General features: G+C 38.6%; 5 protein-coding genes and 1 long non-coding RNA gene across 8 annotated transcripts; 4 read left to right on the plus strand and 2 right to left on the minus strand.

Moving 5' to 3' along the window:
• Positions 1-6295: 6295 nt before the first annotated feature.
• LOC145228480 (uncharacterized) lies at positions 6296-12952 on the plus strand. Of its 3 annotated transcripts, XM_080093543.1 has the most exons (6): positions 6296-8428; positions 8698-8858; positions 9237-9543; positions 10097-10298; positions 10551-10765; positions 11494-12952. In XM_080093543.1, the coding sequence occupies exons 1-2, from the start codon at positions 7479-7481 to the stop codon at positions 8783-8785; spliced, it is 1038 nt and encodes a 345-aa protein (XP_079949669.1). In that variant the 5' UTR covers positions 6296-7478; the 3' UTR covers positions 8786-8858; positions 9237-9543; positions 10097-10298; positions 10551-10765; positions 11494-12952. The 3 variants fall into 3 exon arrangements, with proteins under 3 accessions (XP_079949669.1, XP_079949670.1, XP_079949671.1); XM_080093544.1 differs by lacking the exons at positions 10551-10765; positions 11494-12952 and adding an exon at positions 10464-10530; XM_080093545.1 differs by lacking the exons at positions 8698-8858; positions 9237-9543; positions 10097-10298; positions 10551-10765; positions 11494-12952 and having other exon boundaries at positions 6296-8235; positions 8300-8355.
• Positions 12953-16461: 3509 nt separating this feature from the next.
• On the minus strand, positions 16462-20154 carry LOC145228481 (uncharacterized protein C3orf38-like). The gene is made up of 4 exons (XM_080093547.1): positions 19294-20154; positions 18855-18955; positions 18681-18791; positions 16462-18268 (listed from the first exon to the last, which is right to left on the minus strand). The coding sequence occupies exons 1-4, from the start codon at positions 19412-19414 to the stop codon at positions 17807-17809; spliced, it is 795 nt and encodes a 264-aa protein (XP_079949673.1). The 5' UTR covers positions 19415-20154; the 3' UTR covers positions 16462-17806.
• A 3643-nt stretch (positions 20155-23797) lies between these two features.
• On the minus strand, positions 23798-34111 carry LOC145227909 (uncharacterized protein C3orf38 homolog). Its single transcript, XM_080092866.1, has 6 exons — positions 33847-34111; positions 33423-33523; positions 33249-33359; positions 24927-31943; positions 24488-24588; positions 23798-24424 (listed from the first exon to the last, which is right to left on the minus strand). The coding sequence occupies exons 1-4, from the start codon at positions 33965-33967 to the stop codon at positions 31473-31475; spliced, it is 804 nt and encodes a 267-aa protein (XP_079948992.1). The 5' UTR covers positions 33968-34111; the 3' UTR covers positions 23798-24424; positions 24488-24588; positions 24927-31472.
• A 1656-nt stretch (positions 34112-35767) lies between these two features.
• LOC145227907 (hsp70/Hsp90 co-chaperone CNS1 homolog) lies at positions 35768-37421 on the plus strand. Its single transcript, XM_080092863.1, has one exon. It carries the CDS (start codon positions 35918-35920, stop codon positions 37121-37123), a length of 1206 nt encoding a protein of 401 aa, XP_079948989.1. The 5' UTR covers positions 35768-35917; the 3' UTR covers positions 37124-37421.
• On the plus strand, positions 37404-39777 carry LOC145227908 (CDK-activating kinase assembly factor MAT1-like). The gene is made up of 3 exons (XM_080092864.1): positions 37404-37658; positions 37996-38173; positions 38625-39777. The coding sequence occupies exons 1-3, from the start codon at positions 37460-37462 to the stop codon at positions 39205-39207; spliced, it is 960 nt and encodes a 319-aa protein (XP_079948990.1). The 5' UTR covers positions 37404-37459; the 3' UTR covers positions 39208-39777.
• Positions 39778-40001: 224 nt separating this feature from the next.
• On the plus strand, positions 40002-45362 carry LOC145227910 (uncharacterized). Its single transcript, XR_013860006.1, has 5 exons — positions 40002-40622; positions 40768-40901; positions 41059-41223; positions 41420-41514; positions 42941-45362. It is a non-coding gene; the product is annotated as an uncharacterized LOC145227910 (long non-coding RNA).
• The last annotated feature ends 25268 nt before the right edge of the window (positions 45363-70630 follow it).

Below are 70630 nucleotides of genomic sequence, written 5' to 3' on the forward strand. Positions count from 1 at the left end.
TCTCTCTTACATCCCATACGAGCAAAGTACGAAAGAGGTTTTTTATCTCTCTCTTATATCCCATACGAGCAAAGTACGAAAGAGGTTTTTTTATCTCTCTTACCCCATACGAGCAAAGTACGAAAGAGGTTTTTTTATCTCTCTTACCCCATACGAGCAAAGTACGAAAGAGGTTTTTTATCTCTCTCTTATATCCCATACGAGCAAAGTACGAAAGAGGTTTTTTATCTTTCTCTTATATCCCATACGAGCAAAGTACGAAAGAGGTTTTTTTATCTCTCTTACCCCATACGAGCAAAGTACGAAAGAGGTTTTTTATCTCTCTTACCCCATACGAGCAAAGTACGAAAGAGGTTTTTTATCTCTCTTACCCCATACGAGCAAAGTACGAAAGAGGTTTTTTATCTCTCTCTTATATCCCATACGAGCAAAGTACGAAAGAGGTTTTTTTATCTCTCTTACATCCCATACGAGCAAAGTACGAAAGAGGTTTTTTATCTCTCTCTTATATCCCATACGAGCAAAGTACGAAAGAGGTTTTTTTATCTCTCTCTTATATCCCATACGAGCAAAGTACGAAAGAGGTTTTTTTATCTCTCTTACCCCATACGAGCAAAGTACGAAAGAGGTTTTTTTTATCTCTTATATCCCATACGAGCAAAGTACGAAAGAGGTTTTTTTATCTCTCTTACCCCATACGAGCAAAGTACGAAAGAGGTTTTTTATCTCTCTCTTATATCCCATACGAGCAAAGTACGAAAGAGGTTTTTTATCTCTCTTATATCCCATACGAGCAAAGTACGAAAGAGGTTTTTTTTATCTCTCTTACATCCCATACGAGCAAAGTACGAAAGAGGTTTTTTATCTCTCTCTTATATCCCATACGAGCAAAGTACGAAAGAGGTTTTTTTATCTCTCTTACCCCATACGAGCAAAGTACGAAAGAGGTTTTTTTATCTCTCTCTTATATCCCATACGAGCAAAGTACGAAAGAGGTTTTTTTATCTCTCTTATATCCCATACGAGCAAAGTACGAAAGAGGTTTTTTTATCTCTCTCTTACATCCCATACGAGCAAAGTACGAAAGAGGTTTTTTTATCTCTTATATCCCATACGAGCAAAGTACGAAAGAGGTTTTTTTATCTCTCTTACATCCCATACGAGCAAAGTACGAAAGAGGTTTTTTATCTCTCTCTTATATCCCATACGAGCAAAGTACGAAAGAGGTTTTTTTTATCTCTCTTACCCCATACGAGCAAAGTACGAAAGAGGTTTTATCTCTCTCTCTTACATCCCATACGAGCAAAGTACGAAAGAGGTTTTATCTCTCTCTTATATCCCATACGAGCAAAGTACGAAAGAGGTTTTTTATCTCTTATATCCCATACGAGCAAAGTACGAAAGAGGTTTTTTATCTCTCTCTTATATCCCATACGAGCAAAGTACGAAAGAAGTTTTTTTATCTCTCTTACCCCATACGAGCAAAGTACGAAAGAGGTTTTATCTCTCTTATATCCCATCCGAGCAAAGTACGAAAGAGGTTTTTTATCTCTCTCTTATATCCCATACGAGCAAAGTACGAAAGAGGTTTTTTATCTCTCTCTTATATCCCATACGAGCAAAGTACGAAAGAGGTTTTTTTATCTCTCTTACCCCATACGAGCAAAGTACGAAAGAGGTTTTTTATCTCTCTCTTATATCCCATACGAGCAAAGTACGAAAGAGGTTTTTTTATCTCTCTTATATCCCATACGAGCAAAGTACGAAAGAGGTTTTTTTATCTCTTATATCCCATACGAGCAAAGTACGAAAGAGGTTTTATCTCTCTCTTACATCCCATACGAGCAAAGTACGAAAGAGGTTTTTTATCTCTCTCTTATATCCCATACGAGCAAAGTACGAAAGAGGTTTTTTTATCTCTCTTACCCCATACGAGCAAAGTCCGAAAGAGGTTTTTTATCTCTCTCTTATATCCCATACGAGCAAAGTACGAAAGAGGTTTTTTATCTCTCTCTTATATCCCATACGAGCAAAGTACGAAAGAGGTTTTTTATCTCTCTCTCTTATATCCCATACGAGCAAAGTACGAAAGAGGTTTTATCTCTCTCTTACATCCCATACGAGCAAAGTACGAAAGAGGTTTTTTATCTCTCTCTTATATCCCATACGAGCAAAGTACGAAAGAGGTTTTTTTATCTCTCTTACCCCATACGAGCAAAGTACGAAAGAGGTTTTTTTATCTCTCTTACCCCATACGAGCAAAGTACGAAAGAGGTTTTTTATCTCTCTCTTATATCCCATACGAGCAAAGTACGAAAGAGGTTTTTTTATCTCTTATATCCCATACGAGCAAAGTACGAAAGAGGTTTTTTATCTCTCTCTTATATCCCATACGAGCAAAGTACGAAAGAGTTTTTTTTATCTCTTATATCCCATACGAGCAAAGTACGAAAGAGTTTTTTTTATCTCTTATATCCCATACGAGCAAAGTACGAAAGAGGTTTTTTTTATCTCTTTTATATCCCATACGAGCAAAGTACGAAAGAGGTTTTTTATCTCTCTCTTATATCCCATACGAGCAAAGTACGAAAGAGGTTTTTTTATCGCTCTTACCCCATACGAGCAAAGTACGAAAGAGGTTTTTTATCTCTCTCTTACCCCATACGAGCAAAGTACGAAAGAGGTTTTTTATCTCTCTCTTATATCCCATACGAGCAAAGTACGAAAGAGGTTTTTTATCTCTCTCTTATATCCCATACGAGCAAAGTACGAAAGAGGTTTTTTATCTCTCTTATCCCATACGAGCAAAGTACGAAAGAGGTTTTATCTCTCTTATATCCCATACGAGCAAAGTACGAAAGAGGTTTTATCTCTCTCTCTTATATCCCATACGAGCAAAGTACGAAAGAGGTTTTTTTATCTCTCTTACATCCCATACGAGCAAAGTACGAAAGAGGTTTTTTTATCTCTCTTACCCCATACGAGCAAAGTACGAAAGAGGTTTTATCTCTCTTATATCCCATGCGAGCAAAGTACGAAAGAGGTTTTTTTATCTCTCTCTTATATCCCATACGAGCAAAGTACGAAAGAGGTTTTTTTATCTCTCTTACATCCCATACGAGCAAAGTACGAAAGAGGTTTTTTTATCTCTCTTACCCCATACGAGCAAAGTACGAAAGAGGTTTTTTATCTCTCTCTTATATCCCATACGAGCAAAGTACGAAAGAGGTTTTTTTATCTCTCTTACCCCATACGAGCAAAGTACGAAAGAGGTTTTTTATCTCTCTTACATCCCATACGAGCAAAGTACGAAAGAGGTTTTTTATCTCTCTCTTATATCCCATACGAGCAAAGTACGAAAGAGGTTTTTTTATCTCTCTTACCCCATACGAGCAAAGTACGAAAGAGGTTTTTTTATCTCTCTTACCCCATACGAGCAAAGTACGAAAGAGGTTTTTTATCTCTCTCTTATATCCCATACGAGCAAAGTACGAAAGAGGTTTTTTCTCTCTTACATCCCATACGAGCAAAGTACGAAAGAGGTTTTCTTCACATAAGTGTGAACATATTTCATCTTGTTTCACCTGTTGAACGTCCACAACCAAATGTAAATAAAATTGTCTTGCTTTACTTGTAGTTTGTGGATAAACACAACATATCAAAGCAGCGATCGCTTTTAATTTTTACAATAAACTTTTCGCAAAATGTAAACTGTAAACTCTCCTAACACAAAGAACTACACCTTCAACTAGCCTAATCACGAACATCAGCAAAAGCACAGCAGTGTGCAGCGTAATTACACAAAGGGGACCGCAAGCGTATTTGCTTAATTTTTGGACAAAAATGTTAATTACTGAGCCTCTGCATACGGCACCACGGTAGATAAAAGAACAAAAATAATGACAATTGACGTAACTGGTCATGTTTCATCAATAAAACGTAACTAAGATTTAAACTCTTGTTACAATGTATCTAAAACGGGCGTCGCGCATCTGGTCGATAATTACCTTATTGAGTTAAAGATTTCACAGTGGGAAAAACTAGCTACGGCAATATTTTTGTATTGAAAACAAAACCAGAAGACATCAAAACAACAACCATGTGGTGAAAGTACAAGACCGAGAATGCGGATCAACCTTTTCAACGATATCCCGATTGTCGCTCCAGGCTCTTTGCAAGGTCGCGAATTCTGGTCAAGAAAGTACACTTGCTGCAAGCATAGGCCTTTTACGTTGTTAAAGTCTGCGATTACGTCACTTCGAGGTGCACCATTGGGGCAGCTCTCAACGACAGACCCTTTGAGGTATCAATTCGAAATTTTGTACGAACTATCAAGAAGTATTACTCTTTCCATCGAACGCGGTCCCATAATTTTACCATAATCCGTTGTGACGTCACAATGCGACGAAAATCACCTTTGTTTAAACAATCGCTGGGTGGCGCACGTCCTTGGGAGGGCAAAGTGAGGGGGTGCAAGGTCGAGAGGAGGGATAGACCTTTCCAACGGTACCCGGATTGTCGCTCTGCGCGTTCTACTATTTGCGTAGTGCGATCGCGAATTCTGGTCAAGAAAGTACACTTGGTGCAAGCATAGGCCTTTTACGTTGTTGAAGTCCGCGATTGCGTCACTTCGAGATGCCCCCCTTGGGACAGCTCTTAACGACACACCTTTTGAGGTATCAATTCGAAATTTTGTACGAACTATCAAGAAGTATTACTCTTTCCATCGAGCGCGGTCCCATAATTTTACCATAATCCGTTGTGACGTCACAATGCGACGAAAATCACCTTTGTTTAAACAATCGCTGGGTGGCGCACGTCCTTGGGAGGGCAAAGTGAGGGGGTGCAAGGTCGAGAGGAGGGATAGACCTTTCCAACGGTACCCGGATTGTCGCTCTGCGCGTTCTACTATTTGCGTAGTGCGATCGCGAATTCTGGTCAAGAAAGTACACTTGGTGCAAGCATAGGCCTTTTACGTTGTTAAAGTCTGGGATTACGTCACTTCGAGGTGCCCCCCTTGGGGCAGCTCTCAACGACAGACCCTTTGAGGTATCAATTCGAAATTTTGTACGAACTATCAAGAAGTATTACTCTTTCCATCGAGCGCGGTCCCATAATTTTACCATAATCCGTTGTGACGTCACAATGCGACGAAAATCACCTTTGTTTAAACAATCGCTGGGTGGCGCACGTCCTTGGGAGGGCAAAGTGAGGGGGTGCAAGGTCGAGAGGAGGGATAGACCTTTCCAACGGTACCCGGATTGTCGCTCTGCGCGTTCTACTATTTGCGTAGTGCGATCGCGAATTCTGGTCAAGAAAGTACACTTGGTGCAAGCATAGGCCTTTTACGTTGTTAAAGTCTGGGATTACGTCACTTCGAGGTGCCCCCCTTGGGGCAGCTCTCAACGACAGACCCTTTGAGGAATCAATTCGAAATTTTGTACAAACTATCAAGAAGTATTACTCTTTCCATCGAACGCGGTCCCATAAACCGTTGTGACGTCACAATAAGACGAAAACCTCCTTTGTTTAGACAATCGCTGGGTGGCGCACGTACTTGGGAGGGCAAAGTGAGGGGGTGCAAGGTCGAGAGGAGGGGTGGGCCTTTCCATCGATATCGGGATTGTCGCTTTGTAAAGAATTGCCTTTTCCATCGAACCTGATCCAATGTTTTGCAATATTCTTTTTGGGCATCGCATTTCACATCTCCACATATTATTGTTCATTTGATTTACGGCTGTTGGTGACTTGTAATTGGGTCAGTATGATCACGCGCGGGTGGAACCATATGAACACGCATTTCCATGCACGGTTTCTTGCTTTGGATGCAATCATTCATCATCGCCATTTTGAATATTATTTCGGGAGTGTACCTAACTCCTGTTTTACGGCAGAGACGCGACTGTTGTGATTGCGTTGGTCGCGTCACAGGGTTAACTTAGTTTAAGATGTAAAAAAGTTGTGTTAATGATGAGCGATTGACGTCATTTTTTGCATGACGTCATCAGAAGGTGTGATGACGTCATGTATAAAGTTTGGGCTCGCTACGATGAGTATTTCACAAAACGGCGTTTTTTAGAAGGCCTGTAAAATTTTATGATGACGTCATAGTGACGTCATTATGTGTGTGACGTATCCGGGTTATGACGTAGTTCATTATATATCAATATTGTTAGGTTACGTCATAGGGTTCGGAAGTTATTGCGTTTGGTCAAGAAAGTACACCAGACCCCACAAACTCAACACCAGTAAGCATTTTTAATTGCAATCAAACAAAAAAGTCATTCATGCATCAATCAGTCTGTAAAAAGTGTGGTAAAACTGTTATAAACATCTAAAACAATACAACAAACAAATGCTTCTTTGTCAGGTGTAGTAAAATTTCACAAAATAAGTATCACAAGATGATCTCTACAGCAGTTTATTAAAGAAAACACACATTTAACTCTTTTATGAGGCTAAAACTGCTAAATGTTGTCTTGTGATTGTGGCGAATTTTAATCACGTTCTGTTTATGACGCATCTTTTGATTATTTTACCTTCACACACGTATTTTCACTTATTCTTTCACGTTACTTTGTTATATTTGTTCGGATTATTACACACCTTCATGCACATAACATTCTTTACAGTTTATTATCCTGTGTTTCACTATTGTTTAGTCTGTATAATCGTTGTTATGTTTCGCCACTCATTTATTCACTTAATTGTTTTGTTTAATCGTTGTTATGTTTCGCCACTCATTTCTTCACCTAATTGTTTTGTTTATTCGTTGTCATGTTTCGCCACTCATTTCTTCACTTAATTGTTTTGCGCATTATTCTCACCACACAGTATCTTCACTAAATGTTTCTCGTTACACATGATGCTTTTTCTGTGTTTTATACGTTCGCCTCATATGTGCCGTATGCGTGTTCACCCTTGTTGGTTCTGCGATACCCGGATGTGCCTCTTGGAATCACGTGATTTGTTAATCAACGTGATTGGTGTGGTAAAACGTGTTTGAGAAGAAAGCATGGTCAGTCTTCCTCTGGGCGCCGTGCGAGTTACACCTGTTGGTTTCTGTTCGGTGTGGTACTGGCGTTTACTTATTATTGAGCGCAGCGTATTGAAGTTGGAAATACGTGTTGTTTTACGCCAGTGTATTTTATCGCTTTTACTTAAACAAGGCGCCCATTAGTGAAACCAGTTTGTGGTCTTTCTTTGGCTTAGTGGTGAGCCGTTATTGCAGGGGTTCGGGCCGTTTCCGAATTAGGGAGGCAGTTTTGGTTTTAAAGGTACAGAATTAGGCTTAAGGGGTTGATTGGAATTTAATATCGCCACTTGAAAGATCTCTTAGCCGAATTCCCAAAGCTGCCGAAATAATTCCGTAACAACTTGACGAGCACGCCAGGACCCTGTCACCACTACCCGCTGGTTTTACTAGGAAGACTCCCCTTTTTGTGTTTTTAAGTATTGTATTTTAGGTTGATTTTATAATGTCTTTTAACGTTTTAATGCAACCTCCGCCTTTACGGCCTGGGGAGGATCTAGGTCAATATTTTAATATGCTCGAATCTTATTGTACGAGCGTTGATGCTTCAGAAGAAATGAAACGACATCTGTTTTTAGCAAGCATTGGCAATGATCTGAAATGGGCAATACAAGAGAAGGACTCCAATCTCTTTACAATTCCGTTTAAGGACTTGAAGGAACGCGCACTGCGTCATAAGTCTAGCGGCCAACACGCGGAACGCCAACGCGCCGAGCTGATAAGGCGCGTGCAGTTACCTGGCGAGTCCGCGCGAGATTTTGTTTATGCCCTGCAAACACTGGGGAACAACGCTTACAGCAACTCTTCAGAAGCTGCCCTTAAAAACGAAGTGCTGTACATTACCTTGCTACAAGGCTTGCAAGACAGGCGCCTTGCTGAAACTATCCCTGCGGCAACCAAGTACACAAGGACGTTCAGAGCCGCCGCCCAGGTCGTGGTCGATGCTCAAGTACCGAGTTTTGTTCAGGTTGCCACAGTTAACGCAAAAACATCGGAAATTGATAAGATTTTGAAAAAGCTCGAAGACATGGAACGACGCACGACGGAACGGAGTGCTAAATTCGAGGACACTTTGAAGACTCTGCAAGCTGAAGTGGATTCCCTTAAAAGGACAGGACATTTTTATGGCAAACATGAGCAAAAACGCAAGTGCTACGGTTGCGGGCAGCCAGGTCATTTTCGACGCGACTGTCCACACCTGGGTATGCGTCCCAAAATGATTAGGGTAAGTCGCGGGGCTAGGTCACTACCAACTTCTTTTTGCAGACCGTCCAAACACCCAGTGAACGTAAAAGAATCCCCAAGTCAACAACCAACCGCACCAGGCAGAGCAAACAGACCAGGGCCGGAAACTACGACTAAGGAGAGAATCGCATCACCGTCAGCGCTGGCACGGTTTGTTTCCATTTGGGTGGGGCAGACAACCATGTGTGCTTTGTTAGACACCGGTTCGGGTGTATGTCTGATGAGTGCGATAAAATGGGACTCATTCGGCGTAGAACAAAACCTACAGATAAACAGGTCCCCTTCCAAGCACTTGGTAGGTGCCGATGGGCTGCAATTGGCGGTGAAGGGCAGTATTAGCCTTCCCCTTAGAGTTGGTGGCATAACGAATCATGCGACCGTTTATATCGTGCAGAACCTCAACCATGATTTTATTCTAGGATTGGATTTTCTGCAGGCCAATGCGTGCCGAATCTGCTACAGGGAAAATACTCTAACGGCAGGAAACGCCAGACTTCCGCTCTTTAGTTCTCCGACAGCCTTGTCCCAACCCTGTGACGTATGTGTTGCGGATGACGTCCTTATCCCAGCGTTCGCAGAGGTATGTGTAACAGGCAGCTTATGTCAAGAATCTCTTAATTCACAAGAGTTGGCCACTCCGGTTCTAACGGAGCAGATAGCTGGGTTCGTGGAGAGATTTGGGTTATTGACTGCGACAAGTGTAACGATGGCGCAAAGCCGCGAGGTGAAGGTGTTTGTGGCAAATTTGGGGGATGAGGATGTAACAATACCAAGTGGGGCGAGATTCGCTACGGTTACACCTGTGTATGCTTTTGGTAACCTCGATTGCAAAATCCCGGGTTCTTGTATAGTGGTAGAGGGAAGTGTCCCTGGATGTAAACACCCTGAGTGTTTTGTTACAGACACCCAGATTTGTTCCGTATCGGCCCAGAAAATATCTAACCAAGATCCGTTTCAGGACATTGTAGACAAAGTCACCATCGGTGACCGATTAACGGCAGATCAACGAGGTGAATTGTTCGATTTGCTGCGTGCCAATCAACAAGCGTTTTCGACTTCCAAAGATGTCTTGGGGCGCACTGATATAGTGCGTCATGTTATCGACACGGGTGACAACGGCCCTGTAAGACAGCCACCGCGTCGCATGCCTCATCACAACAAAGCAAAGGTAGAGGAGATTTTAGCTGAAATGGACAGACAAGGCCTAATCCGACCTTCTAAATCACCGTGGAGCAGCCCGATTGTGTTGGTCCGAAAGAAATCCGGTGAGACTCGTTTTTACCCGATTCTACCCGATTCCCCGGATAGATGACAGTTTAGATCAAATGTCCAACGCCGCCTATTTTTCAACTTTGGATCTAAAATCCGGGTATTGGCAGGTTGCAATGGACACCTCTTCCCGGGAGAAAACGGCTTTCACTAGCCACGTCGGGCTTTTTGAATTTAATGTAATGCCCATGGGCCTGTGCAATTCTGCAGCGACTTTTCAGCGACTGATGCGTATTGTCCTGAACGGAATCGAATGGCAGGGGGCCCTAGCGTACTTGGATGATATCATTGTATACTCGAAAACTTTCGAAGAGCATTTAAAGCGACTGTCGGACGTGCTAGCAAGAATCAAATCGGCTGGTCTAACTTTAAAACCTAGCAAGTGCACTCTATTTAAACACGAAGTAGACTTTTTGGGCCACGTATTATCAAAAGAGGGCATACGATGCGACCCTAACAAAATAAAGGCAGTTGCTAAATGGCCAACCCCCCGCAACGTTTCTAGGCCTTACTTCCTACTATCGTAAATTTATTTGCGGTTACGCACAGATCGCGGGTCCTCTTCACCGGTTGACGGAAAAGGGAAGAAGATTTCAGTGGGATGACCAGTGTCAGGATGCCTTCTCTCAACTAAAACAACACTTGACGACTGCACCAATTCTTCGATACCCTGACTTTAACATGCCGTTTATACTGGATACGGATGCGTCTGACGCTGCCGTTGGCTGTGTCCTTTCTCAGGAAATCGACGGTAAGGAATGCGTGGTCGCCTATGGTAGTCGCACTTTGAGCAGGTCGGAACGCAACTATTCCACCACGAGAAAAGAGCTTTTGGCCGTAATATTTGCGCAAAGCTGTACCGGTGTTACTTACTGGGTCAAAAATTTACCTTACGAACCGACCATTCTTCGTTAAGGTGGCTTTGGAAGTCTAGAGAGTTATACGGGCAGTGCGCCCGCTGGGTAGAGCACCTATCCGCGTATGACTTTGAAATCCATCACAGGTCAGGAAGCAAACATAGGAATGCAGACGCTCTGTCATGCCTTGATGACATAGAAGATTGCGGGGCATGCCCATACAAATTGGTCGAGGGTGTCGAAGATACCCAAGTTCACGTCGTTGACTTAAAGTCTACGGTAGGATATCAACATGAGGACTTGTTGGAGCGGCAGAAAAATGACCCTGATCTAGCAGTCGTCTTGGAATGGTTGAATAAAGGTATGCGCCCGAAATTCAAAACCGTTAGAAAAGAATCACCAGTACTTCGCCATTATTGGTCTCGCTTTCCCAGCCTCCTACTTAAAGCAGGTGTACTTTGTTGTCGTGGAAACTCTACACTAGGCAGTGATTCTGTAATTGTTTTGCCACAGAGTTTAGTCGATGAAGCAATGTCAAATCTTCATGATAACGTACACGGGGGAGGGCATTTGGGCATAGCTAAGACGCTGGCTAAGATAGCGGAACGCTTTTATTGGTATAAATGGCGCGATTCTGTCGAGACCTTTTGCCGCAACTGCGTCACCTGTCAATACAATAAAAGACCCACGCATCATTTTCAAGCCCCGCTCATGCCCTCAACGGAGGACAGACCCATGCAAAGGATCGAAGTGGACGTTGTCGGACCTCTACCTCTCACCCGATCGGGTTACCAGTTTATTTTGGTAGCGTGTGACATTTTCACAAAATACGTAAGAGCCTGGCCGATGCGAAATCAAACTGCCAATGAGACCGCCAGTTTGTTGTATCGAAATTGGTTCACCGTACATGGGGTACCGGAGACTGTTCATTCCGACCGCGGTTCAAATTTTGAAAGCCATTTGTTCGCAGAATTATTACGCCTAATGGGATGTAAGAAAAGTCGCACGACATCATACCACGCGCCTGGGAACGGTGGGGTCGAACGTAACAAAAAGACCATTATTACTATGATCCGAAATTATATACAGCAAGATAACCGGCGGTGGGACGAAGCATTACCAGGAGTGGTGGCCGCCTACAACGCGAGTGCCCACGATACAACGGGAGAAGCTCCGCATACTCTCTTAACCGGACGACCATTGCGATTGCCGGCAGACTTGATGGGGTCTTTGGCGCGTGACACCACACATTCGTATGGAGTGGAGATTGACCAGCTTCGTGATGGTCTACAGCTTGCGGAAGAGGTAGTGAGAGAGAGTCTCACGACGCAAAGGAAGCGGATGGAAGACTGGTACAATCAACGTCAACAAGGAAGACCCTACTCGGTAGGCGAATTTGTTTTGTTGACAAACCCGGTCGTCCCGCTTGGACAAAGTAAAAAACTTCAGTATCCATACAAGGGACCATACAGGATCACCGATATTCGAGGTCCTGTGAATTACGTAATCGAAGACGCGACAGGCAAGAGGCAAACTGTACATTTTAACAGACTAAAGCCAACGACGAGTACATTCCCCTGCCTCACGCAAGAACCTTTAGAACATCCGCAACCGCCACCTGAAATGCCTGCAGTCGTGTATGTTTACAACCCTAAAGTAGTTTCACAGGACGACACAACTGAGTGGAATCCTCAGGGCAATTCGGATGGGTGCAGAAGGTCGACTCGGGTACGTCGTCGACCAGCGCGATATTCACCGGAAACGATGGTGTAGACTGTTGTCCTACGGGAGTAGGACCATTTTAAGTCGGGGGGAATGTGGCGAATTTTAATCACGTTCTGTTTATGACGCATCTTTTGATTATTTTACCTTCACACACGTATTTTCACTTATTCTTTCACGTTACTTTGTTATATTTGTTCGGATTATTACACACCTTCATACACATAACATTCTTTACAGTTTATTATCCTGTGTTTCACTATTGTTTAGTCTGTATAATCGTTGTTATGTTTCGCCACTCATTTATTCACTTAATTGTTTTGTTTAATCGTTGTTATGTTTCGCCACTCATTTCTTCACCTAATTGTTTTGTTTATTCGTTGTCATGTTTCGCCACTCATTTCTTCACTTAATTGTTTTGCGCATTATTCTCACCACACAGTATCTTCACTAAATGTTTCTCGTTACACATGATGCTTTTTCTGTGTTTTATACGTTCGCCTCATATGTGCCGTATGCGTGTTCACCCTTGTTGGTTCTGCGATACCCGGATGTGCCTCTTGGAATCACGTGATTTGTTAATCAACGTGATTGGTGTGGTAAAACGTGTTTGAGAAGAAAGCATGGTCAGTCTTCCTCTGGGCGCCGTGCGAGTTACACCTGTTGGTTTCTGTTCGGTGTGGTACTGGCGTTTACTGATTATTGAGCGCAGCGTATTGAAGTTGGAAATACGTGTTGTTTTACGCCAGTGTATTTTATCGCTTTTACTTAAACAAGGCGCCCATTAGTGAAACCAGTTTGTGGTCTTTCTTTGGCTTAGTGGTGAGCCGTTATTGCAGGGTTCGGGCCGTTTCCGAATTAGGGAGGCAGTTTTGGTTTTAAAGGTACAGAATTAGGCTTAAGGGGTTGATTGGAATTTAATATCGCCACTTGAAAGATCTCTTAGCCGAATTCCCAAAGCTGCCGAAATAATTCCGTAACATGATTAGTGTTACAATACCCATTATTTAAAAAAGCCTTGTTATCACCGGCACCTAGCTTCTTCGCCCAGCACCTTTCACTCTGCTTTTTATTTACCAATTAACTCTTGATTAAAGGTTAGGATTAGATTTTGTTTGGTAACTGGTAATGTCTTGTATTTTTGACAAAAATGATTGAAGTTCGTAATATTTGGCAAATTCCATTGATAACTACTATCCACTATAGTTGTTCATGAATATTTAAGATGTGGCTATTTTGTCATACACAAACAAACCGTTGATGGAAATATCTTTTTCGAAAAATAATAATTGGGAGGGTTTGATTTTGAGTGAGTGTATGTATGTATTTACTTTAAATGTACTCTTTATTCCAAACAACATAAAAAAATAAGTGTTGTTTTAGGCGAGAGTTTACTTTCGAAAATGGGGGATTCCCAGCCACAAATGTCTCATCCGACCAGTGATAACTGAAGATTAACCTACTGGCTTGCATATATTATAACGTTTTCTGCATATAACATCAGTATTTTAGTGATAGCAATTTATTTCAGTGTATAATAACCAATAGCTATGCGATGCGTCGATTGACTGTGTGAAGCAGTGGCTTTCCACCGATTTCGTACCGCCACCCATTTTTGCAACCAAATGTAAATTGCGGCCCCCCAAAAAATATTTTTCATAATTACTAGAATAAGCCTACACTTTGGACAAAGAGAAAATGGTCTAAGTTTGCTGGTCCTGACACTTTTTTCACACATAAATCATCCTTTTACACCACACTGGCCACTTTACCTGATAAAAGCAATCATGTATTATTCAATTTTAATGCTTTCGTGGTGAAGTTCATTTGGCCACGCAGAGCTGTGGCACTTGCATTGAATTATCCTCTTAATAGTGATGTAATAAAGCATTTGTTTTTATTGTAATAGCGATAATGTGATACAAAATAAGTTGAAAGAGCGAGGATTTAAATGACTTCAGTGTAGAAAACTACATCGGTGCTGAAATGTGTGCACAAGCACTGGCTGATCTTGCACGAGTCCAGAAGCTGTGCTTTTTTAAACAAGATATTCAAAGTTTTCTATGTGATTCTGTGGGGGTGGTTACTGCAAAGATAGATGTTAAGAAACTAGTATTTCCTGAGCTAAGTCAAGCTATTGCCAAGTTTGAACAAACCTTTCACTTGCAACAGACCTTTATGGGTAGGTGGATTATTGACTATGTGATTTTAACATCCAAATTAACGCAACTTAAACACTTTAAGCACACATTAAACTTCTTCAATTAAGTACACACAATGTACTTTTTTGTTGGCACCAAGTGTCTTTCCTTTTTATCAGGTAACAGTTACCGATGCTAATTCAAATACAAACATAAGTAACTTTACTGTACTGCTCATTGGCAATCTACGAACATATTCTCATGTACTATGACTAATAGGCCTATACGTACTGACTACATAAACCTGCCCATATGTGGATGCTGCTGTACAAGTTGGCCCTGGTGTAAGCACAAAGGAATTACAACACATTAATTACAATCGACATCACAGACAGCAACACGGAACTGGCGATTAGAAGAGTGGCGTTGACAAAAAAACAAGAACCGCGTGCATGATGTATTCTTTGTACAAGTTGTTTGGCAGTTATGTTTTTGATTAAATTACTTGGGAAGCCGTCTAAAACTGCGAGCCCACTGAGCCCACTGAACCGCGTAGCCAACACTTAGCCCGCGTAGCCAACAAGATGGCCGCTTAGCTTACACGATGGCCACTTAACCCGCGTAGTCCGAACTTAGCCCGCTTAGCATACCTTAAAGTTAAACAAAGACAGCTTAGTGCGCATAACCCGCTTATAGCCCTAAAGTGCGCTTAACCCGCTTATAGCCCTTTGGCCTGGTTTCGCTTAGCCCCTGTTATAGACCTATTTAATCCGCTAAGGCTTGCTTCAGAGTTGTAAACGGGCCTGAAATTGGAGCCCGAACCCGAAAGCACAAGTCCGAAACCCAGCCCGAACCCGATTCGTTTTTGAGAAGCCCGTTTACTTAGTAACTTTCATATTTTGCATGACCCTGGCCTTGTTAATAGTTTAAATAATTAATTTCCAATGTAGTTTCCTAAATCGCGTCATTACAATGCGCCAACCTCATCCTGTGATGTGAGTCCCTGTCACACAACGCTTTTAGTAACGGTGTAGCTGCGCGCGGTCCCGCAATGAATAACACGGCCCTGGACTGACTATTGGTTTGGAAATGTTCACCTGCGTCAGTTGAGCTTCTTGGGCTGTGTTATTATTTACTTGAAAGCTTGTTAATTCTTCTGCTTCTCGTGGTTCACATCGGTCGTCTGCAGTGGCGAGTAAGTTCATTATTACAATTCTTAACGCTTGCTGCATAGAGCCGACATGATCCACAAAAGATCAATTTAGTTCTTGTATTTTATTCTGGTCACGCAACACACATCAAGTCTCATTTATCTCAAGGGAAGGATACAGTGGAAAAGAGAAAGATCAACGATAAACATTGGCTTTTAATCTGATACTCGTTTTTCGTGCGATCATTCCAGAACAGTACCTTCTTTTACTCACATCAGTTATTAGTTTGTTTTAAGTTAAACGCTTGCAAAGATATGCAGCACTGCAATGGATTGCACAACTATTTCGAAACACCCGGTTTACGCAACAGCCTATCTTATGGTCAGGCTGTTGGAACATATCAGGAAGACGGGAACATGTAACAACGACACTGAATATGTACTCCCAATAGTTACTGAATCATTAGAACACATGGAACAGTAAAGTTCACCGCTCAATACCATATGTCACAAAAGCAGCATATAATTTCCATGTAGCGAAAAGTCATGCTTGCAAAGTTAAAATTTTCCATTACCTAATGCTTAGCCAAACCAAAATGCCAAAATGATGGCTTGGAAGCACTTGACCGCTACAAGCTGCAGCGCGTTTATCATCTTTCCACCAATTGTGCCCATACCTTTGTCGCGCTTTATAACGTCCCAACGTTGCGCAGCTATTTCTGACTTGGTGAATATTTTAGCGCAATTGTGCTGCTACGATTTGTATCACCGGCGAAATAAACTCAACCCAACGCAACAAATTTCACTTGACTGTAGAAAGCTTGAGAATAACCAATGCTGGTGGGTTGATGGTCCAATTTGGTCGCATCGTTGTAATACTAGACTTTCCAACGAAAGAAACGTTTGACATGATTATAAGAAATGAAATTGATCTATTTCCTTTTGTAAAAACATTTTTCCTAAAAAATTACACAATTCAATGTAAAAAACTTTTTGTTATCATGTTGTAAGACTACCTAAATGCATATACAGAGAAACAACGAACCACATGCGACAAATTTATTAAGCAGTAAAATAATAGATCAGTGAATACCGCGTACGAGGGGTTCAACGTAAATTGAAAGATCAAAGCAGACAACGACGAAGAAATATTTACAGAAGAGAGCATTCAGACTTTGATTTTAGTTGGTTTACAAAAATCATTTATAAGCTATAACTGGTGATATTAGAGCAGAATAATTTCCTGATGCAAAAGGCTCTGTTGCAAACAAGCATCACTATTTTGGACAGTTTATTGCATTATAAAGAATAAAAATCACAAAAATAATATTGTGCTACTGAATTTTATTTTTGCAAAACCAATACAACCATTTAAAATCCACAAAAACTCAACACTTCAGGGGACGTGGGTAAAAAAGCAAACAAACAGATAAATGAACAGCTTTGTTAAAAAAATCACCTAATGGTCACATGAATAATTACTGCATAGATGCAAATCATCAAAAAACTACTAAGTTTGGGGGTCCAAATCGTTTAGTTTACCGCTACATGATAACAGGGAGTCGTTATCTCAAAGCCGCGAGGTTTTAATCTCTTGTATTCCCTTGTTATCTAACGCCAATTGTGACGTAACATGGGTTGAATAAGGAGTTGTATGCGCTAACAATCGTAAAGTTACATTCCGGCTGGGACGCTGGTTGTTAACTGCACTAAATGCACTGATCAACTTGTTTTGCATTTTAAAAATGTAAAATGAGTAAAAAATGGATAAAAACGTTTAATGTTGTATTGTTTCGACCCGCCAAACACGTAATAGTTTGTCACGAACATTAGATCGATGTTCATTGAATTTATGCCTTCTACAGTTACCAACTTTAGTTCATTCTTGACATTGTGCAACTTAACAGTAGCATTATCGCTTTAGAAAGGCGTTTAGTCCTTGAGAATCTGTTCCCCGTGTTTTAAGCAACGATTACGATTACCTGACGCTTATTGCTTATCTTGCAGCTGCAGTTTTGCTGAGTAAGCAAGATGGCAGCGGCGAAATCAGGAAACTACAAAGCTGTCGCGAAAATTATTTGTTATTTCTGTCAATTGGACGGATAGAGAAACCGCCAAAGTCGAAAGTTGGATTAGGTTTCGGTCTTGTACCTTCGGGTTAAAGTGCTCGTTTTTAACAAGAAAACGAAATAGGCAACGGGACAATTGAGTGGTAGTTTGACGTGTGAATTAATTAATTACGTATTTAGTCTCGTGCGGTGTAGCGTATTTGTGTGGGAAATTTTCCACAGATCTAATGACGTCATTAGGGAAATTCCCAAAATAAAATGTTGGACCCCCTCCTTAAATTTTTTCTGGATATGTGTATAATTAAAGAAGTTTAAAGTGTTTAAGCTGTGTTCTTTTTGATGTCAAGATCACATAGTTTAATAATCCACTCACCCATAGAGGTCTGTTGCAAGTGAAAGGTTTGTTCAAACTTTGCAATAGCTTGACTTAGCTCAGGAAATACTAGTTTCTTAACATCTCCCTTTACAGTAACCACCACAACAGAATCACTTAAAAAACTTTTAAATTCTTGTTTAAAAAAGCACAGCTTTTGGACTCGTGCAAGATCAGCCAGTGTTTGTGCACACATTTCAGCACCGATGTAGTTTTCTACACTGAAGTCATTTAAATCCTCGCTCACCACTAGTTTACAGTTTTCAGCAAAATACGATTTCCCCAAGGAAGTGGTTTCAGAGTCACGAGCCAACCCTTTTAGAAGTCCATAAAATAAATCCAAAAACTCTGCTCCCAGTTGTTCACTTTCCTCTTGACTAAGTGAACTTCCCGATGAAGCAGCACTTGCCTAAAACCAAAGTTTTTGAGAGTCAGAGGGTTGGAATAAAATTAATTTAAAATTCCAACAATTAGGTGCTTTTACACAAAACATAAGTTTCATAATAATACTCGATTTATGTTTTTTAAAAAAACTTGAAAATGTAGTATAAAGCAACTGATGTTATGATGCTAAACAACTCAAAAAATGCAAGTTATGGTACCAAAAAGATTTTAGTTACCTAAAACTCTCATTTCACTCCGACTTTATTTGATGCACAATTATAGTAAATAGTGAACAAAACACTATAGTATAAACAAAACATTTAAATGTTTGTTTTTAGGAATAGCCAAGCACAATGCATCACTTAAAATCTGACTCAGCTTTACCTAATTATAATTGAGCAGATTTAGTTGCAAAATAAAAACTATCATATACTAACTTGGGGATTAGTTGAGGGGTTGGGAATGGTGACACCCTTAAGGATATCCCAGTAACTTAAAATTGATTGAATAAGACCATCCTTTTCTTTTTCAGGGTCCACCGGTATTCCCTAATAAGTAAAAAAAAGTTGAAGTAAAAAATGCAACATCACAATATTTATGCACCTCCTGACCTGTACGTGCAAATATTGAAAAAGAAAATCCCTTTTCATTTTTTTCCTCTGTAAGAGCTCTTGGCCAGAGTTTGAAAATTGCAAAATAATGTCTTTGGCTTCTGTGCAAAAAAATAAAGCATTAAAAACCAACAAAAAATTGTCTGTTTGTTTTCATCACTCCCTTTAAAATACAATGTAACATTGCACATTCGAGGACATGTTTTCAAAATTGACTATACAAGTGATAAAAAAACATTAAATTCGAGGGTCAGATCACCCATGGTTATATTACCAACTTTATAATTTCTGTTTTCACAAAAGTAAGGTTGCATGTGCAACTAAAAGTTCAATGGAAATAATACTAAATCTCTCATTTAGGATCGCACTGTTTAATCTTGTTGACGAGCAACATCTTAAAAACATTCACAAAGTCTGAAAACAAACACATCAAACAAACCTTCTACTGTTGTGGTTGTAACAAGATTTTTAGTGACAGTATTTTTCAATGAAACAATATCATCAGGTGGTAGTAGCCTCAAAAGGTTTTCACACTGCACAAACTCAACACCAGTAAGCATTTTTAATTGCAATCAAACAAAAAAGTCATTCATGCATCAATCAGTCTGTAAAAAGTGTGGTAAAACTGTTATAAACATCTAAAACAATACAACAAACAAATGCTTCTTTGTCAGGTGTAGTAAATTTTCACAAAATAAGTATCACAAGATGATCTCTACAGCAGTTTATTAAAGAAAACACACATTTAACTCTTTTATGAGGCTAAAACTGCTAAATGTTGTCTTGTGATTAGTGTTACAATACCCATTATTTAAAAAAGCCTTGTTATCACCGGCACCTAGCTTCTTCGCCCAGCACCTTTCACTCTGCTTTTTATTTACCAATTAACTCTTTTTGAACCGGTGTTTGCTCTTATGGTTCACTTTCACTCAAGGCGAAGCCTTAGTAATCTCTGCTCACAGTAAATGTTTTTCCATGTTATCACTTGTTGTTTCTGTCACATTGTTTAACCAAACTGTCTACCGATAGTTTATTTTGCTATGTGCAGCTATAATGTGATCATCTCCGGTAAAATACTGATTTGACCTGTCCTATACGTAATTGCAAAAACACCTACTGATGATAACGACCAATAAACGTGTTCGTCATCACGGTACTCATAAAAATTCTGTGGGCGTCTAACACAAAGCGCTGAAAACAAACATAGAGGACATCCAAACACTAAAACCAAAAGCGGAAAACACTGGATTTGGTTCGCAATCGCAATACACAAAATATTTCAGATTTTGTTTGGTAACTTGTAATGTCTTGTATTTTTGACAAAAATGATTGAAGTTCGTAATATTTGGCAAATTCCATTGATAACTACTATCCACTATAGTTGTTCATGAATATTTAAGATGTGGCTATTTTGTCATACACAAACAAACCGTTGATGGAAATATCTTTTTCGAAAAATAATAATTGGGAGGGTTTTATTTTGAGTGAGTGTATGTATGTATTTACTTTAAATGTACTCTTTATTCCAAACAACACAAAAGAAAAAGTGTTGTTTTAGGCGAGAGTTTACTTTCGAAAATGGGGGATTCCCAGCCACAAATGTCTCATCCGACCAGTGATGACTGAAGATTAACCTACTGGCTTGCATATATTATAACGTTTTCTGCATATAACATCAGTATTTTAGTGATAGCAATTTATTTCAGTGTATAATAACCAATAGCTATGCGATGCGTCGATTGACTGTGTGAAGCAGTGGCTTTCCACCGATTTCGTACCGCCACCCATTTTTGCAACCAAATGTAAATTGCGGCCCCCCAAAAAATATTTTTCATAATTACTAGAATAAGCCTACACTTTGGACAAAGAGAAAATGGTCTAAGTTTGCTGGTCCTGACACTTTTTTCACACATAAATCATCCTTTTACACCACACTGGCCACTTTACCTGATAAAAGCAATCATGTATTATTCAATTTTAATGCTTTCGTGGTGAAGTTCATTTGGCCACGCAGAGCTGTGGCACTTGCATTGAATTATCCTCTTAATAGTGATGTAATAAAGCATTTGTTTTTATTGTAATAGCGATAATGTGATACAAAATAAGTTAAAAGAGCGAGGATTTAAATGACTTCAGTGTAGAAAACTACATCGGTGCTGAAATGTGTGCACAAGCACTGGCTGATCTTGCACGAGTCCAGAAGCTGTGCTTTTTTAAACAAGATATTCAAAGTTTTCTATGTGATTCTGTGGGGGTGGTTACTGCAAAGATAGATGTTAAGAAACTAGTATTTCCTGAGCTAAGTCAAGCTATTGCAAAGTTTGAACAAACCTTTCACTTGCAACAGACCTTTATGGGTAGGTGGATTATTGACTATGTGATTTTAACATCCAAATTAACGCAACTTAAACACTTTAAGCACACATCAAACTTCTTCAATTAAGTACACACAATGTACTTTTTTGTTGGCACCAAGTGTCTTTCCTTTTTATCAGGTAACAGTTACCGATGCTAATTCAAATACAAACATAAGTAACTTTACTGTACTGCTCATTGGCAATCTACGAACATATTCTCATGTACTATGACTAATAGGCCTATACGTACTGATTACATAAACCTGCCCATATGTGGATGCTGCTGTACAAGTTGGCCCTGGTGTAAGCACAAAGGAATTACAACACATTAATTACAATCGACATCACAGACAGCAACACGGAACTGGCGATTAGAAGAGTGGCGCTGACAAAAAAACAAGAACCGCGTGCATGATGTATTCTTTGTACAAGTTGTTTGGCAGTTATGTTTTTGATTAAATTACTTGGGAAGCCGTCTAAAACTGCGAGCCCACTGAACCGCGTAGCCCACACTTAGCCCGCGTAGCCCACAGGATGGCCACTTAACCCGCATAGTCCGAACTTAGCCCGCTTAGCATACCTTAAAGTTAAACAAAGGCAGCTTAGTGCGCATAACCCGCTTATAGCCCTAAAGTGCGCTTAACCCGCTTGTAGCCCTTTGGCCTGGTTTCGCTTAGGGCTCGCTTAGCCCCTGTTTTAGACCTATTTAATCCGCTAAGGCTTGCTTCAGAGTTGTTAACGGGCCTGAAATTGGAGCCCGAACCCGAAAGCACAAGTCCGAAACCCAGCCCGAACCCGATTCGTTTTTGAGAACCCCGTTTACTTAGTAACTTTCATATTTTGCATGATCCTGGCCTTGTTAATAGTTTGAATAGTTAATTTCCAATGTAGTTTCCTAAATCGCGTCATTACAATGCGCCAACCCAGAGTTGCAAGTCGGGCCGGGCTTTTCGGGCCGGGTTCGGGTTCGGGCCGGGTTCGGGCCGGGTTCGGGCCGGGTTCGGGCTTAGGTATTTGTGAGAAAACGGGCTTAAAACGGGCCTGACTTAACGTTCCGTGTCCGCCACTGTTTTTTAAATAAAATCACTCAGCTAAGTAATAATTCTCTAGCTTTGACCTAATGCCCACCCTCCTCTAAAACGTATTGTTTACCCCATTGTCTACTGTTGTTCATTGTGTTTGTTGTCTTTATCTTTTTTCTTTCTCATCCTTTGTTGCAAGGCTTTCGTGGATAGGCCTGTCAATCAAAATTTCGGGCCTAAACGGGCTTTGCAAAAACGTTTCGGGTTCGGGCCGGGCTTCGGGCTTATACTTTCGGGTTCGGGCCGGGTTCGGGCTCAAATTTCGGGCCCGCTTGCAACTCTGCGCCAACCTCATCCTGTGATGTGAGTCCCTGCCACACAACGCTTTTAGTAACGGTGTAGCTTGCGGGGGCGACGTGCGCGCGGTCCCGCAATGAATAACACGGCCCTGGACTGACTATTGGTTTGGAAATGTTCACCTGCGTCAGTTGAGCTTCTTGGGCTGTGTTATTATTTACTTGAAAGCTTGTTAATTCTTCTGCTTCTCGTGGTTCACATCGGTCGTCTGCAGTGGCGAGTAAGTTCATTATTACAATTCTTAACGCTTGCTGCATAGAGCCGACATGATCCACAAAAGATCAATTTAGTTCTTGTCTTTTATTCTGGTTACGCAACACACATCAAGTCTCATTTATCTCAAGGGAAGGATACAATGGAAAAGAGAAAGATCAACGATAAACATTGGCTTTTAATCTGATACTCGTTTTTCGTGCGATCATTCCAGAACAGTACCTTCTTTTACTCACATCAGTTATTAGTTTGTTTTAAGTTAAACGCTTGCAAAGATATGCAGCACTGCAATGGATTGCACAACTATTTCGATACACCCGGTTTACGCAACAGCCTATCTTATGGTCAGGCTGTTGGAACATATCAGGAAGACGGGAACATGTAACAACGACACTGAATATGTACTCCCAATAGTTACTGAATCATTAGAACACATGGAACAGTAAAGTTCACCGCTCAATACCATATGTCACAAAAGCAGCATATAATTTCCATGTAGCGAAAAGTCATGCTTGCAAAGTTAAAATTTTCCATTACCTAATGCTTAGCCAAACCAAAATGCCAAAATGATGGCTTGGAAGCACTTGACCGCTACAAGCTGCAGCGCGTTTATCATCTTTCCACCAATTGTGCCCATACCTATGTCGCGCTTTATAACGTCCCAACGTTGCGCAGCTATTTCCGGCATGGTGAATATTTTAGCGCAATTGTGCTGCTACGATTTGTATCACCGGCGAAATAAACTCAACTCAACGCAACAAATTTCACTTGACTGTAGAAAGCTTGAGAATAACCAATGCTGGTGGGTTGATGGTCCAATTTGGTCGCATCGTTGTAATACTAGACTTTCCAACGAAAGAAACGTTTGACATGATTATAAGAAATGAAATTGATCTATTTCCTTTTGTAAAAACAAATTACACAATTCAATGTAAAAAACTTTTTGTTATCATGTTGTAAGACTACCTAAATGCATATACAGAGAAACAACGAACCACATGCGACAAATTTATTAAGCAGTAAAATAATAGATCAGTGAATACCGCGTACGAGGGGTTCAACGTAAATTGAAAGATCAAAGCAGACAACGACGAAGAAATATTTACAGAAGAGAGCATTCAGACTTTGATTTTAGTTGGTTTACAAAAATCATTTATAAGCTATAACTGGTTATATTAGAGCAGAATAATTTCCTGATGCAAAATGCTCTGTTGCAAACAAGCATCACTATTTTGGACAGTTTATTGCATTATAAAGAATAAAAATCACAAAAATAATATTGTGCTACTGAATTTTATTTTTAAAAATTTTAAAACTCTCATTTCACTCCGACTTTATTTGATGCACAATTATAGTAAATAGTGAACAAAACACTATAGTATAAACAAAACATTTAAATGTTTGTTTTTAGGAATAGCCAAGCACAATGCATCACTTAAAATCTGACTCAGCTTTACCTAATTATAATTGAGCAGATTTAGTTGCAAAATAAAAACTATCATATACTAACTTGGGGATTAGTTGAGGGGTTGGGAATGGTGACACCCTTAAGGATATCCCAGTAACTTAAAATTGATTGAATAAGACCATCCTTTTCTTTTTTAGGGTCCACCGGTATTCCCTAATAAGTAAAAAAAAGTTGAAGTAAAAAATGCAACATCACAATATTTATGCACCTCCTGACCTGTACGTGCAAATATTGAAAAAGAAAATCCCTTTTCATTTTTTTCCTCTGTAAGAGCTCTTGGCCAGAGTTTGAAAATTGCAAAATAATGTCTTTGGCTTCTGTGCAAAAAAATAAAGCATTAAAAACCAACAAAAAATTGTCGGTTTGTTTTTATCATGCTCTTTAAAATACAATGTAACATTGCACATTCAAGGACATGTTTTCAAAATTGACCATACAAGTGATAAAAAAACATTAAATTCGAGGGTCAGATCACCCATGGTTATATTACCAACTTTATAATTTCTGTTTTCACAAAAGTAAGGTTGCATGTGCAACTAAAAGTTCAATGGAAATAATACTAAATCTCTCATTTAGGATCGCACTGTTTAATCTTGTTGACGAGCAACATCTTAAAAACATTCACAAAGTCTGAAAACAAACACATCAAACAAACCTTCTACTGTTGTGGTTGTAACAAGATTTTTAGTGACAGTATTTTTCAATGAAACAATATCATCAGATGGTAGTAGCCTCAAAAGGTTTTCACACTGCACAAACTCAACACCAGTAAGCATTTTTAATTGCAATCAAACAAAAAAGTCATTCATGCATCAATCAGTCTGTAAAAAGTGTGGTAAAACTGTTATAAACATCTAAAACAATACAACAAACAAATGCTTCTTTGTCAGGTGTAGTAAATTTTCACAAAATAAGTATCACAAGATGATCTCTACAGCAGTTTATTAAAGAAAACACACATTTAACTCTTTTATGAGGCTAAAACTGCTAAATGTTGTCTTGTGATTAGTGTTACAATACCCATTATTTAAAAAAGCCTTGTTATCACCGGCACCTAGCTTCTTCGCCCAGCACCTTTCACTCTGCTTTTTATTTACCAATTAACTCTTGATTAAAGGTTAGATTATTAAAAGTTTTTGTTCACTTCATTATCTTAAAGTTGACTCATAACCTCTTATACCCTGCTTTGAACCGGTGTTTGCTCTTATGGTTCACTTTCACTCAAGGCGAAGCCTTAGTAATCTCTGCTCACAGTAAATGTTTTTCCATGTTATCACTTGTTGTTTCTGTCACATTGTTTAACCAAACTGTCTACCGATAGTTTATTTTGCTATGTGCAGCTATAATGTGATCATCTCCGGTAAAATACTGATTTGACCTGTCCTATACGTAATTGCAAAAACACCTACTGATGATAACGACCAATAAACGTGTTCGTCATCACGGTACTCATAAAAATTCTGTGGGCGTCTAACACAAAGCGCTGAAAACAAACATAGAGGACATCCAAACACTAAAACCAAAAGCGGAAAACACTGGATTTGGTTCGCAATCGCAATACACAAAATATTTCAGATTTTGTTTGGTAACTGGTAATGTCTTGTCTTTTTGACAAAAATTCCATTGATAACTACTATCCACTATAGTTGTTCATGAATATTTAAGATGTGGCTATTTTGTCATACACAAACAAACAGTTGATGGAAATATTGTGGAGTATCGTGTATTGAAGTTATACATAAGCGCGTATATTATCATACGAGTTACTGTGATTGCATGAACGTTGTATTTCGTCATCGTCACCTTTTCAGTACTCGACCTTAAATGCCAGTTGTCGCTGTTTAGCACCTTAAGCACAATTGTACAGTTGCGTCATCGTCACCTTTGCCACTATATATTCACATGTGTTGTAACTCTCATGGTCAGAACGTATAACTCTCTTAACGCAATAAACTAACATCAAGTTTAAAACGCCATCTTCCTTGTTGGACTAAGCCCAGACAAGCAGTAGCTCAGATAGCCAGGGACTTAAAGTATAAACATCTACAGCGAAAGATACTTCCGTAGTAATAAGTACGACGTCATCAGGACCATAAAGCCGTTACAATATCTTTATCGAAAAATAATAATTGGGAGGGTTTTATTTTGAGTGAGTGTATGTATGTATTTACTTTAAATGTACTCTTTATTCCAAACAACATGAAAAAGTAAGTGTTGTTTTAGGCGAGAGTTTACTTTCGAAAATGGGGGATTCCCAGCCACAAATGTCTCATCCGGAGACGGGTTCGCGAGTGTAGCGGTCATGATATTAATGTGCACAAAGTTTATGTTTAACGTTAGCATGTTGTTTGCAATAATGTTGCACAGCATGTAGGGGAAGTGTTTAACCTCTTTTTAACTGGATGCAAGTGTTGGTATTTCCGTTCTCATGCAAGTCATAAGATATTTTGAGTCATTTTGTTATTCTAGAATGTTCTGCACAAACAGGTGTTTGTTCATCATTACGCATACTTCCTCTTGTTTATACTGTCGTTTCCGTTTCAAGTTTAAAGTAGAACACAGCCGCTCGTACTTGAGAAGAAGCATAGCAGCTCGGTTCGAGGGCGCTATGACTTTATAAATTGCACCTTTGCCATAAAATGAATTCTATAACTTAAAGGAAAAAAGGTTTCACGCAATAGCCAATATTTTGCTCTACTAAATATATAGCTTATTTTCGACTTTGTCGCCGGGGAATTCTGGGTCTATTCTTAGACTATTTTTAGTCATCTGGTAGTCTATTTTCTTCTATTTTTATCCCCATGTGGATGTGTAGCTGATTTGGACGTTCGCCTTTAACCTTATTCAAGAATACAAAGAAAGAAGACATATGTGTGGCTGTTAATCAGTCAGCTGTTATTGAGATGCAAAGATCAGACTCTCCAAATAATTTCCAATGAACATCATAGTTTACATTGTGGCCGCCATTCACAAGTCGTCATCGAGGCAGGGCGAGCTACAAAGTGGTGCCCACGAGTTGCTACAGACCTTCCGAACTCGCTTCCAGCGCAGGCAGATGTCACTTCAAATTGGTACTTTACGAGCAAGGTTCGGACAGCACGTTCAAAGTGATGCCCCGAACGGTTCGAACAAGTCGTCATTTGGACAAGGGTTACTCACAGATTGCCCTGACGCTCGACCGAACTTGCCAGAGACTTTTCGAGCACAACCAGACATTTTAGTTATGTGCAACGCCACTGACATCCCAATGGAATCAGAAACAAAAGAGGAGGAACAACTCGACTACCAAGATCACGGAAATGGCATTCACGCGATCGCGCCGACTGACATCTTTTCCTCTGTTAAGTAAGTGCGTGTGAAATCTGCACTTGACAATTTTCTGTGTTGTAAAATATATATTTTATTCGCTTAATAACACTTTTCAAGATAAATTAGTTATGTTTATTCATCGATGTATGTTGCATGTTAAGCTGCGTGCGTGTATATAACTTATAATTCAGTAAAAATTGATATATATTTTTGCTAGTGTCACGTGTGCTTCGGTGTGTATCACCGTCAATTTATAATTCACGTTTCATGTCAACGGCCTTTGTCAAGCCGGAAACGTTCTTGTTTTGCTACTAACGCTGCATGATATATATTGACTCCCTGGCTTGAGCTGTTTAATAAGATCACACATTTTCCACACACAAATTTCACATGTAAACAACCAACTTGTCAAAAACAAGTAAGCTCAGTTACGCTGAAGACAATTGCCCAAACCCAAGAAAACAAGCATCCTGACCGAAACACGACGTCGTTCTACGCCATATTTGTCTGCATGGTGCATACCACTTCGAGCATCGAGCTCCATCTGTTCACAAGTCTACAAACAAACATTTCGAGCCACGAGCTCCAACTACTCACAAGTCTACAAACAGACATTTCGAGCCACGAGCTCCTACTATTTACAAGCCTACAAAATTATGAGCCACGAGCGAACGATACTTTCTCTCGAGTGGGTACCAACGTGCAACAATTGGCACCAACTTAATTATTTGCAATCGTCATATCCATGACCAGTTTTGCAGTGCTATTAACCACCTTTTTTACCTGCCACATCATCACACACGTGACAGTACAAAAACAGATGAACTCAGACGTCAAACAACAACAAGATCAACAGGAAGCAATTCGACGACAATCAGCTATCTGAGCTTTTCACACGGCGTTAACATTTCAGTCAGCCCTTTACTCGTAAATAGATTAACGCCAACATTACCCTTGTTCACATATAATCTTACTTCACTTCATACATTGTTCCTGTTAAAATTAGCTTCCAAAGTTATAGGAAAGAGTCAATATATATCTTATTGCATGTCACTAACTTTTAACATCAAACAATTAAATTATTTTGCATGTTGTTAGTGAACCTTTTCGCCATTGTTAGTCAAGTGCAGAATTTTCCATATTGCCTCGCTACCCAAAATATGTATATATTGTATCATACTTATTGAACGCAGTGTTAAGGTAAACTTCGTGGTTAAGGCAATAGCGCAACTTACATTTTAGTATATTGTTATATTTACGTGGTATATATATATACGAAAAAAAAGTAATGGTATCCCTGTTTTTAACCATTTTTGCTCGTCTATATTTGTCGACATATTCACTGTTATATTCATTGCATTTTCGTTCATGCTACCATATCTACTACAAGAATTGCAGAGTCAATACCCATATTTGACAAGAATTTATGACATTATTTATCATTGCAACGCAAAGTATTGTTTCATTCCATCGTCACCCAGCGTTTTTAGTATGTTTTTTTGTCGCTGTAAAGTTTCTTATTACCTGTGAAATAAATAACAAGTAGGCATTAGTAAGGACAGTTTTATTTTGTGCATGCAAAGGGATTGCCAAAAAGGAACTAAGCTTGCTAAACCCTGGGGGAGGGGGTTAATGTTCAGATGTATGTTCACAAAAATTGCAAGTGTTTTTGCTACTGTTGTCAAGTTTCCATCTTGCAGTAAGACTGATCCTTGCACTAAACTTCTGTGTCTCTAAGCTCTGAACGGAATTTACCAAGTTTACCAGTTCAAACCTCGATAAACATAATGTTTTTGCATGTTTCTTGTGTTGACAAAATAACTGTTAGTTAAAAATTAGCGGTCCAGCGTGAAAAACGTCAAACTGGATTGATCTGTCACAAAATGTAAAACTTTTTCCCCTGCCGTTCAACCACAAACCAAAACCCGACTATAGTACAGGAATTCCTGTAGCAAAAGTTTTTTACCAAGTGGAGCTGTAATCATGTTGAACACGTTAACAAACCCAAAACTTGACTAAATATCACAGAAATAATAGCAAAAGTAATTTTACCACGTCTGGAGTTGTAATTCTTGGTCGAACTTTGATGTTCAACATGTTCACCGACATGTTGCGGTTCGCAACATAGCATGTTGCAGTTCGCAACATGGATGTGCAGAATGTGCACCGGGTGGCGTGTTTGCGCCACGACCTCTGTTGCTCATCCGACCAGTGATGACTGAAGATTAACCTACTGGCTTGCATATATTATAACGTTTTCTGCATATAACATCAGTATTTTAGTGATAGCAATTTATTTCAGTGTATAATAACCAATAGCTATGCGATGCGTCGATTGACTGTGTGAAGCAGTGGCTTTCCACCGATTTCGTACCGCCACCCATTTTTGCAACCAAATGCAAATTGCGGCCCCCAAAAAAATATTTTTCATAATTACTAGAATAATCCTACACTTTGGACAAAGAGAAAATGGTCTAAGTTTGCTGGTCCTGACACTTTTTTCACACTTAAATCATCCTGTTACACCACACTGGCCACTTTACCTGATAAAAGCAATCATGTATTATTCAATTTTAATGCTTTCGTGGTGAAGTTCATTTGGCTACGCAGAGCTGTGGCACATTGAATTATCCTCTTAATAGTGATGTAATAAAGCATTTGTTTTTGTTGTAATAGCAATAATGTGATACAAAATAAGTTAAAAAAAATGGTTTGAGTTTTTAATTGCTTTTAGATGTTTTCCTTTTGTTATTGCTGATAGACGTTCACTTCGTTATTGTTTATCAAAAGCCATTTCGACCCCAAGTAAAATGGCAAACAAGCCCCATAGGCATCGCAACCCACAGATTAAAAACCACTGGTGAAAGGATAGAAAAAAAATATTCTGAACAAAAAGAATTTTTGCTCATCAGTTTGCATAGAACATATGTGGATATTTTTTTCATTTTTTAACATCTATATTTTGTCTATCCTTTCACCATTGGTTTTCAATCTGTGGGTTTAACATCAAGTATTTTTATTGCCAAGATTTAATTTCTATAAGAGTAGGAAAGAAGCAAGAAAAGTCAAATAAAACAAAAGATTTCTCATTTTGATTAAACCAAAGTACACATGCCGAGAAAGCTACAAACCTTGACTGGCTGATCACTTAATACGGTCAGATAAAAACAAACAAAAAAACAACAAATGGTGAGATGATTTTGCTTGTGTAGCTTCAGGTAATTCAAAACAACAGCTAGACTAAATAAATTTGTATGTAACAACCAGCACACAGTCAAATCAACCTAAGCCAGCTACTAAAGTGACGATTGTCTTTTAACTTCCAAAATGAGAAAATACTAGAGGCAATGCACAAAAAAGTGTACACATGACTTTTCTGAAGCAAATAAAAAAAGTATAAGCAGTCTGTATAATCGGACAAAAAATTCTGTCGGTGTTTATTTCATTCCTGGTTTAACCATTAATTTGGTGTTTATTTTTGTTTACACTAAATATTTTGGTCGAAACTAATGTCCACTACGTGTTTTTTGAAATACTGAATTTGTAGAGATTGGTACATTGGTGAATGAAAACATTGCAACACAATAGCAATCCAGAAATAGCTGCACAACATTAAAATGTTAAAGAGTACAAAACAGTAAAGACACAATTGGTGGGTTACGGCTGAGCACACTGCAGCTACATCAAATTAAATGACATTATATGACTGGGATTTAAAGAAAGTTGAGGTTGGCACATTGTGGGTAAACATGACTTGGTGGGACTAGTTGAGGGGGCCTTAAAAACTAACCACCTGTGTTAAGGAAAGAGGGTTGGGTTTGACAGTTTCCAACAAAAAAGTGCATTAATTTGAAATGATTGAAGAAACTCAGTGTGTGTGTACTTAAAGTGTTTAAGTTTCATTCATTTTGATGTTAAGATCGCATAATTCAATAATCCAACTATCCGTAAAAGTCTGTTGCAAGTGAAAGGTTTGTTCAAACTTTGCAATAGCTCGACTCAGCTCAGGAAATACTAGTTTCTTAACATCTCCTTTCACATTTACCACCACCACAGAATCATGCACAGAACTTTTAAATTCTTGTTTGAAAAAGCAAAGCTTCTGGATTCGTGCAAGATCAGCAAGTGTTTGTTCACACATTTCAGCACCAATGTAATTTTCTACACTAATGTCAGTTGAATCCTTGTTCATCACTGTTACAACCAGTTTACAGTTTTCAGCAAAATATGATTTCCCCCAGGAAGTGGCTTCGGAGTCACACGCTAACTCTTTAAGAAGTCCATAGAATAAATCCAAAAACTCTGCTCCTAATTTTTCACTTTCCACTTGACTAAGTGAGCTTCCCGATGAAGTGCCACTTTCCTAAAACAGTTATTGAGGGTTAGAGGGATAAAAAATACCTACATTGCAAGAAATAGTTACTAGCTTTTTGATAAAAAGTAAAAAGTACTATCAGTATATACATACATCATGTAAAAATCAATAACTAAAAAGGTGCTCTCATGGGCGCAACTAGGGGGACAGGTTCGTTGGCACGCCAGGTCCCTTTTCTATCGGCGTTATTGCGTATAACGGCTCTCGTACAGCGCGGAAAACATGTTTGTTCGCATCAAAGCTAAAAAAACTTTCAAATGACAGGACAAGGCGCCAGTACAGCAGTAAATCGCTTCATCGGCATGTATTGCGATGGTAAAAAAGAAGTTTCTGCAATGTATTTATACAACTACCTAAATAACCGCAACAACGATCTTTGTTGGAACTTAGTAGATAGATTGAAATAATAACGTGTAAACACCCAGTCGAACGAGTTTATTTGTTACAAAACAATGCCTTAGTTTAAAACGTCAATATCAAATGGATTTGTGACTTTCAAGCGTTACTTTTTCACGACATTCGAAGCCGTACAATCCAAGGACCAATCCCATTTTTTTTAAATTATTAGTGGAAAAGCGCGTCGGACCATTCGACCAATCTATGATACGCACTTAGCAATACAATCGTTTTTGGGAAAGTTGGTAGTTCGTTGCCTGCCCCCTTAATTTTCTGCTAGTTGCGCCACTGGGTGCTCTAATAACGGTTCAACAGCTTGCAATAAACAAGAACACATTTAACGAACTAAATCTTTCATTATATGTTTATTCCTAGTGATGGAATCAGTACCAGGTACTCGGTATAGAACGATTTCAGTGGTATCGATACTCGTACTCGGTATCAAAAAATATTTTGCCTCTGTTTTCGATACCTACGTTCGATACCGAAAGCCTATTTACACTATAAGAATATGGGCGACTTTTTACCAATATTTGCTTCAGACAGCACAAATCGGGAAAAGTTTCGCGAGGTTACATACATTTTTTCACCATAACATTTTTCTTCATGCTTCTGCATGTGCGTATGCACACCGACCATGTCAGATATATTACCTAGTGATATACAACTAAGTACAACACTATATTTAAAGTACTCGGTATTCGTACTTGGTAATCGTATTGAAGGTCTGTACACATGGTACTCGGTATTGGTACTGCTTTCAAATCTGGTATCATCCCATCACTATTTATTAATAATATTCTTCTGAGGGCAATTTATATGTGTAAATGTTTGTTTGTATGTATGTATAAAAGTAAGATGAGTAAATTTATTTGAAAATTAGAAACAACCACTAACTTGAGGATTAGTGGAGAGGTTCGGAATGGTAACACCTTTAAGAATATCCCAGTAACTTAAAATGGATTGAATAAGACCATCTTTTTCTTTACTAGGGTCCACCGGTATTCCCTATCACGTGAACAAAGATTTAAATGAAAAAGACACTATGGTAATATAAGTGTACTAACTAACCACTTTGTGCAAATATAGAAACAGAAAATTTCTTTTCATTTTTTTCCGTTGCAAGAGCTCCTTTCCAGAATTTGAAAATTGCAAAATAACATCTCTGGCTTCTGTGTAAAAACATTTATTTCAAAACAAAGGCAATAATAACTGATTTTTTTCTGGGTTTTACAACCAGGACAACTAACAGAATAGAAACTGACCGATTTGTTCACATGTTTTTATACTTAACAATACAATTGGTAAAAAAACATTTAGGAAACCGATTAACCATCATAACAAGCTAAATAGATTCAGCTGGATCATTAAAACTAAGTTACAACTGAGAGTTTATCAGTAAAACTTAATGCCTTTTACATGCTCTTTAGTCTTGTTTATGGGCAGGATTTTAAATATCGTTAGGAAGTTTAACGCGGAAACACATTATACCAACCTTCCACTGTTGTAGTGACAATAAGATTCTTTGTAACAGTATCTTTTAAAGAAACAACATCTGGATCTGGTAGCAACCTCAAAATGTTTTCACACTGCTCAAACTCAATGCCAGTAAGCATATTATTTGCCAGTTGCAACCAAACCACAAACAAATTGATTCAGTTGCAACCAAACCACAAACAAATTGATGAACCACAAACAAATTGAACCAAATGCTATTTTGCCTTTTTCTGGAAAGTGTTATATTTTTTCTTCACATTTTTATTAGTTTTAAGAAAAAATATTTCTTCCCACTGAAGCGTTAGTCTTATAACATGATCTAATTATTTTAACAAATTGTAAAAATAATAGTAAAAACATGCTGAATAAAAAAAGAAATTACTTGATAAGTTTGTGCATGTCATAGCAGTTGCACTTGTTTTGGTCATATTTATAATAAAAATAGTAGGTAGTTTTGCTTTTGTTAGCTTAAAAATATGTTTGAATTGTAAAGACAGATGTGTATTAAGAAAAGACATTGTTTGTATTATCTTCTAAAAATTCCATAAAAGAGGGAACGTGATTACATAATTTTATACATAACACAATAGTTATGTTTAAATTAAGTCAACGTATAACAACCAAAAAAGAAGAACCACAGAATTTTATTGCATACATATTTTGTTACATTGGAACCAAATATCTAAAAATAGGTTTTCAATTTTGTATGTCTGATATGCACTTTAACAATTATATAATACATTTCTGTAAAAAGATGACTGTTTTGTTAAATGCATTGGCAATCATTTTAAAAATCTGTAAACCAAGCTACAGCACAGGCATTATAAAGGTTTTCTTAAACAATAAAATGTTTTTTAATTGTAATTCGCTGACATGGTGTGAGTGTGTTAACAAATACATTGGGTCTAGCAAAAGATCTTAAAAAGTCAATTCTTCATTCACAATTATAGTATTCTTCAGTTAACATTGAAAAGCGGCTTTTGGTCATTTACTGCTTTGCTTTGGAAGATGGCCATGTGTTGATTTCATTTAACTGATGCCATATATTAACTGATCTAATAAGAAACAACTTTCAGAATTCTTTCTTTGTCCAAGTTTGTTTTTGTGAAAATCACTACCATGTAGCTGCAGCATCTGCAGCACATTCAGACATTAATCACTAATTGTGCCCTTCACTGTTTTTTAGTGTTGCACAGCTTTTCCTGGCTTGATGATTGGTTTAGTGCTGATTGTGTTCTATGGCTAACTGGCTAAGTTTTTCAGCAAGCAAATAAACTCAAATCACCTGGATATATTTTACTAAAAGTTTGTTAAAGGTTTAAGTTTTAAGTAGCAGAAACCAATACGTTAAAAACTACTAATATAGTTGAAATTTGTCAAATTAGGTGTCATTCTGCAAAGCAGTGTTTTTTAATACTTTAACGTTGAAATTAAAAGTTCATTCGGTTTGCAATTAATCATTTGCATATATTGTATTGTGGCATCTAATGTTGGCATCTGTATTTGCTATCTGGTGTAACATCCAAGCCGAACATTGCATGTCCTGTTTCCATACCATTTACCAGTTCAGTTCTAATGTTTACTTTTGATTTCGGGGATTTCCAGTTACCAATCTCTCATCCGACTTTAAGCCCACGCTTTTCAGTGATCGGTTTGCATTTTGCAATTTGCATTGTTACTTCTGTACATACATCGTATCGGCAATTGTACATTCTACGTAGTATTAATAGCTATGTTTCCATGTAAAGTAATTTTGGACAAAACTGATTTTTAAAACTTATGCGTACGTTATGCGATATGATGTTTAAGAAAGAATAGGAATAGCTACGTTTTCCTAAAACAATTTACGCCAGGTAAATTTTGCCTGTGCTTGTTTTTTACTTGCTTGTTTAGTATTTGTGATTTTCTAAACACATTTACATTTTTATGCCATTTCAGTTTTCATTCAGGGAAAAAAATAGCCTTTGTTACTTATTGTGGAATTTGATCAAACTTTTTAGTAGTTGTAATACATAAAATATAAAAGTTAATTTTAGCTTATTAAAGGGGGGGAATTTACAGCAGAAACCATGGCAAGTGTGAAGAAATCAAAAATGACAGATGAAGAAAGACAGAAGCTGATCAAAAAACTCAACAAAGAAACTGAGGAATTCATCCAACAGAAATTGGAAAAAAACAAAGATTACAAATATACAGATGGCTTCACAGTAGATAATGTTGAGGAAATATGTGCGACTCACCCTGCATTTATGCAAAAGCAGCCTACACAAGAAGAAATTGACAACAATCCTATGCTTCAAGCTTTGCAAGCTATTCAATATGATGACCCTGAAGACACACCAGAAGAAAAAGCTTTGGAGTTGAAGAAGGATGGAAACTTTCAGTACAAGTGCAAAAAATTTAAGCGAGCTTATGCAGCATATACAGAGGCACTGCGAAACAAATTCGATAATACAGAACTTCGATCAACATTGTTTTTTAATAGGTCTGCTGCCAATTATCAGCTTGAAAATTTTAGGTCTTCATTGCATGATGCCAACGAGGCTGTCAAGTTGAACCCAGACTATGTTAAAGCTGTAGTAAAATGCGCCCAGTGCTGTAGTGCTTTGAAACGATACCAGGATGCTATGGACTGGAGCAAAGTTCTGTTAAGTTTGGATGCAGATAACACAATTGGGAATCAAATTTATGAAAAATCAAAAAACTCGCTGCAAATTCAAAAACGGGATCAACGTAAAAATGAGCATGAAAAAGAAAAACAAAGACAAGCTAAAAAAAGTTTGATAACTGCTATTAAGCAGCGGGGGATTCAACTGTCTAGTATTTCGAAAGATGCACATGATAATTCTGACGAGGAAGAGGATTCATTGAAGTTGAGTGAATTTGAAACTTTGAATGTTTCGAAGTCTATGGTGCATTTGGATGACAAAGGCAGCCTTATTTGGCCTGTAATGTTTGTTTATCCAGAATTTAAAACTACTGACTTCATTGAAGAGTTTCATGAAACTTCAATATTTCTTGACCACCTTAGCATTATGTTTGAGCAACAGCCTGATTGGGATACTGAACAACATTATAAGCTAGAAAATCTTGAAGTTTATTATGAAAATCGCCAGACAGAAAACCTACACAAAGTTACTATGGAGAGCACACTTCTTAGTGTTTTAAAGGAAAAGAGCATGGTAGTACAAGCAGGGACAGCAAACTTTATCATTCTATCAAGGACTTCCAAATTCTATGACTATTTTATGTCTAAACACAATGTTATTATGTAACAACCAAATGTGGATGACTAATATGCATGTGTACTGATGTTGTTTATAACTTTTTATTGTTTGCTAAAGATCTTGACTGGGAGTATTTGACAAGTTTCAGTTTTAAAATCTTAAGTAAATGTCTTTTCATTTATAAATTATTTTATTGCCCTACCTGGCATTTATAATGTATGATTAATGACTTTTATGTTGAATTTATCATACTGTCTAAATGCAACTTTATTTTGGAAAAAAAATTAGTAAAACTCTGTTTTTAAACTTTTGAATTATTGTTAATAACCACCATTTCTGGTTGCAGGTTTATACTATAAAATATTTTAAATAGCTTGCTGCAGTATGGAAGAACTTTCTTGTCCTAGATGCCGAATGACAAAGTATCGAAACCCAGCTCTCCAACTTATGATTAACATATGTGGCCATCCTCTGTGCAAATCATGTGTGGATGTTGTGTTTGCTCGAGAATCTGCCCCCTGCCCAGACTGTGGCAGAACACTGAGGCGTAGTGGATTTCGGACACAAGTTTTTGAAGACACAAGTATGATTTGTATTTGTATCTTCAGAATTTGCATGTCAAATTTCAATTTAAAAAAATGATATTTCCGTCAAATTGCATGCATGCATGTTTTTGTTTTTTATAGTTTTGTGAATGCAAACCAAACATTGTGTAATATATACTTTACAAATAACAGTAATATATACTGCATCAATAAGGCTAAAAGTGTTTTAGTAAGGGCAGGAAGTAAAATATTTTGGAAAGAATTGTTTTATCAATGCTTTAAAAATTACATATCCACAAATATGCCTTTGAAATTTTTCTTGTTGTTTTAGTCTTAAGTATTATTGTTGCTAGTTTATAAATCTAAATATTATAGGAGTTGACAAGGAGGTTGACATTCGCAAAAGTGTGATGAAGATTTACAATAAACTGGAAAGCGATTTTCCCACCCTACGAGATTATAATGACTACCTTGAAGAAGTGGAGGCTATTATTTGGAATCTCGAAAGTGGTGTAAATGAAAGGGAGACCAGGGAGAAAATGGCAGAATACAAGTAGGTTTTTAATGTGTGTAATTAACAAATAAGTTATCTACATTTTTAACATGGTGTGCCAGGTTCTAATTTTGTCAGTATTTGTCCACTTGAATGTTGCCGTGCCCAAAATGGTAACTGTGCATCATGCTGTTTCTACCTGTGGATTAACAGTGAATTTTTGACATAGCTTTACTAATAAACCTGTAATGCTGTATGCTTGCAAACTGCTATCAGTTTTGTTTGACCCCATAATCAAAGTGGGCGTTCAACGACACCCAACAGTCAATTTATTTCACTTTGTTATAAAAGTTGTGTGACCTATATGTCGCTTCGCTCAAATTTTGTGCTTAGAAAAAAGAGGTTAGGACAGTATTACATCTTGCAATGTTGGTAGCACAAATCGGTCAAAAAGTGCAAGTGTTGTGCTAACTCCTGACATGACACTTGTGGCTAATATTGACTTTTACAGGATGGAAAACGAAGCTTTAATTCGCCGCAATCAAATTCGCTTCAATCAGGAGCGAGCCTACTTCAAAGACACGCAAGCCCGAGAAGCTAAGGAAAGAGAGGCACGTGCACAAATGCGAAGCAAACTTGACAAAGAAGAGGACGAGGCGCGACGAAAATTGGAGGAAGAATTCCTTCAAGAGCTGAAATCGAACTCCCATCTCACGGCCGAGGAGCTTCTTGAACGTCGACGAAAATTCGAAGCCGAAAATGCCGCAAAAAAATCCAGCGGCGACCGCATGTCGATCGATGTCTACGTGAACACAAACACCAACGACGATGTATCAGCGACGGACGCCGATTCCGGAGATCAAATACCCGCTACTGACTATGTTTATCATGAGGAGGTTATGGACATAGCGGGTCCCGATATGCCAGAAAGTCGGGACCTTTGGGACGGAGGCTACATGAATCATGTTCGGCAAGCCACACAACGTGACATGGGTGGAGGTTATAGCAGCCTAATCTCCTGCCAGAGGGCGCTATGTGACGCTTTCGGAGGTCTTTTTGCGACCCCTGAAGCCACCGCCACAGGTGTTATGTGATTTTAGAGATGTCGCTACTATTTTGGTTTATTTATTTTTCAGTACCATCTGAGGCCTATTTACAATAACTGTTTAAGTATATGTGTCTATCTGGCCTATTTTGGCTACTTTTCAATATTTTTTCTGGCATTTCTCTACTTGTCTAAAATTTCCTTTTTTGTCTCGATGGCAATTGCCACATAACAGATAGAAAAGCATGTGATCTTCCTGGTAAGAACGATTAAAGGACGCTCTAAAGCAATAGGAACGATTTTGACAATGTTTAAACATTGTGTAGCTCCTTAAACTTAAGAATAAATTTTAACCTAAACAAATATAAAAAACGCATGGATCGGAACCTTAGAGCAGTGGTTCCAAACCGGGGTTCCGTACAACTCTTTCAGGGGTTCCGTGAACTTTAACGTTTGCACGCGGTTCGAAGCGGTTTGGTGTAGCAATTCAAACACGAATGATTCATAATATCAATGTTTCAAACTGCTAAACCATCTAGTCGCGCCCAAACCATGTAATTAACTTTTGTTACACCATTGATCAACTGTGACGTAATAAATACAACCTTGATACACTCTAGCTAAATTGCAAGATAAATGTAGAAACGACCGTTCCAAATAACATGACAATACGTTTTGGTGAATCGTTGAATTGAAGTCAACCTTTATGATGTGCTTGATCCTTTTTCTTTGATGTAGCCTACTTGTATTAGATTCATTATAATTATTTTATGAGGGGTTCCGCAAAGTTTGACAAAATACCTTAAGGGTTCCGTGCCACTAAAAAGGTTGGGAACCACTGCCTTAGAGGCACACAGATATGGAGAAATTCAGCTGATAGATAGTCTGACTCTGAGACAAACCCGAAATCGGACGCTCACCTTTTTCATGTTATTTCTGCTGGAAAGATTGAGCTTAAACGGCCGTAAAAAGCCATATAGAATGACTGCCTGGAAAGAACTTCCATTTGTTTCTTTTCATGTTTGTCGTTTACAGACAAGAAAAGCCCATGTGTCTTCCTATTCAAGTGAAATAAACTCAACTCTGTTGCGGTTTTGAAAATTAAATTGAGGCAAAACTGTTGTAAAAGTACCACAGACGCACTAAAGTGGGATGATCAAACACAACCAGTTAGAAACAACAATATTGTAATTTTTAATTCCAGTGGCGCTGTTTCCAAACATGTTTTTACATTATATGAAGGAAAAAAGGTAAAAGACATTGACAACACATGGCTTATTAAGAAATACTGCAGTTTCGCAGTGCCTGTACACGACCCGTTGATTGCATTCCCTCGGGTGGAAAGCGCATGTGTTTTCAACTGCCTTGTATGCGTGCCTTGCCTTTTTCGCATGTTTTGGTTCATACCATGTCACAGTTGTGACACGCAAGGCAAGGAAACATGATCAGGTGGAAAGTTTACCAGTGAGTAGTTATCATAAAGAATTTATGTATGATATGTACCAAACTGATATTTGTATGTGTACTGTTCTGATAGTAGCCTAATTTAGTTTTAATAATGTCCCTTAAAATAGTATGTGACTGCAAGTTTTTTAAACTTTTCCATTAGTGTTTTGGGAGGTTCAGCAGGAACCCCATCGACCGGACATTTTTGTGAAAAGCGCAATTTTGCAATCTTGATAGATCACGCAACTTGGAAAATATGTTATTCCACAGAGATTCGGTGCCGTATCAACTGTCAAGGTAATTTGCTGTTTGTTTTGATATATATACCGAGTACCTACAAACCTTATCCAACCAGTCGTGGTATGAGATTTAGTTCAACGCAATCTTACCGAAACGAACTAATTGTGCAACCAGCAAAACGTATCAATAATTACCTTTTTTATTTTGTTTGAAGGTTTTGGTTTGGGAAAATTTTTACTTGGAATAATAGAGGAAACTCCACAAGCGATGTCAATTATTGACAGCACCTTCTTGTTATTGCAACAGTGAATTACATGAATCTTGAGATCAGGTTGAAGGAAACATTATGCTTTATTTGGCCACTTAACCACGAATCTTCGTAAGTTTTGTTTGCAGTGTTTATTAATTTTGTAGTAGACGTAAATGCAATCGCTAATAATCCCAAAACGACGTTTTTTGCGAATTTGCAGTGATAATTCTTATTGTGTGCATTTGGCCTTAGTGCTTAAATTAAGGTTTTGCACTGACTGTTTTAGATTTTGGTTCTTATTTGGCCTTTAAATTTTTGTTTCTAGAAAACTATCTGAGTTACATCCCAATGAAATCCCCACAATCATTTTTTAATTAGTAAATGTTTTATTGCACAACTTTGAAAAACACAATAAAAGAGGTAAGATGAAATACAGTTTTGAGGTCCACGTATAGTTTGGATAGCAACAACACAAAATCTTAATCTACATGATAGTTATTATACAGTGCTAAAGACGTGACGAGATTTTGTTTTGGTGAACTTTACAGAAGAAAGTTGCTTTTGCATTCTCATCCACTTTGTTAGTGAATAACTTTACTCCGGTTTCTGGGTCTACGTAATCTTTAAACAGCATAGAATGGGTTGGGGTGTATCCAATTGATTCCATAACACGGAAAGCAGCGGCAGAAACGGTCACAGTATTAAATACATTGCAGTTGCATTCCTGTAATATTGTTTGCTCCAATTGCTTCGTTGAATCCTGAACTAAACCATTGTTTCTGTAGTTTGGCATAACGTAAGCTGGACCGAGTTTAGCATACACGTCGGTATTGAACTTAGTATACGAATCGCCCTCCATCATGGTAAAAAATCTTCCTAACGATTTTAGTTTTTCTGTGCTTTTTGCCCCGGATTTGTTAAGTACAAGATCAACAGAACTGGGTTGAGTATGTTTTGTATGGACTGTGGCTAGAGTCACGCCAATCAGTTTTTCTTGTGATTTGTCGAAACATCCCAAAGCCAGGTTTTGCTCCAAAGCCAGTTCTACACGATGCTTATGGAAGACCATTACTTCTTCTGCCGGTATTCCCGCAAACTTGTGTACCATGTCTTTATGGCCGTATTCTTGAATTATTCGTAGCACTTGTTTCAAATGACTAGTGTTTAGCCATTTTACGGCAAGTCCAGACATTGTAGAATTTATCGTTTTTACTTAAAACTGCAAATGCCAGAAACGAGTTTTATTTGATAGAAAACTAGCAAACTTTAACACTGAATGTTAGTGCTATAGATTGTCTGCCTTTCACTAACTGATAAAAAAGCGGGCTACTTATTCTGTACATAATTTATGCATTTTTATCCCCAGCATTGGTTCGACGTTTTCATCATTAGTAATAAATAAGTTTTAACAAAATCGGTTTTTGTTTTTAAATTGTAAGTTACTCAATAATTGTAAGTACGAAAATATTGTCGCTTTTGCATTGCTTGGGCTTATATGTGAACAACATTTGACAAACAGTAAATTTAAGCTGACTACTTCTGAAAATGTTACGCATTTTCTTGTGATCCGTCCTTAAACCGCGAAGGTTACATCTCATAACATCCACGGTTTTGTTGACGCGGTGTTATATAGTGTCTTGTGAAAAATCCCCTTTAAAAGTCGTGAGGTAGGATGCTTGTCTGTTTGTGCACAAGGGAAATATTGACGTCAGTGTTCATGCGCACAGCGCTTCCTATGGCTTGTGTTCTAAAACGTCACTTGCGAAGTAAACGTGACCAATAAAAACTATGACCAAGTTTTTTTGGCGATCTTTTTTAACCAGACTTTCTCCACTATGATATGTAGGTGAATCACGATGGGAAGTGATGACGCACGAACGTACGAACTATTCCGGTACACACGTGATGCTCGTGTAGAGTTGCACGCGTCAAACAATAGCTCCGGGGCTTGTAAAAACAGCTCGAAATTTATATTGTTTTTTAAATGCAGTTACTCGATGGGCTTTGGAACAATTCTCAATCCTTGTGTAACATTGACGTTACTCATATTGTTCTGAAACTTTGCGTTTAGCGATTCCGTTCGATTCATTTATGCCAGTAGCTCGCAAATTTTGCTGGCACTGGCCCCCTTTTATAAATTTAGAAGGGTTGTGGACCCCGTACTCTCTAGTTCCTAAACTAGAACTCGCGAGGCAGTTTTGACAGGACGGTTATGGCTAGGGCGATTATTTTTTGATCTGTAGGGCGATTATTTCTGTTTTTTGGGTGTGGTTTTTAATTAGCTCATTTCCCGTTTCAGAATAGGCTAGGTCTGTGTTCAGATTTTTGCCCTTATGTTAGACTTTTGCACATTCTATCGCTCTAGTTTGATTAGCCATATTTTTTGTACAATAATGCGACATTTAACTACTTGAATTCTTCATAGGTCACAATTTTGTCAAAAAAAGTTTTTTGAAGTCAAAAGTTTCAATTTGTGGGTCAAAAAATAATCGCCCTAGTTATGGGTTTACGTGTCCACAATCCTAATTGCATTCAGATGGTGCCGCTGTTAAATTGTAGAACTATAAAGAATGACAAGTAACAAAAAAGGCAATTGTTCGCCTTGTTAAACCAAAAATACCTTCGCGGGCCAGGTATAATGACGCCGAGGTCCGTGGTTTGGTGACCCCTGTCCTAAATCAACGAACCTGAGGTTGGTAAACCACTGATATATAGATGAAGGGATTTAAACCACACATACATCACCAAACCAGGCCTTTGTTTTCGTGTAAGCGCCGGTTGATGTGCTTTGAACATTTTTAAATTTTAATAAAACCTGCTTTTGAACTCGTTTTTGTAACCGTCACATGTGCTGCCCTGATAAAAACGTAGTACCACATTTGATCACACCTTTTTGCCTGATTATGCCGTTTTGGTGATTTCTAAGCAAACATTCGGATTGAATGCCTATTTTTATGACTGTTTAAAACCAATGCCTGCCGTTGTCTAGTGACTTAGTCCTACACTATGATTAAACTGTTTCCTTCACAAGACATAACCCATTATGATTTGCGCAGATTGTGCACCATTAAAGGTACTATGGAGAGTATTTACAACATGGAACCTGCTGGGTGTTGGTTTTTGTGAGCCAAAAGGAAGCCAAATGGCAAACTTCTTGTCAATAAAATTGAAAAGCTTTATGCTTGACCAAAAAGGGTGCATCCAAAATATACAGTATCGCTTGGATCACTTGGTGCATTATTATCACCACGCACCTTAAGCCGCTTGTTGCACATTTATACTACTTGGCGCACCTTAATATCGCTTGGTACACTGCAATATGGTTTGGTGCACCTTAATATTGCTTGGTGCACACTTCTATCACTCGGTGTACCCTTATATCGCATGGTGCACCTTTAGGCCACTTGGCATACCCTAATATTGCTAGGTAAAGGTGCTTTTTGTATCGTTCTTTTAGCTAAAACTCGAAATCAGATTGGGATACGGTTTTGCACGTATGTAAGTGGTAAAACAACAATGAAATTGTGCGCAAACAATTGCCTCTTCAGTTATTTGAAAATAAGTTACAGTACCACTTCTTTCCAAACGAGACTACATATACATTGTAGAAATACTTAATATCCTCGCGAGGGTAGAAAGGCATTGCATGTCACAACGAAACTACGTTAGTAAAGTAATTTGACATGCAGTATAAATTGTCGAAAACGAAAATTTGAGTGATTGGACGATTTAGTTCAAAGATTGGGACGAACATGCAAGAGCAAAGCGATTGATGGTTTTTATATGACCGACGGTTTGTCCTTTGGGATCTGGACATCTAAATTGGTCATGTTTACACAAGTGTTAATTAGTAAACTTTACCTAAGTTTAAGTGTTGAATTGGTTTGTATACCTACAAACATAGCAACGCTTACTCAGCCTAGACCTAGATGATGCCAAACGTTTACAGATACCAGTCAAGACTTTCGAACCTGAAACGCATTAAGAGCAGAATGTAGAACGTGGTTGTGCTTCCAAATGGTTGTACAGTGTCTTTGAGTATGGGAAACTCAGCAAACAATAATGCAAGGAGTGTGTATCAACGCGGACTACTGTGTTAAGTTATCCAACCCGCGATAATGCGATGAAGGAATGGGAAATAAATCATATTTGTGCAGAAACCGTCGTTAACGACTTGGTTGCGGCTACTATGTTGGTTTGTATGAAGTTCTAGCGTACAAGCAGTCTGTTGCCCATTGTTTTTAAATAGGACTGAAATATCGTTTTGGGAGACCTACAGCAGGCGCTGCTTTTCGTAAAAAGTAACAGTATTCTATAAGTAACCGGTCCTAAGTTCCAATAAAAACACATTCGGCAGTTACCGAAATGCTAATATAAATTGCAGTGATGTTGTACTTTACACGTGTTAACTAAACAGGATGCAGTTGCTTGCTGATATTCCTAAGACAAAACAGTAAAAGCAACGTAAGGCGCAACATGCAGAACATAGCATTCGATTCGTTGCGAGCCTATTTGACTACCGTTTGCCTTACGTTATACACGTACACAAAGTAATCTCAAACCGAACAGATAAGTTTTCAAATGTTGGAAGGTAAATATTTTGGCACTGTTGTCCATACCAGACTGTTTTCAAGAACGGATAATGCCAGCCTTCAGCAACTATATGATCTTCTTGACAGGCCATCCAGCGCTCAATTTTGTGGATTGTTGGCTATTTGTTTGTTTTATTATGAAATGCATCCATTACATCAGTGGTTCTCAAACTTATCCGGGTCGCGAACCACCTGACAACTTTTTGTATCGCTGCGTACCACCTAAAGTCCTAAACCCTGTTTGAATGGATAAACCAAGAAACAGGACCATTTTCTCAAACTTGCCAACTTATTTAGCAGTTTCAAAAGAATGTCCAAAACACGAGTTTCGCCCAAACTAGGGCTGATCAGTTGGATCAGTTGAGTTGCAATTTTAGATCGGACTTAAATTAGGTATCACAGAAAGCTACTACCACCTAAAAAGTTCCGGCGTACCACTAGTGGTACGCGTACCACAGTTTGAGAACCACTGCATTACATCTTATTTATCACATGGTACTGCATCGTATTCAAAGAATATAAATGTGCAACAAATTAACAATTTAGCTTTTAGGGTCGGTACTGTTCAGTTTAGGGTTTTCTGTTGAAGCGCTATTCAAGTTTTGACATACATGTGAAATGACGCTTATCGTTTCGATTTACTGCTATTCCATCAGCGGCACCATTCTCAATAGCCCTAAACTTCTGCAAACTTCTTCAAACCCGCTGCCAAAGCAAAAGTGATTGATTGCAGCACTGCACGCCAAAGATTTGACCTGGCGTAAACTGTTTTAGTTAGATTGGTGTGACAGTGGGTCCAAACCACTTTTATTCGTGATGATTTGTTTACCAAGTTTGTATGCATTAACGTTGTCTACCCCTTAGTGTGGTTTAAGCGTTTTCTTCTGCAACCCCACTCTGGTCTGTGTCTAACTCAACTTATTGTTTTCATTTCCCTTGTTTTTTAATAATTTAAAAGCAATATTTTACATTCACTGATGATGACAATGGTTTTTGTCGAAACGTCTGATTAATAAAATGAATACGTTTTATTCCACTTCGCTGGCAATTTGTTTTTTAGTAAAGTTACTATTTAAGTCCGTGTCTGGTGTACCTAAAAGCAATAGTTCTAACAATATGCCACAACTAGTTGTAAATATTTCAACTCATAACTTTTCTGCTTTATCAGTATTTTTAACAACTTGAGGTGAGTTGAGTTGAGTTTACCTTAGATTAGTAGCTTTTATGCTTGCCCGAGCAGTTACAAAATACGATGGGCAACTAAAATGCAATCTGAGTGTGACCACCCATCATTCCTGTGCATTTTTTTCTACTGACCAAAGCGGTCACTGGAATGTGAAAGCTCAGTTTAGGTGCCGAACAGATTAAGGCAGTAGTGAAAGCAAGCCAGAACAGTCCTTCGTTCCGGCTAGAGTTATTGCCAAACTGCATCTAGCAAAGAGTCTGAAAGGTGTAAGGCAAATCAATAACAAAGTCTCTGAAATTTTTTCGTATTCTTTTGATAATCACTGCAATCTTTTATCGTAGTGATTTTTTTAAATTAGAAGCTGAATGGTTAAATTCAATCACAAACTTTTCTCCAGTTTATGTAGAATTTTGACACTTGTGTCAAATGGATGGTCTTGTTCTCAGACGCTTAAACAGAAGGTTTATCACTGAAGTATTTGGATTAATGGATCAATATGGAAAGGAAGATGTTGTGGCACAATTTACTGGACTACCCGAAAAAGAAAATATCAACATGCACAAATTGCGTGCGAAAGCTGCATTAGCACATGGGGTCGGTGTTGGATTTTGCAAACCACATGGGCATCTGGTGGCACAAAATATGTGTATTTTTCACAAAAGGAATCGCCCTAGAAGAAATTGTTTGGAAAAACTTTACAAAGAATCTGGAATTGAACTACTTGATAGAGTTATAGCTTTTCAAAGATTTTTAAACAAACTCGACGAAAACGTTTTTGTTACGTTTAACACTAACATGTACGCTGAGCTTTGCAGTGGGTACGTTAGTTCAAAACATCGAAATATTGGACTACATAGTAAAATGCTAAGCCAGATGGAGAACATTATACGTGAGCAAAACTGCGAAATTATAACTGCTTTTGTCTTTTCTACCACTGGGTTGCACACAGTGAAGTCTTTTGGCTATATTCCAATGAAAACTGTAAGATTTAAAAACTATGTGGACTGCCAAACTGGAATCAGACTGTTCGAAAACTGTAGTGATGACAGTGCGAAGGCCACTCTCGTTTACAAGAGTATGTAATGCGTTCATTGTTTTTTGTCGTTGCAAACATCAAACGTTATCCGTTACCTAGCAGCAATTTTGGATAAACGTATAGACTATGTTTGAAACGAAACTCTAGGCATTCATTGTTATCCAAACTTTGCTTAATTTGCTATTTTTAACTTCTGAAATGAGTGAACATAAAGTAGAAATGTTTTGCTTGACTAACCACATTATTATATTAGTTTTCACAGATTAACGAAAGAAAAAACAACGACTTGACTTTGTGTTCTTTACTTGTTTTCAATTTTGATTGTTCATATAGACCAGGGCTTCTCAAACTTTCTTGCTCTGCGACCCCATTTCAGAAAAGAAAGTTCGACGTGACCCCTTGATGGGTATAGCCTACACACGAGATGTTTAAACATGAAATTTACACACGTATATACCATTTAATGTGACAATCTCATAATAACGCATGATGTTTCGCGACCCGAAAATTACATTTCGCGACCCACAGTTTGAGAAGCCCTGATATAGACCGCTTGTACAAAATCCGCAAGTTGTGGTAACTTGAACTTGCAAGTTTATATAACTTGAACTTCCAAGTTTACCCAGCACTACAACACTTTTTGGTAAATTAGTCTGTTTTTAAATGCATTGGGCATGAAATACAAGTGTTCTTCTTGGTTAAACAAATTTGTAAGTTGTTTTTCACCGTTGCATGACATAACAATGCTGTTTCATTTTGAATGTTCAAAATAAGCGTTTGTCCAAAATTTACTACTTGTGGAGACTTAAACTTGTATCATGTTTGGAAATTTCCGATAGGTGGCGCAACGGAGCATACGCGTAAATGATGACAATAATTGCTAAGTCAGCAAATTGCTATCGGAAATTCCCAAACCGACGTGTTGTGAGTTCCTGTGTTAGTAGCTCTACCGTTTAAAGCTTGGTCGATCAACGACACAAGCGGTGGCGTAAACTCACTTTTGACTTTGCTGAATGGACACGAGCGACCCATGTGTATATAGTGTATCTGCTGTTGGTTGGTTTTGTCCATTTTTTTTGAAGTGCAGTTAAAATATTTTAGTTTACAAAACGTTTTTAAGTTTAATGAGGAAAATAACGGCCCAAATAGACGTAAAAAGCGACATTATTCAAACGTTTCAATGCTCATGCCATGATGCTATCATCAGTGATACGAAGTGCCCCATCAGTTACACACGTTTGTAATCACTTTAGTCATGTAAAAGAATAATAAAAAGGTGCGAAACAAGCGTCGCGTGAAAACGATAGATAAAAAGTTGCGCAGCAGTGACGCAAAGTTGTAGTGGTGTAAACTATATGCTTATGTGCGAAATATGGTGGATGGGTGATGGTGCGCATCAACGAGGTTTGCCAACTTTTTTTCAGGCCAACAAAGACTATGTAGTGGACTGTAACTGTCTGGTACTTGGTACAGCAAGGGGCTGTTATCGACTTATGCTAGTTAAATCATTTTTCACTTTATGAGATTGATATTGAATTATATGGAAGGTCTTGTTCTTAAACGATTAAACTCAAGGTTTTTAATGCAAATATTTCGATTGATGCATCAATACGGAAGGGAAGACATTGCGGCCAAGTTTGCTGGAATACCAGAAGAAATAATATGCAAGGTACACAAACTACGTGCACAAGCTGCTTTGAAACATGGTGTAGGTGTTGGTTTAATTAAGCCAAATGGACATTAGGTGGCGCAAGACACCTGTATCTTTCATGAGAGAAATCATCAACGTCAAAACTGTTCAAGCAAACTTTCTAAACAATCTGGAATCGAGCTATTTGATAGAGTTATCAGCTTTCGAAGATTTTTTGACATACTTGAAGAACACATTTTTAAAACGTTCAACGCCAAAATATGCTCGGAATTGTGTTATGGCTTCGTTAGTGTCGAACACAGAAATATTGGGTTACATCGTGAAATGATAAAGGAGTTGGATAAACTTGTGTTTGAGCGAAATTGCAAAATCATATTTGGTTCTACTATTTCCAGCACTGGATTGCGCGCAATGACGTCATTCGAAAATATATTCCATTAACTTATGTGACATTTAAAAATTACGTAGACCCTGAAACGGGAATAAGACTGTTCAAAAACTGCATTGATGACAATGCAAAAGCGACTCTCGTTTATAAAATTTTGTAGATTGTTTCTCCTAGTGCAAGATCATCGTCGTTTGATGTTTTTTGCTACAGCAGAAAATCGGTGTTTTTAATGATGCGTATTCTTAAGGAAGTGCAAATCATTGTGCTGGAAAAATGCTGCACTTGGGTCAAATGGTCTTGTTCTTAGACGGTTAAACACAGACACACTGCTAAGAAGGATGGAATATCAACATACTGCTTTGGGGCATGGCTCTGCGAGCACAACAGACACTAGATGACACCTTCACCTTTAATCTTGGGGAAAACGGCTGTAGATTCTTGCGTCACCACCTAACCAATTTAAACATTTTATTTTTGCACTAATTATATTTTTTCTCGTTTAGCCTAGCATTCAAAAAAAGACAATCTTGTGAAGCGTCACCTCTGAAAGTTTTGTCTTGGCTAAATTCTGTGCATTTTCTCAGTCAGTTTGGGTTGCACTTAGCGCTGTATTATGTTACTGAAACGTACGTGGTATTAGCTTACTTTATCTGTAGCTATTTCAAGTGTTGTAGTGCAACAAACGTGAGAATCAGGTTTTTTTAACCAATCTACATTGTATACAGCAGCGTTTTGGCACACTAGTCGTTAAGTTGAATTCATTTTGTCTGTTAAACCAGGGGTCGGCAACCTTTTTTGCACTGCGGACCGTTTTTGAAAGTAAAATTTTATCGCGGACCGGTCGTTAGGAAATATAACTACAAATATTTAGCAATGAAAACACATGAATAAGTTTATCATCCCCGGGATAGGCTACATGGGCAAAATGTTTTAAAGCATTTAACCTGAAAAACTATTCGGCCCGGTAACGAACTCCTCGCGGACCGGTACCGGGCCGCGGGCCGGCGGTTGCCGACCACTGCGTTAAACGGATACAGCATAGCGATACGGTGAAAATAAAACAATTCAAAAGATGATAATAGCTGCAAAGCTGTCAAAATTTAATGACTGCGAAAGTAAATAGCAATTTTTAAATATTCTAAACAGCTGCGACAAATATGTGCACCGTTTAACCCAAGTTAGGTATTTGTAAGTGGTTTTAACTTTCTTAATAGTGCTCTTACTGAACTTGTACATATAGTTAATGCTTTGTTCAATAACGTCCAAAAACCTTTTTTATCACACTGTACAGTGCTATGACATAACATGCAATAAATGTCAAGGAACATTTGAATTAATCAGCAAGAATTTGGTCACACAAATAGCCACAAACGTCATAAACGCTCAGAACCCTCATCATTCATAAGGTTATGTAGATAAAGCGCATTTGCCCAAACAACATCTCTACGTGAATGTTCTCATGTTTTTAGGTCAACGTTTTAGTACGCGATTTCGTTATGGAAAGCATCATTCATAGCGCAACGTTGATAGACATGCCCGTATGTTTGGTTCGCACGCACTGTTTTATGCTTCGCTAGAACTAGCGTGGCCTCATTAACGGTGCCAAGTCGGGTGTAACCGACCACTTCTTCTTAAAATGTCTCTCTCCTTTTAGATATTGCTTGCTGCCTCGTGTGAAATAACACCTCCAAAGTTTTGTGTTCAACGACTCAGCTAAATTCTGTGCATTTTTCACAAGTGGGGCGCACTTCGCTTTGTACCACTGAAACGAACTGAAACGTACTTGAAATCGGGCACTTGTATCTGAAGCTCATATGCGGTGTTGCAGTGCAGTAAATGGTAGATTTACGTTTTTGTATCCAATCTACGGTGTTTATATAACAATCCTACTCTTTTCCAGTTTAGAGATCAGTTTTCTGGCATTGTTAAGTTTTCTTCTATCCCTAAGATTGCTTTTGGCATTTCGTTTACAGTTTTGACACCTAATTCAGAGGTCGTAAAAGCTTCTGTATTGTTCAGCTTCAGTTAGGCTTGTGTAAAGCACCTAACTTTTCCGAAACCGTTTATTTTTGTGACTTTTATTGAAATTTGACACATGGAAGATCTAATACTCCGACGATTAAACAGAAGGTTTTTAACACAAATACTTCGATTAATGGATCAATATGGAAGTGATGACGGCATTGTCGGTAAAATTACAGGATTACCGAAGGATGAAATTTGCAACTTGCACAAATTGCGCGCCCAAGCTGCTTTGCAACATGGCCTAGGCGTTGGATATTGTGAGCCTAATGGGCACTTGGTAGCGCAAGAAATGTGTATCTTTCATAAAAGTAACCGCCCTCGAAAAAACCGCTTGGAGCTACTTTCCCAAGAATCTGGAATCAAGTTTTCCGAAAGAGCCTTAGCTTTTGATAGGTTTTTGGAGGAATTAGAAGAAAACATTTTTAAAACGTTTGATACTGACTTATATGCTGAACTATGTTGTGGATACGTTAATTTGGAACACAGAAATGCTGGTTTAATGCCAAAGATGGTAAAGGAGTTGGAAAGACTTGTGTTGGAGCAAAAATGCAAAATTATTTTTGGTACAAGTTCAAGCATCGAGTTGAACACAGCGGCATCCTTTGGGTATGTTCCATTGAAATCTATAAAATGTCAAAACTACTTGGACAGCACAACTGGAATGAGACTGTTTAAAAACTGCACTGATGGCGATGCACAGCTTACCCTCATTTACAAGGTCTTGTAAAGTTTCTCTTTAACAGTAGTGCTGATCGTTTTCTCAATTTCAAATGCCTCAGCTTAAAGTTGCAACAAAATCGAATACTGGGCCAAATTTTTTTTCCTAAAAAATCCAATTAAATGTTCATTATCCAATGCTTGGAATACTAATCAAACGTTAAACTATTTGTAAATTAAACTGTGTAAAATATAAATACGGTGTGATATAATGAATGTTTTATTACTATAAACAAATCTTTACGATATTTTTACAAAAACTATATTGATTACGTCTAGTTCCAACATATGTTGGATGCATTAAACAGACTCGAAAATGCAAGTTGGCAAAAAAATAAGCCTCGTATGCAACTGTGTATTTCGTTTTTGCTTGGCTTGATTACTGTACAAATATTGAAATGGCAGCATTTGTAATGTAAGCAGTTGTATAACATTTTTCTATTTTTCCTCTCGAAGTTTTGTTGTTGTAGGCTGTCAATTTCAGATTTTGTTGCTTATTGTTTGCCTTGCCCTATTACAACAACAATTCAACAAAAAATATGAGTCAAATATTTTTAAAAGCTCATTAGTTTAACTTAGTAAACATATTCAGAAAAATGTGGGTGTCCCGACAAGCTCTTTAGAAATAAAAGTAAAGTGTAAAACAAAGTAAAGTGTAAAACAATTTGTTATGTATACTTTTGTAGTAAATGACTTTTTGATTTATAGTGTCTGTAGCACAATTGTTAAGGCTTTCTAGGAAAATTTAGTGTTTAAAAACTGACCTTGGACGATAATATCTAGGTCAAAGTAGGGGATTAAATTGAAAGCATTTTTTCGTTCATTTTTACTGTTTTTGTAATTAAGTTATATCACAATAATGATGCAAAAAGAATTCGGACAAAACTTTTTTAAGATTGGGTTAATTCTTTCTAATAATTTGTCCTCAAGAATCTAAAAATAACCGCAACATTTGTATACTGTACATCTGCAGAAACACGCATGTTGGAGCCCAGTCGTTTTGGTTTGCAAAAACCATCATATGTGTAGATCAAATGATGTGTATAGTAAATTTGTAAATAGGATTTAGAATCTATTAAATGAAACTAAATTAGAAAGCCACCTTTCTAGTTTTTATTAAATACGTTACGATATAACACACTGGGCAAAAATGGCAGATTATCTAAATACATACATAATTTGAAAACGATCTTTAATATAATAACAACACATTTAATAGTATACCAACACAGGGCTTCAACAAAGGCTTAGCAAACTGTTAGTATATGCTTAAGTCTTAATACAACCAATCCCAGCCATGAACATAAAACATCTGCCCCAACGCAGCTAAGGCGAAGCGTTAACACCCCAGGATGCGTCGTTGGTTTCTCTTTTACCACTCCGAAGAAAGAATACATGCAAATAAAACTTACTTAAGTTAAGAGAAAATATAAATCAATTATCCATTTTTGAAATGTATGGTTCTAGTTTGTTTAACAACGGCAAGCCTAAACGTTTTTATCACAATGCGAGAATACCGAGCCGTGCCCTAAGAACATGACACCTTATGCCTCCTTTGGCAAAACATACAGCGTGCAATTTGAAACGTGATCACATTTCGTGCAATTTAAAACGTACTCACATTGAATTAGCCTTTGTGTGTGTTGCCATCACGCCATGTTGAATTTTGCAGCCGATGCGTTGGTTGGGAGTACAAAAAGTTTTGTTTGTTTGGAAAGATGACCAAGGAGAGTTTAGAAACCCGCACACAGCGATAACACGAAGCGTTTTTCAAAGGTTTAAGCTGCTGGATACGAAGAAAATCGCTCGGCAGACGATCGCTCGCTCATTTCTTCAAGATATTAGCGCCCGAAATCAGTAAAGCGCGAAACCAGACAGAAAAAATGAAACAAACAAACTTACGCAGGTTTAAACACGCGCGCTGCGCATAGTGTGAGGCCTTAATGCCTGAAAAAGCAACAAAACATGCGACCGTGTGAACTGTCACCTCTTAAAGTTCCGAGCAGCTAAACTGCGGGCATTTTCTCCTACTTAGATTTGGGCGATCTTCGCTGCATAATGTTACTTGGATGTACTTTTGAGTCTGTCACATTCATCTGTATCTCAGTTACGGTCTACGGTCTGCGTTGAATTGTAAAATCAAGTTTTTGTAACCAATGTATGGTATTAAAATAGTAACCTTACCTTCGTCGAGTTTGGAGAGCTCTCGGATTGCATTTTTCATTTCGTTTACAGTTTGACACCTAATTTAGTAGTCGTAAAAAGGGTCTGTATTGCTGGCTTCAGTTAGGCCTGTGTAAAGCGCCACAAGTTTGCGAAACCTCGGTGTGGCGTTTATTAAAATTTGACATATGGAATATCTAGTACTACGACGACTAAACAGAAGGTTTTTAATACAAATATTTCAATTAATGGATCAGTATGGAAGTGAAGGCGGCATTGTCGGTACAATTGGTGATTTGAGGGAAGAAATTTGCAATTATCTCAAATTACGAGCACAAGCTGCTTTGGAACATGACTTAGGTGTTGGATATTGTGATGCTAATGAACACTTGGTGGCGTAAGTAATGTCTATTTCTCATGAAAGAAACCGCCCTCGAAAAAATCGCTCCAAGCTACTTTTTCAAGGATCTGGAATCAAGTCTTCTGAAAAGGCCTTGACTTTTGATAGGCTTTTTGAGGAATTAGAAGAAAACATTTTTCAAAACTTTGATACTAACTTATTTGCTGAGCTTTGTTGTGGATACGTTAATTTGGAACACTTTTTTGAGCAAAAATGTAAAATTGTATTTGGTACAACTACTTCCAACACTATGTTACACGTGATGACCTCCCTTGGTTATATTCCAATGAAATGTGTAAAATGTCAAAACTACTTGGACCGCACAACCGGAATGAGACTGTTTAAAAACTGCACTGATGGCGATGCACAGTTAATTTGAAACTAGACATTTTTGAAAACTGGAATATTCCGGTGAAAACCCACCGAAAACCGGATTTTTTTCGATTTTTTTACCCCTAAAACTCGAAAAAACGGAAGGCCTTAGGTTTTTTTCAAAAATCGGGTCAAAGTTTTCGATTTTCAAAACCGGTTCAAACCGGTTTGGAGGTTCGGTAGGAGGCAGAAACCGGTCTAAACCAGTTTGAAACTGGAATATTCCAGTGAAAACCCACCGAAAACCGGATTTTTCTTCGATTTTTTGACCCCCAAAAATCAAAAAAAAGGAAAGGCTATAGCCTTAGGTTTTTTTCAAAAATCGGGTCAAAGTTTTCAATTTTCAAAACCGGTTTAAACCGGTTTGGAGGTTCGGTAGGAGGCAGAAACCGGTCTAAACCAGTTTGAATCTGGAATATTCCGGTGAAATCCTACCGAAAACCGGATTTTTCTTCGATTTTTTGACCCCAAAATCAAAAAAAGGAAAGTCTGTAGCCTTAGGTTTTTTTCAAAAATCGGGTCAAAGTTTTCGATTTTCAAAACCGGTTCAAACCGGTTTGGAGGTTCGGTAGGATGCAGAAACCGGTCTAAACCAGTTTGAATCTGGAATATTCCGGTAAAAAACCACCGAAAACCGAATTTTTCTTCGATTTTTTGAAACCCAAAACTCGAAAAAACGGAAAGGCTGCAGCCTTAGGTTTTTTTCAAAAATCGGGTCAAAATTTTCGATTTTCAAAACCGGTTTAAACCGGTTTGGAGGTTCGGTAGGAGGCAGAAACCGGTCTAAACCAGTTTGAAACTGGAATATTCCGGTAAAAACCCACCGAAAACCGGATTTTTCTTCGATTTTTTGACCCCCAAAAATCGAAAAAACGGAAAAATCGGGTCAAAATTTTCGATTTTCAAAACCGGTTTAAACCGGTTTGGAGGTTCGGTAGGATGCAGAAACCGGTCTAAACCAGTTTGAAACTGGAATATTCCGGTGAAAACCTACCGAAAACTGGATTTTTCTTCGATTTTTTGACCCCCAAAAATCGAAAAAACGGAAAGCCTTTGGTTTTTTTCAAAAATCGGGTCAAAATTTTCGATTTTCAAAACCGGTTTAAACCGGTTTGGAGGTTCGGTAGGAGGCAGAAACCGGTCTAAACCAGTTTGAATCTGGAATATTCCGGTGAAAACCCACCGAAAACCGGATTTTTCTTCGATTTTTTGACCCCCAAAAATCGAAAAAACGGAAAGGCCATAGCCTTAGGTTTTTTTCAAAAATCGGGTCAAAATTTTCGATTTTCAAAACCGGTTTAAACCGGTTTGGAGGTTCGGTAGGAGGCAGAAACTGGTCTAAACCAGTTTGAAACTGGAATATTCCGGTGAAAACCTACCGAAAACCGGATTTTTCTTCGATTTTTTACCCCCCAAAAACCGAAAAAACGGAAAGGCTTTCGCCTTAGGTTTTTTTCAAAAATCGGGTCAAAGTTTTCGATTTTCAAAACCGGTTTAAACCGGTTTGGAGGTTCGGTAGGAGGCAGAAACCGGTCTAAACCAGTTTGAATCTGGAATATTCCGGTGAAAACCTACCGAAAACCGGATTTTTCTTCGATTTTTTACCCCCAAAACTCGAAAAAACGGAAAGGCCATAGCCTTAGGTTTTTTTCAAAAATCGGGTCAAAATTTTCGATTTTAAAAACCGGTTTAAACCTGTTTGGAGGTTCGGTAGGAGGCAGAAACCGGTCTAAACCAGTTTGAATCTGGAATATTCCGGTGAAAACCCACCGAAAACCGGATTTTTCTTCGATTTTTTGACCCCCAAAAATCGATAAAACGGAAAGGCCATAGCCTTAGGTTTTTTTCAAAAATCGGGTCAAAATTTTCGATTTTCAAAACCGGTTTAAACCGGTTTGGAGGTTCGGTAGGAGGCAGAAACCGGTCTAAACCAGTTTGAAACTGGAATATTCCGGTGAAAACCTACCGAAAACCGGATTTTTCTTCGATTTTTTACCCCCAAAACTCGAAAAAACGGAAAGGCCATAGCCTTAGGTTTTTTTCAAAAATCGGGTCAAAATTTTCGATTTTCAAAACCGGTTCAAACCGGTTTGGAGGTTCGGTAGGAGGCAGAAACCGGTCTAAACCAGTTTGAAACTGGAATATTCCGGTGAAAACCTACCGAAAACTGGATTTTTCTTCGATTTTTTGACCCCCAAAAATCGAAAAAACGGAAAGGCCATAGCCTTAGGTTTTTTTCAAAAATCGGGTCAAAATTTTCGATTTTCAAAACCGGTTTAAACCGGTTTGGAGGTTCGGTAGGATGCAGAAACTGGTCTAAACCAGTTTGAAACTGGAATATTCCGGTGAAAACCTACCGAAAACCGGATTTTTCTTCGATTTTTTGACCCCCAAAAACCGAAAAAACGGAAAGGCTTTCGCCTTAGGTTTTTTTCAAAAATCGGGTCAAAATTTTCGATTTTCAAAACCGGTTTAATCCGGTTTGGAGGTTCGGTAGGAGGCAGAAACCGGTCTAAACCAGTTTGAAACTGGAATATTCCGGTGAAAACCTACCGAAAACCGGATTTTTCTTCGATTTTTTGACCCCCAAATATCGAAAAAACGGAAAGGCCATAGCCTTAGGTTTTTTTCAAAAATCGGGTCAAAATTTTCGATTTTCAAAACCGGTTTAAACCGGTTTGGAGGTTCGGTAGGAGGCAGAAACCGGTCTAAACCAGTTTGAAACTGGAATATTCCGGTGAAATCCTACCGAAAACCGGATTTTTCTTCGATTTTTTGACCCCCAAAAATCGAAAAAACGGAAAGGCTATAGCCTTAGGTTTTTTTCAAAAATCGGGTCAAAATTTTCGATTTTCAAAACCGGTTTAAACCGGTTTGGAGGTTCGGTAGGAGGCAGAAACCGGTCTAAACCAGTTTGAAACTGGAATATTCCGGTGAAATCCTACCGAAAACCGGATTTTTCTTCGATTTTTTGACCCCAAAAAATCGAAAAAACGGAAAGGCCATAGCCTTAGGTTTTTTTCAAAAATCGGGTCAAAATTTTCGATTTTCAAAACCGGTTTAAACCGGTTTGGAGGTTCGGTAGGAGGCAGAAACCGGTCTAAACCAGTTTGAAACTGGAATATTCCGGTGAAATCCTACCGAAAACCGGATTTTTCTTCGATTTTTTGACCCCCAAAAATCGAAAAAACGGAAAGGCCATAGCCTTAGGTTTTTTTCAAAAATCGGGTCAAAATTTTCGATTTTCAAAACCGGTTTAAACCGGTTTGGAGGTTCGGTAGGAGGCAGAAACCGGTCTAAACCAGTTTGAAACTGGAATATTCCGGTGAAAACCTACCGAAAACCGGATTTTTCTTCGATTTTTTACCCCCAAAACTCGAAAAAACGGAAAGGCCATAGCCTTAGGTTTTTTTCAAAAATCGGGTCAAAATTTTCGATTTTCAAAACCGGTTCAAACCGGTTTGGAGGTTCGGTAGGAGGCAGAAACCGGTCTAAACCAGTTTGAAACTGGAATATTCCGGTGAAAACCTACCGAAAACTGGATTTTTCTTCGATTTTTTGACCCCCAAAAATCGAAAAAACGGAAAGCCTTTGGTTTTTTTCAAAAATCGGGTCAAAATTTTCGATTTTCAAAACCGGTTTAAACCTGTTTGGAGGTTCGGTAGGAGGCAGAAACCGGTCTAAACCAGTTTGAATCTGGAATATTCCGGTGAAAACCCACCGAAAACCGGATTTTTCTTCGATTTTTTGACCGCCCAAAAATCGAAAAAACGGAAAGGCCATAGCCTTAGGTTTTTTTCAAAAATCGGGTCAAAATTTTCGATTTTCAAAACCGGTTTAAACCGGTTTGGAGGTTCGGTAGGAGGCAGAAACCGGTCTAAACCAGTTTGAAACTGGAATATTCCGGTGAAATCCTACCGAAAACCGGATTTTTCTTCGATTTTTTGACCCCCAAAAATCGAAAAAACGGAAAGGCTATAGCCTTAGGTTTTTTTCAAAAATCGGGTCAAAATTTTCGATTTTCAAAACCGGTTTAAACCGGTTTGGAGGTTCGGTAGGAGGCAGAAACCGGTCTAAACCAGTTTGAAACTGGAATATTCCGGTGAAATCCTACCGAAAACCGGATTTTTCTTCGATTTTTTGACCCCCAAAACTCGAAAAAACGGAAAGGCCATAGCCTTAGGTTTTTTTCAAAAATCGGGTCAAAATTTTCGATTTTCAAAACCGGTTTAAACCGGTTTGGAGGTTCGGTAGGAGGCAGAAACCGGTCTAAACCAGTTTGAAACTGGAATATTCCGGTGAAAACCTACCGAAAACCGGATTTTTCTTCGATTTTTTACCCCCAAAACTCGAAAAAACGGAAAGGCCATAGCCTTAGGTTTTTTTCAAAAATCGGGTCAAAATTTTCGATTTTCAAAACCGGTTCAAACCGGTTTGGAGGTTCGGTAGGAGGCAGAAACCGGTCTAAACCAGTTTGAAACTGGAATATTCCGGTGAAAACCTACCGAAAACTGGATTTTTCTTCGATTTTTTGACCCCCAAAAATCGAAAAAACGGAAAGCCTTTGGTTTTTTTCAAAAATCGGGTCAAAATTTTCGATTTTCAAAACCGGTTTAAACCTGTTTGGAGGTTCGGTAGGAGGCAGAAACCGGTCTAAACCAGTTTGAATCTGGAATATTCCGGTGAAAACCCACCGAAAACCGGATTTTTCTTCGATTTTTTGACCCCCCAAAAATCGAAAAAACGGAAAGGCCATAGCCTTAGGTTTTTTTCAAAAATCGGGTCAAAATTTTCGATTTTCAAAACCGGTTTAAACCGGTTTGGAGGTTCGGTAGGAGGCAGAAACCGGTCTAAACCAGTTTGAAACTGGAATATTCCGGTGAAATCCTACCGAAAACCGGATTTTTCTTCGATTTTTTGACCCCCAAAAATCGAAAAAACGGAAAGGCTATAGCCTTAGGTTTTTTTCAAAAATCGGGTCAAAATTTTCGATTTTCAAAACCGGTTTAAACCGGTTTGGAGGTTCGGTAGGAGGCAGAAACCGGTCTAAACCAGTTTGAAACTGGAATATTCCGGTGAAATCCTACCGAAAACCGGATTTTTCTTCGATTTTTTGACCCCCAAAACTCGAAAAAACGGAAAGGCCATAGCCTTAGGTTTTTTTCAAAAATCGGGTCAAAATTTTCGATTTTCAAAACCGGTTTAAACCGGTTTGGAGGTTCGGTAGGAGGCAGAAACCGGTCTAAACCAGTTTGAAACTGGAATATTCCGGTGAAATCCTACCGAAAACCGGATTTTTCTTCGATTTTTTGACCCCCAAAAATCGAAAAAACGGAAAGGCTACAGCCTTAGGTTTTTTTCAAAAATCGGGTCAAAATTTTCGATTTTCAAAACCGGTTTAAACCGGTTTGGAGGTTCGGTAGGAGGCAGAAACCTGTCTAAACCAGTTTGAAACTGGAATATTCCGGTGAAATCCTACCGAAAACCGGATTTATCTTCGATTTTTTGACCCCCAAAAATCGAAAAAACGGAAAGGCCATAGCCTTAGGTTTTTTTCAAAAATCGGGTCAAAATTTTCGATTTTCAAAACCGGTTTAAACCGGTTTGGAGGTTCGGTAGGAGGCAGAAACCGGTCTAAACCAGTTTGAAACTGGAATATTCCGGTGAAAACCCACCGAAAACCGGATGTTTCTTCGATTTTTTGACCCCCAAAAATCGAAAAAACGGAAAGGCTATAGCCTTAGGTTTTTTTCAAAAATCGGGTCAATGTTTTCGATTTTCAAAACCGGTTCAAACCGGTTTGGAGGTTCGGTAGGAGGCAGAAACCGGTCTAAACCAGTTTGAAACTGGAATATTCCGGTGAAAACCCACCGAAAACCGGATTTTTCTTCGAATTTTTACCCCCAAAACTCGAAAAAACGGAAAGGCCATAGCCTTAGGTTTTTTTCAAAAATCGGGTCAAAATTTTCGATTTTCAAAACCGGTTTAAACCGGTTTGGAGGTTCGGTAGGAGGCAGAAACCGGTCTAAACCAGTTTGAAACTGGAATATTCCGGTGAAAACCTACCGAAAACCGGATTTTTCTTCGATTTTTTGACCCCCAAAAATCGAAAAAACGGAAAGGCCATAGCCTTAGGTTTTTTTCAAAAATCGGGTCAAAATTTTCGATTTTCAAAACCGGTTCAAACCGGTTTGGAGGTTCGGTAGGAGGCAGAAACCGGTCTAAACCAGTTTGAAACTGGAATATTCCGGTGAAATCCTACCGAAACCGGATTTTTCTTCGATTTTTTGACCCCCAAAAATCGAAAAAACGGAAAGGCTGTAGCCTTAGGTTTTTTTCAAAAATCGGGTCAAAATTTTCGATTTTCAAAACCGGTTTAAACCGGTTTGGAGGTTCGGTAGGATGCAGAAACCGGTCTAAACCAGTTTGAAACTGGAATATTCCGGTGAAAACCTACCGAAAACCGGATTTTTCTTCGATTTTTTGATCCCCAAAAATCGAAAAAACGGAAAGGCCATAGCCTTAGGTTTTTTTCAAAAATCGGGTCAAAATTTTCGATTTTCAAAACCGGTTTAAACCGGTTTGGAGGTTCGGTAGGATGCAGAAACCGGTCTAAACCAGTTTGAAACTGGAATATTCCGGTGAAAACCTACCGAAAACCGGATTTTTCTTCGATTTTTTGACCCCCAAAAATCGAAAAAACGGAAAGGCTGTAGCCTTAGGTTTTTTTCAAAAATCGGGTCAATGTTTTCGATTTTCAAAACCGGTTTAAACCGGTTTGGAGGTTCGGTAGGAGGCAGAAACCGGTCTAAACCAGTTTGAAACTGGAATATTCCGGTGAAAACCTACCGAAAACCGGAGTTTTCTTCGATTTTTTGACCCCCAAAAATCGAAAAAACGGAAAGTTTTCGATTTTCAAAACCGGTTTAAACCGGTTTGGAGGTTCGGTAGGAGGCAGAAACCGGTCTAAACCAGTTTGAAACTGGAATATTCCGGTGAAAACCTACCGAAAACCGGATTTTTCTTCGATTTTTTGACCCCCAAAAATCGAAAAACGGAAAGGCCATAGCCTTAGGTTTTTTTCAAAAATCGGGTCAAAGTTTTCGATTTTCAAAACCGGTTTAAACCGGTTTGGAGGTTCGGTAGGAGGCAGAAACCGGTCTAAACCAGTTTGAAACTGGAATATTCCGGTGAAAACCTACCGAAAACCGGATTTTTCTTCGATTTTTTGACCCCCAAAAATCGAAAAAACGGAAAGGCCATAGCCTTAGGTTTTTTTCAAAAATCGGGTCAAAATTTTCGATTTTCAAAACCGGTTCAAACCGGTTTGGAGGTTCGGTAGGAGGCAGAAACCGGTCTAAACCAGTTTGAAACTGGAATATTCCGGTGAAATCCTACCGAAACCGGATTTTTCTTCGATTTTTTGACCCCCAAAAATCGAAAAAACGGAAAGGCTGTAGCCTTAGGTTTTTTTCAAAAATCGGGTCAAAATTTTCGATTTTCAAAACCGGTTTAAACCGGTTTGGAGGTTCGGTAGGATGCAGAAACCGGTCTAAACCAGTTTGAAACTGGAATATTCCGGTGAAAACCTACCGAAAACCGGATTTTTCTTCGATTTTTTGATCCCCAAAAATCGAAAAAACGGAAAGGCTATAGCCTTAGGTTTTTTTCAAAAATCGGGTCAAAATTTTCGATTTTCAAAACCGGTTTAAACCGGTTTGGAGGTTCGGTAGGATGCAGAAACCGGTCTAAACCAGTTTGAAACTGGAATATTCCGGTGAAAACCTACCGAAAACCGGATTTTTCTTCGATTTTTTGACCCCCAAAAATCGAAAAAACGGAAAGGCTGTAGCCTTAGGTTTTTTTCAAAAATCGGGTCAATGTTTTCGATTTTCAAAACCGGTTTAAACCGGTTTGGAGGTTCGGTAGGAGGCAGAAACCGGTCTAAACCAGTTTGAAACTGGAATATTCCGGTGAAAACCTACCGAAAACCGGAGTTTTCTTCGATTTTTTGACCCCCAAAAATCGAAAAAACGGAAAGTTTTCGATTTTCAAAACCGGTTTAAACCGGTTTGGAGGTTCGGTAGGAGGCAGAAACCGGTCTAAACCAGTTTGAAACTGGAATATTCCGGTAAAATCCTACCGAAAACCGGATTTTTCTTTGATTTTTTGACCCCCAAAATTCGAAAAAGCGGAAAGGCTATAGCCTTAGGTTTTTTTCAAAAATCGGGTCAAAATTTTCGATTTTCAAAACCGGTTTAAACCGGTTTGGAGGTTCGGTAGGATGCAGAAACCGGTCTAAACCAGTTTGAAACTGGAATATTCCGGTGAAAACCTACCGAAAACCGGATTTTTCTTTGATTTTTTGACCCCCAAAATTCGAAAAAGCGGAAAGGCTATAGCCTTAGGTTTTTTTCAAAAATCGGGTCAAAATTTTCGATTTTCAAAACCGGTTTAAACCGGTTTGGAGGTTCGGTAGGAGGCAGAAACCGGTCTAAACCAGTTTGAAACTGGAATATTCCGGTGAAAACCTACCGAAAACCGGATTTTTCTTCGATTTTTTGACCCCCAAAAATCGAAAAAACGGAAAGGCTATAGCCTTAGGTTTTTTTCAAAAATCGGGTCAAAATTTTCGATTTTCAAAACCGGTTCAAACCGGTTTGGAGGTTCGGTAGGAGGCAGAAACCGGTCTAAACCAGTTTGAAACTGGAATATTCCGGTGAAATCCTACCGAAACCGGATTTTTCTTCGATTTTTTGACCCCCAAAAATCGAAAAAACGGAAAGGCTGTAGCCTTAGGTTTTTTTCAAAAATCGGGTCAAAATTTTCGATTTTCAAAACCGGTTTAAACCGGTTTGGAGGTTCGGTAGGATGCAGAAACCGGTCTAAACCAGTTTGAAACTGGAATATTCCGGTGAAAACCTACCGAAAACCGGATTTTTCTTCGATTTTTTGATCCCCAAAAATCGAAAAAACGGAAAGGCTATAGCCTTAGGTTTTTTTCAAAAATCGGGTCAAAATTTTCGATTTTCAAAACCGGTTTAAACCGGTTTGGAGGTTCGGTAGGATGCAGAAACCGGTCTAAACCAGTTTGAAACTGGAATATTCCGGTGAAAACCTACCGAAAACCGGATTTTTCTTCGATTTTTTGACCCCCAAAAATCGAAAAAACGGAAAGGCTATAGCCTTAGGTTTTTTTCAAAAATCGGGTCAATGTTTTCGATTTTCAAAACCGGTTTAAACCGGTTTGGAGGTTCGGTAGGAGGCAGAAACCGGTCTAAACCAGTTTGAAACTGGAATATTCCGGTGAAAACCTACCGAAAACCGGAGTTTTCTTCGATTTTTTGACCCCCAAAAATCGAAAAAACGGAAAGTTTTCGATTTTCAAAACCGGTTTAAACCGGTTTGGAGGTTCGGTAGGATGCAGAAACCGGTCTAAACCAGTTTGAAACTGGAATATTCCGGTAAAATCCTACCGAAAACCGGATTTTTCTTTGATTTTTTGACCCCCAAAATTCGAAAAAGCGGAAAGGCTATAGCCTTAGGTTTTTTTCAAAAATCGGGTCAAAATTTTCGATTTTCAAAACCGGTTTAAACCGGTTTGGAGGTTCGGTAGGATGCAGAAACCGGTCTAAACCAGTTTGAAACTGGAATATTCCGGTGAAAACCTACCGAAAACCGGATTTTTCTTCGATTTTTTGACCCCCAAAAATCGAAAAAACGGAAAGGCTATAGCCTTAGGTTTTTTTCAAAAATCGGGTCAAAATTTTCGATTTTCAAAACCGGTTTAAACCGGTTTGGAGGTTCGGTAGGAGGCAGAAACCGGTCTAAACCAGTTTGAAACTGGAATATTCCGGTGAAAACCTACCGAAAACCGGATTTTTCTTCGATTTTTTGACCCCCAAAAATCGAAAAAACGGAAAGTTTTCGATTTTCAAAACCGGTTTAAACCGGTTTGGAGGTTCGGTAGGAGGCAGAAACCGGTCTAAACCAGTTTGAAACTGGAATATTCCGGTGAAATCCTACCGAAAACCGGATTTTTCTTCGATTTTTTGACCCCCAAAAATCGAAAAAACGGAAAGGCCATAGCCTTAGGTTTTTTTCAAAAATCGGGTCAAAATTTTCGATTTTCAAAACCGGTTCAAACCGGTTTGGAGGTTCGGTAGGAGGCAGAAACCGGTCTAAACCAGTTTGAAACTGGAATATTCCGGTGAAATCCTACCGAAACCGGATTTTTCTTCGATTTTTTGACCCCCAAAAATCGAAAAAACGGAAAGGCTGTAGCCTTAGGTTTTTTTCAAAAATCGGGTCAAAATTTTCGATTTTCAAAACCGGTTTAAACCGGTTTGGAGGTTCGGTAGGATGCAGAAACCGGTCTAAACCAGTTTGAAACTGGAATATTCCGGTGAAAACCTACCGAAAACCGGATTTTTCTTCGATTTTTTCATCCCCAAAAATCGAAAAAACGGAAAGGCTATAGCCTTAGGTTTTTTTCAAAAATCGGGTCAAAATTTTCGATTTTCAAAACCGGTTTAAACCGGTTTGGAGGTTCGGTAGGATGCAGAAACCGGTCTAAACCAGTTTGAAACTGGAATATTCCGGTGAAAACCTACCGAAAACCGGATTTTTCTTCGATTTTTTGACCCCCAAAAATCGAAAAAACGGAAAGGCTATAGCCTTAGGTTTTTTTCAAAAATCGGGTCAATGTTTTCGATTTTCAAAACCGGTTTAAACCGGTTTGGAGGTTCGGTAGGAGGCAGAAACCGGTCTAAACCAGTTTGAAACTGGAATATTCCGGTGAAAACCTACCGAAAACCGGAGTTTTCTTCGATTTTTTGACCCCCAAAAATCGAAAAAACGGAAAGTTTTCGATTTTCAAAACCGGTTTAAACCGGTTTGGAGGTTCGGTAGGAGGCAGAAACCGGTCTAAACCAGTTTGAAACTGGAATATTCCGGTAAAATCCTACCGAAAACCGGATTTTTCTTTGATTTTTTGACCCCCAAAATTCGAAAAAGCGGAAAGGCTATAGCCTTAGGTTTTTTTCAAAAATCGGGTCAAAATTTTCGATTTTCAAAACCGGTTTAAACCGGTTTGGAGGTTCGGTAGGATGCAGAAACCGGTCTAAACCAGTTTGAAACTGGAATATTCCGGTGAAAACCTACCGAAAACCGGATTTTTCTTCGATTTTTTGACACCCAAAAATCGAAAAACGGAAAGGCTATAGCCTTAGGTTTTTTTCAAAAATCGGGTCAAAGTTTTCGATTTTCAAAACCGGTTTAAACCGGTTTGGAGGTTCGGTAGGATGCAGAAACCGGTCTAAACCAGTTTGAAACTGGAATATTCCGGTGAAAACCTACCGAAAACCGGATTTTTCTTCGATTTTTTGACCCCCAAAAATCGAAAAAACGGAAAGGCTATAGCCTTAGGTTTTTTTCAAAAATCGGGTCAATGTTTTCGATTTTCAAAACCGGTTTAAACCGGTTTGGAGGTTCGGTAGGAGGCAGAAACCGGTCTAAACCAGTTTGAAACTGGAATATTCCGGTGAAAACCTACCGAAAACCGGAGTTTTCTTCGATTTTTTGACCCCCAAAAATCGAAAAAACGGAAAGTTTTCGATTTTCAAAACCGGTTTAAACCGGTTTGGAGGTTCGGTAGGAGGCAGAAACCGGTCTAAACCAGTTTGAAACTGGAATATTCCGGTAAAATCCTACCGAAAACCGGATTTTTCTTTGATTTTTTGACCCCCAAAATTCGAAAAAGCGGAAAGGCTATAGCCTTAGGTTTTTTTCAAAAATCGGGTCAAAATTTTCGATTTTCAAAACCGGTTTAAACCGGTTTGGAGGTTCGGTAGGATGCAGAAACCGGTCTAAACCAGTTTGAAACTGGAATATTCCGGTGAAAACCTACCGAAAACCGGATTTTTCTTCGATTTTTTGACCCCCAAAAATCGAAAAACGGAAAGGCTATAGCCTTAGGTTTTTTTCAAAAATCGGGTCAAAGTTTTCGATTTTCAAAACCGGTTTAAACCGGTTTGGAGGTTCGGTAGGAGGCAGAAACCGGTCTAAACCAGTTTGAAACTGGAATATTCCGGTGAAAACCTACCGAAAACCGGATGTTTCTTCGATTTTTTGACCCCCAAAAATCGAAAAAACGGAAAGGCTATAGCCTTAGGTTTTTTTCAAAAATCGGGTCAATGTTTTCGATTTTCAAAACCGGTTCAAACCGGTTTGGAGGTTCGGTAGGAGGCAGAAACCGGTCTAAACCAGTTTGAAACTGGAATATTCCGGTGAAAACCTACCGAAAACCGGATTTTTCTTCGAATTTTTACCCCCAAAACTCGAAAAAACGGAAAGGCCATAGCCTTAGGTTTTTTTCAAAAATCGGGTCAAAATTTTCGATTTTCAAAACCGGTTTAAACCGGTTTGGAGGTTCGGTAGGAGGCAGAAACCGGTCTAAACCAGTTTGAAACTGGAATATTCCGGTGAAAACCTACCGAAAACCGGATTTTTCTTCGATTTTTTGACCCCCAAAAATCGAAAAAACGGAAAGGCCATAGCCTTAGGTTTTTTTCAAAAATCGGGTCAAAGTTTTCGATTTTCAAAACCGGTTCAAACCGGTTTGTAGGTTCGGTAGGAGGCAGAAACCGGTCTAAACCAGTTTGAAACTGGAATATTCCGGTGAAATCCTACCGAAACCGGATTTTTCTTCGATTTTTTGACCCCCAAAAATCGAAAAAACGGAAAGGCTGTAGCCTTAGGTTTTTTTCAAAAATCGGGTCAAAATTTTCGATTTTCAAAACCGGTTTAAACCGGTTTGGAGGTTCGGTAGGAGGCAGAAACCGGTCTAAACCAGTTTGAAACTGGAATATTCCGGTGAAATCCTACCGAAAACCGGATTTTTCTTCGATTTTTTGATCCCCAAAAATCGAAAAAACGGAAAGGCTATAGCCTTAGGTTTTTTTCAAAAATCGGGTCAAAATTTTCGATTTTCAAAACCGGTTTAAACCGGTTTGGAGGTTCGGTAGGATGCAGAAACCGGTCTAAACCAGTTTGAAACTGGAATATTCCGGTGAAATCCTACCGAAAACCGGATTTTTCTTCGATTTTTTGACCCCCAAAAATCGAAAAAACGGAAAGGCTATAGCCTTAGGTTTTTTTCAAAAATCGGGTCAATGTTTTCGATTTTCAAAACCGGTTCAAACCGGTTTGGAGGTTCGGTAGGAGGCAGAAACCGGTCTAAACCAGTTTGAAACTGGAATATTCCGGTGAAAACCTACCGAAAACCGGATTTTTCTTCGATTTTTTGACCCCCAAAAATCGAAAAAACGGAAAGGCCATAGCCTTAGGTTTTTTTCAAAAATCGGGTCAAAATTTTCGATTTTCAAAACCGGTTTAAACCGGTTTGGAGGTTCGGTAGGAGGCAGAAACCGGTCTAAACCAGTTTGAAACTGGAATATTCCGGTGAAAACCTACCGAAAACCGGATTTTTCTTCGATTTTTTGACCCCCAAAAACCGAAAAAACGGAAAGGCTTTCGCCTTAGGTTTTTTTCAAAAATCGGGTCAAAATTTTCGATTTTCAAAACCGGTTTAAACCGGTTTGGAGGTTCGGTAGGAGGCAGAAACCGGTCTAAACCAGTTTGAAACTGGAATATTCCGGTGAAAACCTACCGAAAACCGGATTTTTCTTCGATTTTTTGACCCCCAAAAATCGAAAAAACGGAAAGTTTTCGATTTTCAAAACCGGTTTAAACCGGTTTGGAGGTTCGGTAGGAGGCAGAAACCGGTCTAAACCAGTTTGAAACTGGAATATTCCGGTGAAAACCTACCGAAAACCGGATTTTTCTTCGATTTTTTGACCCCCAAAAATCGAAAAAACGGAAAGGCTATAGCCTTTGGTTTTTTTCAAAAATCGGGTCAAAATTTTCGATTTTCAAAACCGGTTTAAACCGGTTTGGAGGTTCGGTAGGAGGCAGAAACCGGTCTAAACCAGTTTGAAACTGGAATATTCCGGTGAAAACCTACCGAAAACCGGATGTTTCTTCGATTTTTTGACCCCCAAAAATCGAAAAAACGGAAAGGCTATAGCCTTAGGTTTTTTTCAAAAATCGGGTCAATGTTTTCGATTTTCAAAACCGGTTCAAACCGGTTTGGAGGTTCGGTAGGAGGCAGAAACCGGTCTAAACCAGTTTGAAACTGGAATATTCCGGTGAAAACCTACCGAAAACCGGATTTTTCTTCGAATTTTTACCCCCAAAACTCGAAAAAACGGAAAGGCCATAGCCTTAGGTTTTTTTCAAAAATCGGGTCAAAATTTTCGATTTTCAAAACCGGTTTAAACCGGTTTGGAGGTTCGGTAGGAGGCAGAAACCGGTCTAAACCAGTTTGAAACTGGAATATTCCGGTGAAAACCTACCGAAAACCGGATTTTTCTTCGATTTTTTGACCCCCAAAAATCGAAAAAACGGAAAGGCCATAGCCTTAGGTTTTTTTCAAAAATCGGGTCAAAATTTTCGATTTTCAAAACCGGTTCAAACCGGTTTGGAGGTTCGGTAGGAGGCAGAAACCGGTCTAAACCAGTTTGAAACTGGAATATTCCGGTGAAATCCTACCGAAACCGGATTTTTCTTCGATTTTTTGACCCCCAAAAATCGAAAAAACGGAAAGGCTGTAGCCTTAGGTTTTTTTCAAAAATCGGGTCAAAATTTTCGATTTTCAAAACCGGTTTAAACCGGTTTGGAGGTTCGGTAGGAGGCAGAAACCGGTCTAAACCAGTTTGAAACTGGAATATTCCGGTGAAATCCTACCGAAAACCGGATTTTTCTTCGATTTTTTGATCCCCAAAAATCGAAAAAACGGAAAGGCTATAGCCTTAGGTTTTTTTCAAAAATCGGGTCAAAATTTTCGATTTTCAAAACCGGTTTAAACCGGTTTGGAGGTTCGGTAGGATGCAGAAACCGGTCTAAACCAGTTTGAAACTGGAATATTCCGGTGAAAACCTACCGAAA

Source organism: Phallusia mammillata, chromosome 5, assembly GCF_965637545.1.
Source record: "Phallusia mammillata chromosome 5, kaPhaMamm4.hap1.1, whole genome shotgun sequence".
Lineage (NCBI taxonomy): Eukaryota > Metazoa > Chordata > Ascidiacea > Phlebobranchia > Ascidiidae > Phallusia > Phallusia mammillata.

Coding starts and splice junctions, on each gene's coding strand:
- LOC145228480 (XM_080093543.1), top strand. CDS start 7,479: ATGTCTTTTAACGTTTTAATGCAACCTCCGCCTTTACGGCCTGGGGAG. Junction 8,429..8,697: donor TCACCGTCAGCGCTGGCACG/GTTTGTTTCCAT, acceptor ATTTTATTCTAG/GATTGGATTTTCTGCAGGCC.
- LOC145228481 (XM_080093547.1), bottom strand. CDS start 19,414: ATGCTTACTGGTGTTGAGTTTGTGCAGTGTGAAAACCTTTTGAGGCTA. Junction 18,956..19,293: donor TACAACCACAACAGTAGAAG/GTTTGTTTGATG, acceptor TTTTTTGCACAG/AAGCCAAAGACATTATTTTG. Junction 18,269..18,680: donor ACCCCTCAACTAATCCCCAA/GTTAGTATATGA, acceptor CTTTGGTTTTAG/GCAAGTGCTGCTTCATCGGG.
- LOC145227909 (XM_080092866.1), bottom strand. CDS start 33,967: ATGCTTACTGGCATTGAGTTTGAGCAGTGTGAAAACATTTTGAGGTTG. Junction 33,524..33,846: donor TGTCACTACAACAGTGGAAG/GTTGGTATAATG, acceptor GTTTTTACACAG/AAGCCAGAGATGTTATTTTG. Junction 33,360..33,422: donor TTCTATATTTGCACAAAGTG/GTTAGTTAGTAC, acceptor TTCACGTGATAG/GGAATACCGGTGGACCCTAG.
- LOC145227907 (XM_080092863.1), top strand. CDS start 35,918: ATGGCAAGTGTGAAGAAATCAAAAATGACAGATGAAGAAAGACAGAAG.
- LOC145227908 (XM_080092864.1), top strand. CDS start 37,460: ATGGAAGAACTTTCTTGTCCTAGATGCCGAATGACAAAGTATCGAAAC. Junction 37,659..37,995: donor ACAAGTTTTTGAAGACACAA/GTATGATTTGTA, acceptor TAAATATTATAG/GAGTTGACAAGGAGGTTGAC. Junction 38,174..38,624: donor GAGAAAATGGCAGAATACAA/GTAGGTTTTTAA, acceptor TGACTTTTACAG/GATGGAAAACGAAGCTTTAA.